Here is a 72,089-nt window from a genome sequence, read left to right on the forward strand (position 1 = left end):
GTTCTTGCCACTAGGAAATAAGAAATAAAGGTAAAGGGGTATAGGATGGAGACAAGGGCAGAGAGGGATGATAGAAGAGAAGGCAGATTGGCAGACAGGGGCAATTAGAACGCTCGGAGTTTTGGGATGGAGGGAGGGGACAAAAGGGGAGAAAATTTGGAACACAAAATTTTGTGAAAATGAATGTTAAAAGTTAAATTAATAAAAAAATAAATTAAAAAAAAAGAAATCACTTTGAGAAGGGATGTGTGGAATTCTAGCTTTTTAAATACATGCTGCATCCAGCGTTTATTTGGCCTTTGACTTCTGTTGTATGAGCACCTTTGGTGTGATTGCTTTCATTCACTGTATATAAATTTTAAAATATTTTGTATTTCAAGTGAAGTACATAATTGATCACAGAGGTGTTCCATTGAAGACTTTGACCCATATCTAATAAAGTCGTATGAAGAAAAAAAAAAGAGCAAAGGGAAGGGAACAGAAGGAAATAATCATTTATTAGACGTCAACTGCATGTCAGACGCTTAGTTCTGCTGTTTACAGATTTTATCTCATTTTATCCTCAAAATTTCTTTAGAAAAGATCCTAGGAGGGAAAGGTAAGTGAAGGGAGCCTACTGTGTGTGAGGCACCATGCTAAGTATGTTACAGATTTTATCTTATTTCATCTTCATAGAAACCTTGGTTGATAGGTCCTATTATCATTTCTGTTTTGCAGTGGAGAAAACTGAGGCTTCTAGATTTGTTAAGTGACTTGCCCAAGGCCACACAGCTAATAAGTGTCTGAGACTGGATTTGAACTTGGGCCTTCCTGGTTCCAGTCTACTGCACCACCTCACCACCTCAATAAAGTACTTTCAATGAAATTTGTCTTCTCTTTATGAACTGCGTGTTTGCAAGTGGTATGAGTCTGGGGTACTATATACCTCAGAAAGCTATCAGGAGCAAAACATTGGAAATCATAAAAAATACTTAGAAAGCCAAACTGTTAAAACACTAATAAAAATGTTATCTGTACAACATCAAAAAGCTCATAGGATTGAAGCCAGAAGGGACCTCAGAAAATATCTACTCCATCCCTTTCACAGAGGAGAAAGTTGAGACCCAGGGACAGCAAAGGACTTACCCAAGGTCACATAGTAAGCAAATGGCAGAGTTGGGATTTGAACCAGCATCTTTTTTTTACTCTACTGTACTGCATGACAGACTTCAACTTCCCTATCTGTAAAATGGGGATAATAATATATCATATGGTTTGAGAAGAAAAGCCTTTTATCAATCACACAGGACCAGAGCCCCCAAAGAAATTCAACTTCAGTAAGCAGATTTGCTCACCTTCTATAAATGGAGTCTTCAGGTCAGTTCTCTTGGCTTCAACAAGCATCTCCCCCTCTCCCTTCCAGTGGACCCTCTCCTCTGGCAGGAGCTATCCGGAGTAGTGGCTATCCTTGAAAATGCTCGTATCTCATGGGCTACCTTTTGGAGTCAAAAACAACTCTATGGTATTCTAATCAAAATAACAGGTCATGCTGAGATAGCATTTTATGGGCCAGAAGCACATTTCACAGCTGTCCAATCATTTGACTCTCACAGGGTAATCATGCCAAAAATTATCATCTTCCCATTTACAAATAGGAAAACTGAGACTCAATGAGGGCAAGAGACTTGTCTAGGGTCACACAGGGAGCAAGTAGGAGAATTTTATCCCAAGCAAGAGTGGCTTAAAGTCCAGCTGTCTGCATACTACCAAATGCATTCTTCTAATTCTAAGTCCTCCTTTGAAGGAGATGGAAACGAAACCCAGAAAGGTGAATCAAATAAAACCTGCGGGGCATTTTTCACTCCCCGACCCCCTCTAGTCCCTACTTCTCCACTAGGTTGCTTCAAATTGTAACCAGGGCATTGGAAAGAGTAACCAACTTTGAGTCCCAGGACCTGAGTTCCAGTCTTGATTCTATCACTTGCTATTTGTGTGACCTTGGGCAAGTCACTTGGCCTCTGTTTCCTCATCTGGAAAATGGGAGGGTTGGATGAGATGGTCTCTAAAGTTTTTTTCCAGATTCCCATCTAGGATCTCATGCTCCATGATCCCTCTTTTAATGATCTCTGTTTTCAGCCGTCAGCATACAAACTGCTCATTAAGGAGAGGAGAATTTAGGAGAGTCTACCTCAGCGACACCCCTCAAGGCACAGTCTGAAAAGGGTCAGCTTGTAGACCACATGGGAAAAGCTTCCTTCCTCTTCCCAGGTTGTCTTAGTCAGACAGCTCCCTATTTATTCAATAAACACAAATATAGAGGAGATATTTTCTGGGGGGGGAATCAATACTTTTAAAGATAAAACCTGTCAATAGAACTGGTAGCCATGACCTCAAGTAAATTAAGTTTACATCTTGAGCAGACTGTCATGCAAGAGTGTGACAGTCACTGACAAATTGAATTACCATAGGAGTACATCATTCACCAAAGTATTATTGATGGTGACAGAAGGATATTGAATTTAAATTATTCATTTTTATTGATTGGACAGCCAGTTTTTACCAGGAAAGCGGGGAACGGAGCTTGGTTGTCAGAATCAAATTGGACATCCCCATCCTCAGGGCTGGGCTCTCCATAGCTCTTGGCAGATTGGTGAAACTGTGGGTGGTCTTGGGAGTTTCTTCTCATCTCTGTTGGTGATGCCCCTCCAACTCATGAGGTGAACTGTTGCTCTTCCAACAAATCCCACAGGAATGTCAGCTTTCCTAGTTTCCTAGCTCCTTCATAGCTAGGCCTCCGAGAACCAGGGAGTCAGCCAGAAGCCTTCCTGGGTATATAGACAACAGCCACACCTGAAGAGAAGTTAATACACTCTCCAGGAAGCAGCAAAATTTTCCTGGTCTTGGTATAGTATTTAGAGTTAGAAGGGACCTTAGAGATAGATCATCTAATCCAAGGCCCTCTTGTTACAGAAGTGAAAAATGAAGCCTAAAGAGGAAAGACTAACAGCTAGGAAGTAACAAAGTCTGGATTTGAACCCAGCACCTTTGAATTCAAATCCAGTGCTCTTTCCACTAACCTTCCTAAGATGGATACATTAAACTGCCCTCCCCCTAACCCCACTCCACCCCCAAAAAGAAAAACAACCTCAAAACACAAGAGGAATTCAAATGGGTACACAAAAAATCAAGCTTTTATCTTCTACCTATATGTGGAGGGGTGGAGAAAAAAACCCCACTCAGGGAGAAGCATACCCAAAGCTGTAGTCATAGTGGAAAGCCTGATTTCCTCAGGCCTCTGCCCTGCTCTTTCAGTAGGCAGAACTTGCCACTGAATATTGGGCCCTAAGGCCTTGCTGGAAATTGATTGCTGCCTTGGTATCTCTTGCTAAACTTACCACTCTAGGAGTAGCCCAACTAACTCATTTTACAAAGGGGGAAACTGAGACCTATAGAGGGGAAGGGACTTCCCCAAGGTCATTGTGACTATCTGATAAATCTCTGTTAAGAGTCAGGGCCTAGGCACTGTTATGACAGGCTCTCTGCTCTGAACACACCCATTGCTCCTGCCTGGTATGCCTACCATAGACCTTTCTCTAGGTTGTGAGAAAACCTTTATTTTATATTATTATTATTAATAATAATCTTTTGTGGGGGGAAGGGTTCCACTGGTCACCAAGTGATTATAAGTATATTATAATATTATTATTATAAGTGATTATCTTTTCTGTGACAAAAGGATGTCAGGGCTAGTCTTACCTGGTTAAACAATGGGCTAGTAACCTCTAATGAGATCCGATCCCAGACTAGCATCTGAGAGTTTTGTTCTGAAGGCCCAACTGTCTCTACTAGTGGGTGGAAGCTACAGGAAGAGGAAAATTCCCATTTCCTAAGAGTGCCCTCCTTAGGCAGGGCCTGATCAGATACTAGGGTCTTTCTCTTCCCTAGTTATAATTCCCTTCACCTGAGTCCTATTCCCTCAGGTGATTTACCTTACTAATTGATGACAAATTAATTCACCCTAAAGGTGACCCTATGGTTGACAATGGGAGAAATGAGTTCTTACACAGCCAGATTTATTTGCATTTTGACTGGGGCCTTTAGGAAACCCAATGCAGTAATACAAAGGATTTGTTCATTATATATGGAAATTACAAGCAGTATGATGGGCTAATAAGTAAGATACTGGGGGAGGGACACAGAGCTCTTGGGGCCCCTCATATAAACCCATGGAGGGAGTCGTCTATGGCCCTGACTAGGCCATGCCCAGAAGAGTGGCAGGACCAGGCAGGGGGTTTGGAGGCAAACAGGAATCTGAGGTCCTCGAAGCAGTTCCAGGGGGTTTGTCTGCCACCTTTAAAAGATGCCTTGTTTCATTTTTTAATTAAACAAAAAAGGAGCTTTTATTTTTTCATCCCCCTCAGGAAAAAAAAATGATTTACGTCTATGAATTTTACAGTCACTGAGATGTTTTATCTTAATTGGTTTGAGATCTTTTTTAATTAAAACATGCCCATATTTCTTCATTGCTGTTGGGAAAGCTTAGAAATTAGGCAGCTACAGGTGGACCTCAGGTAAAGAATCTTTTTTGCAATTGGAGAGTCAGGGGACCAGGGAGACAGCAACTAGAAGGACAAGGAGGCTAGCTCACCCAGACTGCCACTCTCACTCAGGAAATGGTTGTGTGGAAGGAAGAAGGGAAGGAAGGAAGGAAAGGAAGGAAGGAAGGAAGGAGCAAAGGAAAGAAAAGAAGGAGGGAAGGAAAGAAGGAGAGAGGGAAGGAGGAGGGAAGAAAGGGAAGCGGGAAGAAAAGAAAGGAGGGAAGGAAAAATGGAAGGAAGGGAGGGAGGAAGGATTTATTAAGTGCCTACTATGTCCTTGACATAGTGTTTTACAAGTGCTTTACAAAAATTATCTCATTTGATCCTCACAACCCTGAAAGATAAGAGCTATCAAAATGTCCATTTTACAGTTGAGGAAACTGAGGCAGGCAACGATTAAGTGAATTGCTCAGGATCATTCAGCTAGTGATCTGAACTCAGGTCTTCTTGATCCCACGTCCAGGGCTCTATCTACTGGGTGGCCTAAGAGCAAGTGAAAGTATTTGGGGAGATGTGCCCTTATGACAAGCCAGATCACAAGGAGATTGAAGGTCCAGCAGGAGACATCTCTGTGGGGAGCCCAGTGCCTTCCTCTTCCCTGCCCCAGCCTCCCAGATACCTGGCTGGTCCAAGGGAATAGGAGCATAGAGGTCTCCTCTTCCACCTTGCAAATGAATTCTCCTTGATATGTCGTCTCTCCTAACTAAACTGTGAGAGCTGAAACCTGTCTCACTTTTCTATTTGTATCCCCAGGGGTTATGTAGCACCTTGCAAACAGCAAGCATTTAATAAGTGTTTTTCCATTGGATTCCATCATACTGAGGTTGCCCTGCCTAGGCAGTACCTAGTGTTCCAAGTCTTTCTCTTTTTCCAAACTAAACTCGCATTTCCCCTGTCCTATGTCCCAGGAGCAGGATGGAAAAGTTCCTGGCAGTGAGTGTTCTGCTCCTGAGCTATCAGCTGGTCTCTCATCCCCAGGGGCAAAATGAACTGCAGGGTAATGGAGGAGCAGTCACCCACCTGAATACACTCCTCCAAGGGATGACCCCTTCTAATAACAATCATCGTTCTCCACCAACATTTCAGCCCTTCCTCAGTGGCTGAATACCACAGCTTGAAGTCTCATCCAGGGCTGGGCCAAGCGTTTAGAGAACAAAGCTCTGATTTCCAGCCCTGGCTCCAGAACCTTTTTGTCCCCCACAGTCCAAGGACCCTTTCACTCTCAAGGAACTTTTAAGTGACCAAGAGAGGGACCCTGAAAGGACTGGACTTGGAGTCCCCAGAATCTGAATCCAAATCCTGACTGACATTTATAAGCCATATGATCCTGGAGCAGTCACTGTAAAATAAATGAAATAATACCTACACTGTCCCCCTCTGGAATGTGCTGTCAAAAGAACCCTCTACAAGTTTGAACAAGCTCTAGAAACAGCCGGCAGGGCACTCGGGAGGGTCTGGAGCTTTTTTTGACCCCAACCTTTCAGGTCAAGTATGTCTGATCCCGAGCATCTGAATTTCGCACTCTGTATCAGTCAGGAATCTGATCCCAAATCTGGTCCTAAGGTTTCCAAATACCTTAAGCCAGGACTCTCCAGTACAGGAGGCCTTGGGGGCCTGACCCCAAGACCCATCTTTGTCAGGTTGAAGAAGGATGGGCATGGCTCTGGCTTTTGTGATTGGGGTTTGATGAACAGCTCAGTCTCCCCACTCCAGCCCAACCCACTCCCTCAATGTATGTGTGTGTCTGTTAGAGCACAGTAGACGAATCTGCCTTGCTAGACCAAAGAAACCGCTTCTTCTTGGTCTGTTCTTCAGAGGTAACCACCCTTTCCCATAAGCTAGCTTTCTCCCAGACCTGCTCCAGACCCCAGAGAAGCAGGAGTTGGAAGGAGGGAGGTAAAAGTAAAGAAGAAGGAAAGGCAGAAAGTGGGAGGAGGAGAGAGGTAAAGACTGGGACTGCCCTTGGGACTCCTGGGCTAGATGAGGAGGGGATATATGTTTCCCATCTTGTTCCCAAGGAGGCTAGCCCACAAAAATGCTCACATCTGCCAACCAAATTCGATATCAAAGCATTTATTGAAGACCTACAACATTCTGAACTCTGTTTTAGGCACTGGGGAGACAATGAGGAACCAGACAGGGGCTCTATCAAGATACCCACAATCTACTGAAAGGAACAAGAATCTTTCATCAACCTAGGGGAGGGCCTGTGTTGGCACAAACTTTCCCCTGACCCTTCAAACCTACCTCCCCCTTTACCACCTCAGACTGCTTTCTCCCAGTAGATAAACAACATTTTTGAATATTCCCAAAGCAGTCCACAACTTAACCCCAGCATTCTAGGCAACGCCTCCAGAGAGGCTCAACTGGGGGGTTCTTAAAGGTGGCCCATGAAACGAACAGGTATCTGGAGAGGTAGGAAAACCTGGGGATCATTTTATCCAGTTCCTTGTTTTAGACATGAGAACATGGGGGCTCTGAACAGTGGCATCTTGCCCAAGGTCACCTTGATGAACAGGTACTCCAACTCCAAATCCAGAATTCTTTCCATTACACCACACTGCCTAGAAGTAGAAACTGGTTGGCAAAGCAGATGGTCTTGATGAGTAGATGGTCTGAAGGGTCAGGTCTCTTCGTCTAGTATGGCTCCCACTACATACTCCCCTAAGTGAATACTGCTGAAAACAAAAGGAATCCTGAGAAGAAATAGAAAGCAAGCCATGTTAAGGTTTCTTGAGGGCAATGACAGAGAGTCTGGAGGGCTCCCCTAAATTTAGTAACCCCTAAATCTTAGGATGTGATCAATCTTAAAGATATTCTCTGTGCTGTTTAATCTTCTGAGTCATCTGTTTGTAACCTACACCTTTAGCCAAAGTGGACAACACTCAATCCCCCAAATATACTTTCCCCTCTCTGCACCTTTGCCTGGAATACCCTCCCCGCCCCCCCCCTCTCTCTCTCACCTGACCATCATTTAAGGTCCAATTCAAGATCCATTCAACTGCTAGTACTCTTCCTCCCAAACTACCTTGTATGTAGTAACTAGTTTGTATTTATTTTTAATTTTCCCCTTTGATTTATTCTGTATACTCTTCTATGTATATTTATGATCTCCCCCATTAGAATATAAGCTCCCTGAGGGTTGTTTTTGTTGTTAACTCTTTTTTAGTCTTGTTTGACTCTTCCTGACCCCACTTGGGGTTCTCCTGGCAAAGATACTGCAGTGCTTTGCCATTTCCTTCTCCAGATCATTTCACAGATGAGGAAACTGAGACAACCAGGGTTACATGACTTGCCCATGGTCACCCAGCTAGTCAGTGTCTGAGGCCACATTTGAACTCAGGAAGACGAGTCTTCCTGACTCCAGACCCTACACTGTGTCCACTGAAGCACCACCTACTGCCCTCCCTGAGGATAAAGATTATCTTATTCTTTGCATCGGTATTCCCAATATCTAGCACATAGAAAGCACTTAATCAAAACCTAATTTATTATTGATTACATTGTACACTATATTTACACAATATTATGCACTTATATTTCTCCTTATTTGCATCTCAGCCCCCTAGGTGCCTATAAGGCAAGGTCTTATTCAAACTTTGGATAGCCCTTGGTGTCCAGTACAGGGCTCTGTACACAGCAGGTATCTGATAAATGCTCAATGAATTGAACTGAATTATTCAGTCTGCATCCATTTTCTTATCTGGATTCTAACACCTGCCTCCCTGAACTCCATAGGTCTTTTGGAGGAGCGAATGAGTCCAAAGATACAAAAATGCTTTGGCAAGGCCCTCCAAATCAGCCATCTGCCAGATGGATGCATACTCAGGGCAATAGTGATGACTTACCCAGTGGTGTAGGCCAGAACTTAGGAGGGAGCTCAGGGACTAGGGGGACAGCAGCAACATCCTGGCTCATTTTCAACATTGGCTTCTGGTTCAGCATTTCTGCTCCCACTTGGACTGTCTTCCTTGGGGGATCCTTCTCCCGCCTGGTTAGGGACGGTCTCTGCTTTGTCAACGATCATTACATCTTCAGGCTCATCAGCCTTGTCATCCTCGATTAACATTATCTCCCTGGGTATATTCTTGAACTGGTACTCCAGCCTCTGCCCCTCTACCTTGCTGAGGATGCCCTTCCGATAATAATACCTGGAGGCAACAGGGCACAGTTAGTGGGGAGGGAGAAACTGAGGCATGAACCTCAGATGCGTGAGCTGCCCTACCAGTGCTCAGGAAATCCTTTACTGGCTCAATTTCCAAAGACCTTGGAAACCCAAACTCAAGGAAGGGAGCACTTAATGCAATGACTTACACTAGCCCAGGGAATTGCCAAAGGGGCTGACAAACGGATGGAGAGAGGGCAGGAAACAGGAGGCTTGCCCGTAAAATGCTTAAGCAGAGAAATAAGGACCTCTCCCATTCTGGAGGCATCAGGCTGATGGGTCACCTTAGGAGATGGCATCCCTAGAGGGCAGAGCAAGAGGCCCAAAGCAGGACAGACTGGTAGGATGAGGAGAAGGAGTCAGCGCTGCTGGGACAGGCTTGTCCCCCTGAACAGGCTTACCTCAGTGATCGCCCCATGATCTTGTAGTTCATATCTGGGTTGTTTTTCTGAATCCCCCACAGTCTTGACACAGCCTTGGAGTCCACCAGTTTGAACATGCCCTTCTCACGCTGGGTCCACTTGATATACTTGGGGCAAGTGTCCTTGTCCTGCAGCAGAGCCAGTAGGAACTCCCAAAGGCAGACTGAACTCCCTGGAAGAAAGAACATTAGCAGTCATAGAAGAGATCATGAGTTCCCCAATCAGACTGGGGGTTCCCTGAGGGCAGGCACAATGCCTGTCTCCTAACCAGACTGGGGGTTCCCTGAGGGCAGGCACAGTGCCTCACTTCTCATCAGACCAGGGCCACTCCTAGAACTGGAACCATGTCTCTATCCTCCCCCCAAGCCAGGCTCCAATGCCAGTAGGTGAACGAGAGACAGACAGAGAGAAACAGAGAGAACAGTCTATACCTTTGCTATCCTTATACTTGCTCTGGATGAGGAGGTCGGGCTCACTGACTGGTGAGGAACTATCGGATGAGCTGTCATTCTCGTCTATAACTGTGGTGATGCATGGAGAAGCAGGATGAGTACAAGGCCTTAGCTCAAAATGGCCACAGATGTGCTTGACTTGGCCAGTCCACCAAGGCACATAATGCAGCTTCTCCCACTCACACCTCGTTCTATGGTGTCCCAACCCCAGTCCAGGGGCCCAAAAAGCAGGCATGATGAGGCCGGCTTTTAGCAGGCTCCATAAGCTCCTTACACTTTGGCCCCCCTCTGTGCTGGTTTGTAAACACATCAGTACTACATGGCTGGTTCAGGCTCAAAGGCATTGTGTGTGTGTGTGTATGTGCACGTGTGTGTGTATCAGGGTGGGCAGGTGTACATGTGTATGTGTATATGTACATATAAGTATTGTGTTGTATATATGCATGCATGTGTATGTGTGCATATGTGTGTATGTGCACATATGTATATATGGATATATTTATTGTGTATATGCATGTGTGCATGCGTGTATATGCACATATATGTATTGTGTATCTATGTGTATAGAACATGTGTGTGTAGCTGTGTATGTACGTCTTTATATGTATGCATGTTTGTATGTTATGTTGTATGTGTATATATGTAAATGCATGTGTGTGCATGTGTACATATATATGCACTTGTATTTATATATGCATGTGTGTATGTACATATATATATATTATATGGAGAGAGAGAGCATGTCACCTCCCACCCCCATGCAGCCCGCAAGGACTGACTGGGAAAGGGCAAAAGATGAAGAGGAAGAGTCAGGGATCCTAGTGGTTAGGGAGCCCAGAGAGGTATTATGTCTTTTGATGCAATACATCATAACATAAGATAGAGAATTAGCTGCCCACCCTCAAGATCCAAGAGAACTGATCATCTGTTGCTCAGCTCTATATGTGTTGAGAGCAGGAATGTTCCCATTTTCTATTTGTATCGCTAATATTTAATAAACACTTTTTCATCCAGTCACTCACTCTGAGCCTCAGTTTCCCTCTTAGTAAACTAGATTGAAACGTCTCCCTTTTTTCAAGCACTTGAGAGTTCACAAACTACTCTTCTCTGTCTTGTATCAGTATTTATTATCATTTTACCAAGGAGGAAACTAAGGTTCCGAGAAAGGGAAGGGACTTCTCACCCACCCAGGTTGGTGCCAAAGCCAGCATTTGAATTCGGATCTCTTTCCATGAAGTCCACAGCATGTTCCATTACACCAGGCTGCCTCAAGATATGATCCCTAAGCCAGCTCTAAAGCATTAGGACTTGCCCTTGTGCTCGCACAAAAACTGAGACCCACTGAAGCAGTGAGGGACCATAGGCTATAGAACTAGGAAAGACCTCAGATGGTAGCCTAGTTTAACCCTTTTTTTCAACAGAAGAGAAAACTGAAGCCCAATGAGAGGACACCTTTGAAATCCAGGGTCACAAAGATAGTAACTGGGTATCAAACCTAGGTATTTCCTCTGACAGCACAGCGGTCTACCTGCTAGCCCAGCAGTGTCAAACTTCAATAGTAATGGATTCCTTGAAGTCAGCATATTGACTCAGAAAACCAGAAATTAACATTATCTATGGTGCAATGCATTTATTTATTTTTTTTTTTAAATATTTCCCCATTACACTTCAATCTGGTTAAGGTTCCACTCAAGAGTTTTGTGGTTGCTTGCAGTTCTCTGGGAGTTTGACCCCCCTGACTCTAGAGAAACAAATTGAGTCATCTGAAGGGCAAATAAGCAACATTGAGGCAGGCAGCAATATTGTGCCCTTCCCCCCTATCTGTGCCTCTCATGTATCTTCTAAGAAAGGTTCAGTGCACCTGCCAAAACACACGTCCTTACCTCTCTCTTCTCTCTTTTCCTTGGAAGGCGTCTTGTGGCCTTCATCCCTCTGCATGGAGGATCCCTCACCACACATGTCCTCTAAATTAGGGATGTCCATCCCTAAGGTGGTAGAAAGAAAACACACAGTTAGTGAAGGCCCCAGGAAAGTCCCACTCAGGGAACAACTCTGAGTCACTGGTCGCTAGGAGAAAGGCCCAGGCCACCCAACTTGGCCACTGTGTCAGGGACAGGGCTCCCTCATCACCTAGCATGGTCTCAGGGGTGGGAAACACAAACACATGTAAGGTAGCCCTCAGAGCCTCACCAGTAGTTCCTAGCTGGAGGAGGAGACAATAGATCACAGGATTGAGGATCAGAGAACCTGAGTTCAAATTCTGCCTCTGTTTCTTGTCTATTGCATACTCTCTCTTGTTTGTATTCTCAAGGCTTGGAGGACAAATGCCTGGCTCACAGTTAGTATTTAATAAATGTTTATTGTCTGCCTGACTCGCCTAGAGGCTCTCATTCCAATGAGGTTTGCAGCAATGGACGACAACCCCCCTCCACTTCTGCTTCTATACTGCCAGGGGGCCTACACTGCCCTTAGCTGGGGAAATGGCTGCCTTGATTCATTTTAGAGCTCTGAGGAAATGCAGGGAGCATTTTCCAGAGAAGGCCACTGAGGCTGAGGGTAGAGAAAAGGAATTGTCCAAGGTCATATATCAAACGAGTGGCAGAGCTCAGTCTAGAAGCCTGATCTCCCATTCCCCATCTGGGGCTGCAGGCTCACTCCCCAGCAGGGGGCAATTTAGTGCTCCACCATGGAGGGCAAGGTTGAGCCATGTGGCTCAACAGGAACCTGGAGGCCCCCTGCTGAGGGTCTGGCGAGGAGACAGCCTTAGGCAGAGCACAGGCATAGAAACAAGCAAGATCTAGATTCGAATCCTGTCCTGGGTCTCAGCTAGACAACCTCAGGCAAATCCCTTCAATTCTGGGCATCTCTTTCCTCCATCATATAATGGGAACAAGAATGTTCCCCACATTAAATGAGTTTCTGCAGTGACTGAGACCCTAGACCAAGGGTGGGGAACCTGTGGCCTCCAGGCTACAAGTAGCCTTCTAGGTCCTCGGGTGCTGCCTTTTGACTGAGTCCAAGTTTTTACAGAACAAATCTTTTTATTCTGGGAAGTTTGGGTTCAGTCAAAGGGTGGCCCTGAGGCTGCAGGCTCCTTACCCCTACCCTAGACACTCACATTGCCCTGGGATGGGCTCAGGACCTGGGAGATCTTGGAAGAGCTTTCCCAGTGCAGGCTATTTCTGGACTTCCAAGGCCAGAATTCCAACAGCATCACCATCTGTGTCTTCTAAAGCCTGCCTGGGACCCCCCCCCCCCGCCACTGTACTTTTTCCCAAGCAACATCTACGCATCCTTTCCAGCCCTGCCAGCCAGAGGAGGGACTAGAAACTCTATTATCCTCAATTTCCAGGAGGGAAACTGAGGCTCAGAGAGAGGAAGAGACTTTCCCAAGGTCACAAGGCTGGGAAGTAGCAGAAGTTGAATTTGAACCCAGGTCCTCTGACTCCCCAGTCTAGCACTCTGTCTCTGGCACCCTGCTGCCTCTCTGCTATTTCGGGCTTTCCAGGGAGAGGGACAGTCCAACTCACACATGCAACTTTCATCCAGGTCCTCTACATCAAATGGTACTTGAGGGGCCACCGTGTCCTGGATATCATCTGGTGTGAGGGAAGATGGAGGAGGTGAGAGAAGTCCATGTGGGGCACAGGCCAGGGACACGGACTGTCCAATCTCACAGTTCAGGTGAAGAGGTTGGTGCAGATACTAGAAAAGTCCCTGAAAACTGAGACGGGAGCCATGGGGAGCCCTATGGCAGAACATCATTGGGTTCAGCCCCCCAGGTCTCTGACAGAGCCCTGAGGGATAGTTTGAGGGAAGTTGTAGTTGCTATCCAAGTGTGCTGGCCTTGGCATCAGAGATCCTGGTTCAAATCCCAGCTCCCCAGGGAATATCATGGCTAAATCACCCCACCCCTGGGGGCCTCAACTTCCTCCTCTGAAAAATGAGAAGGTTGGAATACACCAGGGGCATTAAATACATAGGCCCCAACATTCCTTAAACCAAATTTAAATGCAATTGGGAAATATTTAGCAAAATAAATATATAATAAAATATAGATAACATGGTATTTGAAAACGAGGTCAATTTGTGGCCTTCAGGGATCCTTGGGTATGACTTACTATTCCCCATTTCTATTTGAGTTTGACTCCAGTGGTCCAGAGGATTTTAAGGCCTGTGGGGGCCTAAGAGTTCCCGACTTGTTCTGCTCACACGTCCCACGGGCCCAACGCTCAGTCCCATTTCTATACTGATTCATACCCTTCCCCCTCCTCCCCTTTTCCAGATTCAACTTTTCCGGTCCCTTTCCCGGGAGCTGAAAGGGACCTTTGAAGTCATACAAGGGCCTCAAGAGGCCCAGAGAGGCTAAAATGACTTTTCAACAGTCACACAGCAGAACTGGGATTTGAACTCCCGTCCTCTGATGCCAAGGCCAGTGCAGCTCTCACTAGGCCCACCTACAAAATACTATTTTTCCCCCTCAATTAGACTATCAACTCCCTAAGGACCTAAAGCATCATGTAATACTTCTGTATCCTCCACAAGGATAAACACAGGATTGCCCAACCACCCCACTCCACTCCACACGCACCTGTAGCTTAAGGGGTCCCACAGGACTCGCTCAGTCAATCAGCTCTCCACTCACCATACTTCTTGACTACACAGCTTTTGAGTATATAGTGAGTCCTGCTGGTTATTTTCTTGATACTATTAACTCCCAGGTTGCAGTAGGGTGGGGGGAGGGGAGATATGTAACCACATAGTCCTTCCTCTGAGCCTCGCCTAGGCTGTGTAACTTAAAGAAAAGTTAACCCACCTCCTCCAAGACGACCTCCGGGACTTAACTCATTTTTTCACAGGCCATCTGTTCCTCCCTCCCCCAGCCCACAGAACACTCAACTCCTACTCCCTAAAATGTAGCACTGCATTACTTAAAATCATAACCCCCTCAGAGGCCCATCCCAACCTCATGCTCTCCCTTTGTCTCTTTTCTGCCTATACCCTCAAAGCAAACAGACCTAACAGCAGAATGCCTCCCTCCATAATCTGCGCATTCAGCAGGCCCAGGTTCTGGTTTGTCCTGATGCTACTGGGTAGTTCTTCTTCATCAAATGATGTTGAGCACAGACGCACCAGTTCCGAGCAAGGTAGCTGTTCCACAATCACTGGGATCAAAGAAGGATCATCCAGCTGCAGGGAGAAAAAAATAAAGACCCCAGTGCAAAACACCCACCTGCATTCTTTTTTGACCTAGTTCAGTCTGAAACATGGCAGACCAAAATAAGCCAACTACGCCTCCCCTCACCCTGCCCCGCTTACTCTAACCCAGCTCATCCCAACCCTTCCTAACCTCACCCAATACAACCCAAACCCAGTTCAGCCCAGTCCAGCCCAGCCCAGCCAAGTCCAGCCTGGTTCTGACCAATTCAACCCTGACCAGTCCAGTCACATCTAGCCCAGACTCCAAGCCCTTTTCTCACATTCATGTCCAGGGACAAAGTAACTGGAATGGCGTCCAGGATATCCATAGCCATACAAGGCCAGATGTGGTAAAGTGAGGCTTCCAGGGAACCTGTAGAGCAGTAGGCCTCAGGCAGAAAGGTGCCTTTCTGCAGGGTATAGGGCCAAGGGCCCCAGACAGGAAGTTCAATGCGCTCCTCTCTCACTCTAGCTTCTTCCACTGTGCCCTTGTCCCCAGACAGGTGCCTGACTCCTTTGAGTTCAGGACTGTATATGGGTACTATGTGCTATACTGCCCCCTGTGGTTTCAACCCTAGAGCTTCCAGAGAGAAGACTGAGGCCTACTAGAGACAAAAAAAAGCATGAAAACCCTGGCTCTGGACACCAAGGCCTAGGCCTTGCTCACAGATCATGTTGCCTTCCGCCTAGAAGGTTCCCTAAGCAGAGGATGTGTTTTGGGCCCAGTCTAAATACTGTGCGTCTTCAAAAAGTATCCCTGGAAAGTCACTGTGTTACAGTGGAGAGAGTCCCAGCTCTATCACTTATTAGTTACACAGGGCAAGTAGAAACTGGTAAATAGATACTGGTAAAATGACTGAATCTAAAGAATGGTCAGTAGGAGTTGATAGGAACTTGAAGGAAAATCTCCAGTTTTCTAATTAGAAAATCTCTAATCTTTAACAAGAGTTTCCTGAGTTACTCCCAGACATGCTTGCTGTCGTCCCCATTAGAATATAAGCTCCTTGTGAGTAGAAATTGTTTCATTCTTTACATTTGTATCCACAGTGCCTAGCACAAAATTGGTTTTTAATAAATATGTGCTGGTTGATACAACAGTTTTATCTTTGGCTTGAATGAAACTACAGAAGGCATGTTGGCCTCATGAAGCTAAAAAGGATAGGTAATATTATCTGTTGAATGACAAAGTCAGGATCCAATAAAAATCTCCACATGGGCAGAATAAAATAGCTTAAAGTTCCCAAAAAATCTCACAAAACAGAGGAATACAATCTATTATGCTTTCACAAAAAAAGTCTCACAAAAAACTGATTTCTCAAGCTGCCTTCATTGCAGAAGGAAGGAAGGAAGGAAGGAGGAAGCAGGAAGGAGGAAGCAGGAAGGAGGAAGGAGGAGGGGAGGAAGGAAGGAAGGAAGGAGGAAGCAGGAAGGAGGAAGCAGGAAGGAGGAAGGAGGAGGAGGAGGAGGAAGGAAAGAAGGAAGGAAGGAAGGAAGGAAGGAAGGAAGGAAGGAAGGAAGGAAGGAAGGAAGGAAGGAAGGAAGGAAGGAAGGAGGAGAGAAGGAGACAGAGAGGTGTAGATTTTTTCAAATATACTGAATAGGAATTAGCAGAGTACTGTGAAAGTCAAAAAAGCCTAACGCAGTCTGGGGCTCCATTTAGATTAAGAGGGACCTAGTTTGCAGGAATAAGAAACTACACCTACTGTACCTACTGTACCTTGTCCCAGTTGTTGCTGTTGCTTGTTCTTCATTCTCGAAGAGGACCGATGACATCAGGGGGGTGATATCTTGACTTGCAAATGGACTGGATTTAAGTGAGGGAGGACTGTGCAAAGTCACCAGACTCACTGTCTCCTCCAGAGTCATTTGGGTCCAGTTTTCAGATACGGAACAGGACAACTAAAGATGGTCCAAGATGCAGTGGGAGATCTTAGCCTGTTTAAGCTAAGGTCTTTCTCAGATCTAAGTTTGATTGAGGCAATGCCCATCCAGACTATATTTGGAACATCAGGTTCCTTTCTCAACACCAAAGTGTAGAAGGACATCAATAAACTGGGAAGCACACAGAGATGGGCCATCATAACAGTGAAAGACAGTGAGTCCATATTGTATGAGGATTGCTTCAAGACACTGGGGCTGTTTCACCTAGAGGAGAGAAGACTCCAGGGGTACAAGGTAGCTCAGCATTTAAAAGCTGTCATGTGAAAGAGGGATTAACTTTATTCTGTTTGGTCCCAGAAGGCAGGACCAGAGCAAACAGATGGGAGATGCAAAAAAAACAGACTTCAGTTTGACATCAGGAAAAGCTCTTTAAAATGAGAACTCTCCCCAGGGGGGCTGGGCTATCCTAGAAAGTTGTGGCCGAATGAATACATTTCAGGTGTGTTTCAGAGACGATCTTTTTTCAGGCACTAGTTAGACTGGATAACCTTTGAAATCACTTCCAATCCAGAAATTTGGTGATTCTTTAAGGAAAATCTTGTTAGTTCTGAAAGAGCCACCCAGCAGTGGAATGGGCTGCTTCAGGAAGTAAGGGATCCCCTCTCCCGGACTACCAGGTGGAAGTCGGATGGCCACTTGTCAGAAATACTGTAGGAAGGCTTCTTGGGTCAGCATCTAGTTCTCTGATTCTAGGATTATGTGGTTGTGTGAATCCCAGAACTGCTGCTTCCTACTTGAGTGACTTTGACTAAGTCAATACCACTCTCTGGGCCTCAACTTGTCCCTCTACATGAGGGGAGGACTGTAATAGATTATCTTAAGGGTCCCTTTCATCTCTATATACTACAATCCTACAAAAGGTAAGGGAAGAATCAGATTGTGAAAAGTCACAAATGTCAGGGAAGGAATGAGGTCTTTACATTTGACAGGCAATGGGGAACCATGGAAGGTTTTAGACCAGAGGGGCACGTATACCTTCCTTTCACCTCCACCTTCTCCCATCAAACCAACTGTTCTCAGTATTAGCAAGTGTCAAAATATCCGTCCAATTTTCCCACGGATCTTAACGATGTGGGTAGCCCGACAACCTGCAGGGACATATACTTACCCACCCTGGGAGATTCTCATCCATGTCCTCAATGAACAAAGAAACAAGCATTTATTAAGGGCCACTCTGCTAGGTTCTGGGATATAAAAACAAAAAAGGAAAAAATCCCTAACCATAAGAAGTTTGCATTCCAATGGGAGAGACAATGGATAAATATATAAACATATGTAGCATGAATATAAAGTGAATTAAAGCAACCACTACAAAGAAATTAAATCCAAGGTAATTTCAGGAGGAAGGGCACCAGCATTGGGGGGAAGAGGAAGCATCTTGAAGAAGAAAGGGATTCTGTGAGGCAGAAATAAGAAGGAGGGCATGGGGAGTGGCCTGTACAAAGACATGGAGATGGGAGATGGAGTGTCAGGAGTATGAGAGAAATTTGACACGGGGGGTCACCCAAAGTGATGGGAAGCCATCTTCACATTCACTTGACACCAAAAGGATATCATTGAAGGACACAGACTTTCCACCATTAATTGTTTGCTTTTGCTTACATAACCAGACTTTCACCTTTTTTCAGTTTTCTCTGGCTTGGGCAGCCCATGGACAAAAGCATCACGTTCGGGTCAAGTCGAGTCTCCTTTCCCCATCTCTTTTTGCTATTCTGTGACATAATGGAATGAGCAATGGACTTGGAGCTAAAAAACCTGAGTCTGACTCCAGCATCAGACACTTACTTAGCTCTGTGATCATGGGTAAATTCCCTGTCCTCTCAGGGCCCACACTTCCTCATCTGCAAAATGGAGAGTAATACTGTCACTCACCGAATGACTGGGAGAAAATAACTTTGCCAACCTTAAAGTGCTAAGAAAGTGTAAGTTCTCATTATTATTAGATCTGTTCATGATACCTGGGAGCATCATGTTTCTCGGAATCTGCCAAGAAGCTACCATGTGGAAGAAGACTGACAGCATCCACATCTTCTTTTGCTCCTTGGAGTTCTTAGCTGGGATCTGTCTGAAGAGCTCTGCAGGATTATTGAGCAGATACCTGAATGGAAGAGAATGCACGCAGGAAAACAGAAACAAGAAAGCCCCATCTCTACTTTGTGTGACTACAGCTTCCAGCCCCTTCCCACTCTACTTTATAAGTTTGGGGCTTTTTACCCCTCCCTTTCTCAGGTTCATTTCCCCCCCTTATTCCTTTCCCCCTATTCTTCTCCCCCTCCCTGGTTCCTTTCCCCCTCCCTGAACACTCTCCCCCTCCATGGTTCTTCTCTCCCTCCTTCACCTCTGTTTTCTCTTGCCCCTCTCATGTGGGGGCTGCTCATGGCCATGGAAGGCATCTCCATTTGATCCCAATTCGTGGCTTTGTGTATTTCACTCCAACTGGATGGTACTTTCTAGGTAGGCAAGATGCAGAGTGTTGATGGGATGTGCTAGAACCAACTCCAACCGACCATTGTCAAATTTTCAGGCTGAGCATTTACACCTCAGAAATCAGCAAACACTGCGAATCAGGGCTTGATTTTTTATTTCACTGATTGTATTGACTTAAGAAAATATATTTTCTTAAAAATAAATACAAATAAAATAATAAAAATAAAAATAGTGAATCATTTATATTATCATCCTAATCAGACTGAAAAGAGTGCCCTGTATGTATCTTTTTTCTCCTAGAGAGCCAGTTGTCAAATTTTTACCTGCACACTGCTATGCAGGAGAAGAGAGGACCACAGCTCGTGGTCCTCACAAAAATTTGAAGGGAAACAGATCAGCTTTGTCCCCTTCTGACACCTGCCTGCCTCAACCACCTCAACATCACGATTTTATCTGAATAGAAGAGAATTTCGAAGCTACAAGGGACCTTAGAAACCATTTAGTGAATGTCCTCATTTTCCAGAAGAAGAAAGAGGCTCAGAGACAGAAGGCGACTTGGTGGAGGCATCACCTCTTCCCCAGTGTCTCAAATACCAATCCACTCAAAAGGGCATTTCTCAACTAGAGAGGACTGCTGGGGCCACTTGGGAAAAGTGTCACCCCTTTCACAAGGACAGCCAGCAGATGGGACTGTCAAATCCAGATCTCCTGTGCTCAGGAAAAGCCCCACACCTCATTCTAGATACACAAGGGAGCCAGCTGTCAAAACACAGGAGATAGAGACAGAGTCAACACACAGGGACTGAGCAGGAGAGGAAAAGCAACTGGAGTGTTGAGTTGGGAAGGACGATTCAGCAACTGATGCTTGCCTTTCTCAGGATGACAACGGGCCTTAATAAAGCTCAGAGGCAGGCAAGCAAGCCCTGACACTAGTGATCTAGTCTGACCACTTGTCTTTCCTGCAGCAGGGGAATTTAATTGTTGAATTAAGCAGATTGATGCCACCACGTGGACGGTGATGCACCTACATCCATCCCTACCAAAGAGTCAAGGCCAACACACTCATAAAGGAAGAAAAATTGCTGCGTGAACAGCCAGACCGATCCCTTTCAGCTGGACCAGCATTCTGTCTGCATGCTGCAATCCCCACTCAGCAGCGATTGGATCCATCCCGACTACAATGATGGGACTTGTTGACAATTTTTCTGTTCTCTTTACATCAGTCTCAGGTTCCAAAGTGAAGATTTTCCCTGCTATCAAGCCCATCCTCTGCCCTTGGACAGCACCTCCCAGGGGTTTCTTTAAGAACCACTTGTAGTTGACCACCATCTTTCCTCCCATCAAAGTGTAGAACCTGCAAAGCCTTGTTGTCTCACTGAATCCTCACAACAAGTCATTATCATTAACCCCAAGGCAAAAGAAAATCTCTAAATCTAAAGTTTATTGTTACTAAGTTGGTCCAAAGATGTAACTTCACTGCGTACTAATTATTAACAAATAGATTTTTATAATTTTCAGAAGTGATAGCCAAATGATCTTAGACGAAACTCACCCTTTACTATAAGCAAATCTTGAAATTTTCTCAGTCTGGCTGGGAGTGGCCCTAGTGTCTCAAACTTCAGCAGGTAGTCAGCAGGGCTGATAAGATCTTCTGGCCCAGGCAAAGCAGAAGGTTCCTGAGAAACCTCACAGATGTAACAGGAGGAGGAGGAGAAAGAGTGTGTTATTGTTCAGTCATGTCCAACTCTTTGTGACACTTGGGGATTTTCTGGCAAAGATACTCGGGTAGTTTGCCATTTCCTTCTCCAGCTCATTTTACACATGAGGAAACTGAGGCAAGCAGGGTTAAGTGGCTTGCTCAGCATCACACAGCTTGTAAGCGTCTGAGGCTGGATCTGAGCTCAGGAAGAGGAGTTTTCCTGGCTTCAGGCTTGGCACTCTATCCACCATGCCACCAGGCTGCTCCTTTCCTTTCAGAATAAATTTCTATAATCAGAGCAGGTGAATAGTGGAAGTTTGTCATTGAATAAGTGAATATTAAAGCACCTGAGTTACTATAATAGGACACAAATATCAAAGCTCCTACTGTTGTAAATCTGTATTTGTGGGCAATTCCATATCCTATGTAGTTATCCCATGTGAATGAGTTCTTAGGTTTGCCAATAGTTACATATTTATGTACAAGAATAGGTCTTTAAAGTATTCTTTCTTTCAAGATGATATGAGGATAATATGTATAGCTTAAAAAGGAGGGAATATGGCAAAAATTTAAAAGCGTTTTTTTTTTATTTAATGGAGTACTAAACTATGGGAAACCAATAAGATTGGAATGTTTTCTCTAAAATCTAGGACACACACACACATGTATATGTATGATTGGTTTCCAGATCTTTCCAGTGGGACATAGAGACTTTGAGTTTGTTTTGGTAATAAATCTCAAAATAAAATTATGTTTTTCACACATAAAATTGCATTAATAATTGTAAAGAATTTTAAATCCTCTTTTCCCCTATTTTGAAGTGGCTGTGTGGTAATATTAAGGGATGGGAGGGCTCATTTCCAAGACAAGCCCTCTTCCTTCAGTCTGTGGCTCACATATGACTTAGTAGATAAATCCTAGGAGGATGCTTGAGTCACATAGAGGTTAAATGACTTGCCCTTTAAGTGTCAGAGGTAAAACTCAGGTCCTCTCTGGTGTTGGAAAAGTTCCATTCAAACCCTACCTATGTGACTTTGAATAAGACATTTAACCTCTATGGGCATCAGTTTCCTCTAACACATAAAAATGGAAGGAAAGCTTAATTAGATGGCCTCCCTAGCCCCTTCCAAATCTAAATCTATGATCCTCTGTGACTTCACCTCCTTGTGCCTCAGTTTCCTCGTATTTAAAAAGAGAGTTTTGGACTAGATGATCTCTGAGGCCTTTGGGGGGCTCTAATCTGTGATCCTTTTCCTGATTTCTTACTTAGCACTATCCACTACACCATGCTATCTCTACCTTATGCATAGTAGACACTTAATTGAACCAAATCAAACTGGATCAAATTTAATTGAGAGAAAGGGATAAAATGAAGGAAACTATAAGAGAGATTGGTAGTAACAAGGACTAAATGGACTGCTTCTTTATCTGAAAATGGAGCAAACAAACATGGAATGGGGGACAGTGTAGTTGGGTTTTGAGGTGAATAGATTTGTGGAGAAGAGGGAAGTCACTGTGAATTACCTTAATTTTCTTGGCAGAAGTGGAGGTGAGGCCCTTTCTTTCCTTTCTTTCTTAGAGACAGCAGGGAAGAGTGCTGCACAAACCTTAAGGAGAAAAGAAAAAGATTAGTACAACATTAATCTGTAGGGAGTGGACTACAGAGTGGATCAGGATGGAATGAAAGCACCATCCTGCAGAGATCAGGGCCTGGTGGAGATTGTGAAACCAATTGGTAGTAGAGTTAATCAGCACAGCTGTATGGCTCTCTGCAGAGGTATTCAGCCTCATGTAAGTAGGCTCAGAGAAAACAGACTGTGGGAATCACCCAGGGTTGAGGTTTGGTAAGGTATGAGTGGCAAGAAGACAGGAACGAAATGAGGCTACTCTCTCCTAGTTGGCCTCTTTCCTAGCTAACTGCTCCTTCTCAGTCTCCTAAACATAAGTGATCTCCAAGGTTCTGTCCTGGGCCCTCTTCTCCTTCTTTATTTGCTCTCTTGGTAGTATCATCTGCTCCCACTGGTTTAACTATCACCTCTGTTGATGACTCCTAGATCCATGTATCCAGCCCAAGTCTCTCCCTGAGCTTTCAGTCCCATATCACAATCTGCCCATTGAACATTTCAAACTGGATGGCCTAGAAACATCTTAAACTCTACACACTTAAAACAGAGTTCGTTTCTTTTCCCTCAAACCTTGCTCTGCTTCCAAACTTCCCTAATGTATTGACCATCTTTCTAGCCTCCCAGGTTTGTAACCACAACATAAACCTGGCCTCTGCAATCTTCCTCAGCCCAAATATCTCATCAACTGCCAAATCTCACCATTTCTAACTACTCAGTATCTCTGGCATCTGACCCCCTATTTCTCCATTCATGCAGCCACCGTCTTGGTTCAGGAATTTATCACCACCTTCTGCACGAAGCTTCTCCTGATCCCCTTAACTGCTAGTGTCCTCCTTCCCAAACTAACTTGTATTTTACCACTTTGTATATAGTTAGATTTACTCACTTCATACTTATTTGATGTAAATTTATATATGTCCTTACTGTCCATACCATTAGAATGTATGCTCCCATTATGACATTTAAAAAGGATATACATAGATAGAGGGAGTGGGTATAAATTAACTGATGTGAAGATAAAAAACGTAATTAAAGGGTATGATGGGACTGTAGTGGGAGAAGAGGAAAGGAGAAGGCAGAAAAGGGTAAATTACATCACATGAAGAGGCACAAAAACACATTATTGTAGAGGGAAAGAAGGAGGGAGATGAGCATTGTCTGAGCTTTAGTCTCATGAGATTTGGTTCAAGGAGAGAACAACATATTCAGTTAAGTACAGATATCTAACTTGCCCTATAGGCAGTAGGAGGGGAAAGGGGAAAGAGCCAAATCAGAGAAAGAAAATTATATACCAATTTTTCTAATGAATATAGATGCAAAAATTTTAAATAAGATATTAGCAAAAATATTACAGCAACTTTTCAAGACAATAATGCACTTTGATCAGGTAGGATTTGTGCCAGAAATGCAGGGCTGGTTGAATATTAGGAAAACTATCAGCGCAATTGGTTATATCAACAACAAAACTAACAGAAACCATATGATTATCTCAATAGATACAGAAAAAGTTATTGATAAAATACAACACCCATTCCTGCTGAAAATACTGGAGAGGATAGGGATAAATGGAGTCTTCCTCAAAATAATAAGCGAAAACAATCAGCAAACATTATATGTAATGGGGATAAGCTAGGTACATTTCCAATAAGATCAGGGGTGGAACAAGGATGTCCATTATCACCACTGTTATTCAATATGGTACTAGAAATGTTAACTTTAACAAAAAGAGTAGAAAAAGAAATGGAAGGAATTAGAATAGACAAAGAAGAAACTAAGTTATCGCTCTTTGCAGATGATAATCAAGTAAAAAACTACTTGAAATAATAACTTTGGCAAAGTTGGAGAATATAAAATAAACCCACATAAATCATCTGCATTTCTATATATTACTAACAAAACCCAACAGCAAGAGATAGAAAGAGAAATCCCATTTAAAGTTACTATAGTTACTATAAAATATTTGGGAGTCTACCTGCCAAAACAAACCCAGGGATTATATGAACACAATTATGAAACACTTTTCACATAAACAAAGTCAGATCTAAATAATTGGAAAACCATCAGTTGCTCATGTGTAGGCTGAGCTAATATGATAAAAATGACAATTCTACCTAAATCAATTTACTTATTCAGTGCCATACCAATCAAACTACCAGATAATTATTTTCTAGAGCTAGAAAAAATAATATCAAAATTCATCTGGAAGAACAAAAGGTCCAGAATATCAAGGGAACTAATAAAAAAAAATGCTAGGGAAGGTGGCCTAGGCTTGCCAGATCTCAAATTATATTATAAAGCAGCAATCGTTAAAACCAGTTGGTAATGGTTAATAAATAAAGGGGTAGACCAGTGGAATAGATTAGATACTCAAGACACAGGAGTCCATGAATATAGCAATCTACTGTTTGATGAACCTAAGGACCCTAGCTTCTGGGATAAGAACTCACTGTTTGACAAAAATTGCTGGGAAAACTGAATAACAATGTGGTGGAAACTGGACCTGACACCATATACAAGAATAAAGTCCAAATGGATCCATGATCTAGGTATAAAGACTGATACTATAAACAAATTAGGGGAGCAAGGAATAGTGTATTTGTCAGATTTATGGAGAATGGAGAGATTTTTGACCAAACAAGAGATAGAGAACACTATGAAGTGCAAAATGTATAATTTTATTACATTAAACTGAAAAGGTTTTGCACAAACAAATGCAATGCAACTATGATTAGGAAGGAAGCAGAAAACTGGGAAAGAATTTTTGCAACTAGTGTCTGTGATAAAGGCCTCATTTCTAAAATATATAGAGAACTAAGTCAAATATACAAGAATACAAGTCATTCCCCAACTGATAAACGTTCAAAGGGTATGAATAGGCAGTTTTCAGAGGAAGAAATTAAAGCTATCTATAGTCACATGAAAAAATACTCTAAATCATTATTAATTAGAGAGATGCAAATCAAAACAACCCTGAGGTACCACAATCACACTTGTCAAATTGGCTAAAATGACAAAACAGGAAAATGATACATGTTAGAGAAGATGTGGGAGAGTTGGAACACTAATTCATTGTTGGTAGAGCTGTGAGATGATACAGCCATTATGGAGAGCAATATGGAACTATGCCGAAAGGGCTACAAAAATGTGCATACGCTTTGACCCAGCAATATTGCTTCTAAGACTGTATCCTAAAGAGATCATAAAAATGGAAAAGGGTTTCACGAGTACCAAAATATTTTTAGCAGCTCTCTTTGTAGTGGCCAAAAACTGAAAATCAAGGGGATGCCCATCAACTGGGGAATGGCTCAACAAGTTGTGGTATATGAATGTGATGGCATATTATTGTGCTGTAAGAAATGATGAGCAGGAAGACTTCAGAGAGGTCTGTAAGGACTTATATGAGCTGATGTTAAGTGAAGGGAGCAGAACCAGGAGAACTTTGTACACAGCAACAACCACAGTGCATGAGGAATTTTTCTGGTAGACTTAGTACTTCATTGCAATGCAAGGACTTAAAAAATTTCCAATGGTCTCTTAAGGCAAAATGCCTTCCACATCCAGAGAAATAACTATGGAACTGGATTGCAGGATGAAGCAGATCATTTTCTTTTGTATTATGTTTTGGTTTGTTTTATGATTTCTCCCATTCATTTTAATTTTTCTAAACAACATGACTAAGGTGAAAATGTATTTAATATGAATGTATGTGTAGAACCTGTATAAGATTGCACACCATTTCAGGGAGGGAGGAGGAAGGGAGGAGTAAAGTGGGGGGAGGGAGGGGAAAAAATCCAAGATATGTAGAAGTGATTGTAGAAAACTGAAAACAAATAAAATAATTTTTTTAAAAAAGGAGGGAACAACATATTCAGCTAAGTACGGAAATCCAATTTGCCCTATAGGCAGTAGGAGAGCAAAGGAGAAAAAGCCAAAATAAAGAAAATTACAGACCAATATCTCTAATGAATATAGATGCAAAAAATTTGAAATAAGATATTAACAAAAAGATTACAGCAACTTATCAAGACAATAATGAGGTAGGATTTGGGCCTGGTTGAATATTAGGAAAACTATCAGCACAATTGGTTATATCAACAACACAACTAACAGAAACTATATGATTATCTCAATAGATGCACAAAAAGCTTCTGATAAAATACAACACCCATTCCTGCTGAAAATACTGGAGAGGATAGGAAAAAAATGGAGCTTTCCTCAAAATAATAAGCTAAAATAATCAGCAAGCGTTGTATGTAATGGGGATAAGCTAGATGCATTTCCAATAAGACCAGGGGTGGAACAAGGATGTCCATTATCACTGCTGTTATTCAATATGGTACTAGAAATGTTAGCTTTAGCAGAAAGAGAAGAAAAAGAAATTGAATGAATTAGAATAGGCAAAGAAGAAACTAAGTCATCACTCTTTGCAGATGATATGATAATATACTTAGAGAATCCTAGAGAATCAAGTAAAAAACTACTTGAAATAATAACTTTGGCAAAGTAGCAGAATACAAATAAACCCACATAAATCATCTGCATTTCCATATATTAATAGCAAAGCCCAACAGAAAGAGATAGAAAGAGAAATCCCATTTAAAGTTACTATAGATACTATAAAACATTTGGGAATCTACATGCCAAAACAAACCGAGGGACTATATGAACCCTGTATTGGAGACAAGGATCAGGAATATAGCATCTTATAATGCAGGACTTTTGTAGTATGCTGTGTGCTCTGGATCCTTTTAGGAACAGTCTGGTAAAGCCTATTAATGGATCTCTTTTTCAGAATCAGATTTTGAAAGCATTGAACAACATGCTAAATTTCATTTTGAGGTTAGTAAAAATAATAATGTCATTCTTTTTCCCATCTGAGTTCATGGACCATCTGACATCCATCTAGGAACCTATTGAGGTTCCATGGGCCCAACAGGCCCTGGGTTAAGAATTTCTGAAAGAAGATGAGAAAGACTAGGAGAAAAAGGTATAGAAGGAAGGGGAGATCATTAACAAGGGAACCAGGGGCTCAGAGGATAGGATTAAAGGGGAGGGAAGCAGAGGAGAGAGACAGAGTATGGCTGAGCTGGATGGGAATGAGAGACCAGAGAGAAGAATCAGAGGAGGGGGAGTTTCACATTGGCATATGCTAGCTCTGAAAGTCAGGGAGTGGGGAAGCACGAGGGAGTACTTACCAAACTAACCATCGACTAGGGGACAGTGCCATCCATTGGCCTAGGGCTCCAGGGAATTATACTGATGAATGATGCCATCAACTCGCTTTCTCAGACACTGAGATCTAAGAAATTGAGGGAGCATTAATGACACCAGCACCCTGAGATCAAAGAACTAGTGCTCTGGTCCTCAGGGGCTTAACTGAACTCATACTCACCACCAGATCCTTTCCTACACTCTAAGATGCTAGGAGATGACACACAGCCAAAAGGGACCCAAGCAGCAAGCATTCATGCATTTGGCTCCTGTCTAGGCCTGGTGTCTGAGACCCTGCTCCTAGGGTAAGAGGTTCCAGGGTTAGGAAGCCTGCTGTCCCAGAACTAGTTGCTTATAAAGGAATCAGAGAATAAGAGACCAGTGATTTAGAGATGGAAGTCATATATCAGACAGTTAAAGCAGAGAATATTAACATCTTGACTTTTTACCGAACAGGAAACTGAGGCCCAGGGAAGTGGTGACTTGCCCAAGGTCACACAGATAGTATCAGAGGTAGAATTTGAAACCAGGTCCTCTGACCCTATACTCAGGACTCTTTCCATGGTACCATGAGGAACTGAGGCATTGCTGCTTTTCTCACGTGGTTGGATGAAGGAGGGCAGAGTGTAACAGACTCTCAACCCGTGGCAGTTGATTCTGGAGCAATCCCTGGGCTGATTACTGGCTACAGACACCTCAGTCATGGGGGCCTGTGTCACTGTGCAGGTGACTCGGGGTTAATGGGGGAGTCCAGAACAAGCCGCTCATCCTTCCCTAGTGAAGCCACGGAAGCTCAGTGCCCATTCCCAGACTCTGGCTCCAGGCCTTTCATAAGATGGGGGGAGGGCAGGAAGGGAGACAGAGACATGGAGAGATGGTGGAGAGAGAGAGAGGGACAGCGAGACAGACAGAGACAGAGAGAGAGACAGACAGGGGGAGGGAGGGAGATAGAAAGGGAGGGGCGGGAGACAGAGACAGAGAGACATAGAGGGGAGAGAGATAGAGAGATGGAGACACAGGGGTGGGAGAAAGACAGACAGAGAAAGAAAAGACCTCAGAGACCATCCAGTCCAATACCTTCATTTTACAAAGGAGAAAACGGAGGCCCAAGGAAGCGAGGTGACACCTAAAGTCACAAAGGTTAAAAATGACAGAACTAGGATTCACACTCAGGCCTTCTCCACTCCAGCTTCCAGTCAGCCATACTCCCCTGCTGTGCCGCACTCTCCCCATCCACTATATACAGCTGTGTTTCCAGCACAAACAAACAAAAACCAAAAACTTGCAGAGAAAAATTGAACCCACAATATAGTTTCTCAGCAAGAAATTAACATATGCTGCATAAGCAAAAAAGTCCATATTTTAAATTAAACCTTTATTAAATATTGAGATCAGTGAGTTCCCGTCAATATTACACGTGTCCTAAAATATTGTAATCATGCATATTTCATTAACTACGTAGCCACATCTTTCTAATAACATCCACAATTTGGCCACCCCACCCCCCCACCCCCTGCTTCAGGCACTTGAAGCCGATGAAGGAAGAAGGGGTGGGAGATAGAACAAGGGACATGAGTTTTCCTTCCTGCTACCATTGGAGACTTTCGAGTATGAAGACACAGAAATGAAAATGATATGTTTGTTCAAAGAGCGTGCTCAATAGGAAAAAACTCAGTAGCAATCTCAGAGCTTTGCAAGCAAAAGGGAATAGTGTGTTGTTTATCGTGGCTAATTATTGATCAATAACATTTATTAAATGCTTACTATATGCCAGGCACTGGGGATACAAGGACAAAGAATGAAAGGATCCATGCTCACAAAGAGACTTACAATAGGAGAGACAAGTACATTAACACAATACGCAGCACAAATATGAAAAGGAGAAATTCGAATATTTGCAAAATGGTTCAATCCAGCTGCCCAACAGCAGTGTGGGAGGGGAAGCACTAACAATTGAGAGGATCAGGAAAGGCTTTATGAAGAAGATGGTACTGAAGCGAAGAATTTTATGAATTATACAGGCTTTTGATTGGCTCTATTCACTTGGATTTTCCCAATTTCCTTGGTTTCCTTTCCACTAACCTTTTCTCCTGCTAGTACCTATGGTCCAGCAGCCAATTCAAGGCTCCCTGCTACCTGTAGGGAGATCTGACCAGCATGGCCCACCACACAAGGCCGCTGCCACACAAGGCCCCTCACTCCTTCTGTTTGGTTGATGTCTGTCATCGGCTTTTCAAGCCATCTTCTTGGGTATGAACAACTTCAACTGGGCAGCATTAAGTCCTTGGGGTGACCATGCCATCTGGAAGTCATGAGTACTTGAAATAACTGGAATGCAAAAGGCCACTAAATCTGGTATCAGAGGACCAGGGTTTGAATCCTGACACTATCGCTTATTTCTTGTGTGACCTTGGTTAGTCAAGTCATTTCATTTCCCTTGGCCTCAGTTTCCCCATTTGCAAAACCTAAAGGGTTGGGCTAGGCAGCCTCTAAGGTCCCTTTCAGCTCTAGATCTCAGAAACCATAAAGAGAAGCACATATGCACTCGAGCTAGTCCCGGGGAGGAAAGTTCACTTTGAATTTGTGTTTGTTTTAACCAAATCTCTTCCTATCCTCCACTTCTCAATCTGCCAACTGCAATGGAGCATATGTATAATACAGTGAAACCTTATTTGTTTTAATGAGGTCATTCAGAGCAGCTGCTAAATGGTCCATAGTGTTCGATGAAAACCCCAAGTGTTTCAAACACAAATCTTATGGCCTACCGGCCTGTAGGCTCTGCACATCATCATTAGTTAGTTATACCTTCCACACCCCTGGGGTGAGGGACTTGGCACCCCGGGGATTTGGAAAATCCCAGTCAAATCTTTTGGCCCTCACTTTGTACCAGAGAAGAAGTCTGAATTATTATGGTATTAAAAGTTAAAATAGGTTGATACTATACAATACTATATATATGTATATATATTTTTTTTATACATTTGTGAGTTTCTAAATGTTTTCCATGTCATCTGCTTACCTTTGCGTGTCATCTGCAGCTTCTGCAAAGCTCCTCCAAAATGCCCATTTAATTTCTTATGTTGACCAATGACATATCGAAATCAGGATGGGTAAAATCATGATATAGAAGGGATAACTGTACATTATTTCTTCACTTAATTCTCTACTCAAGTGGCTTCCCTCAAAGAAGGATCCTGCCTAGTGGGGAAAAGCACCACATTCTGAGAGCAGAGGGGCAACAGGGGCAGGGGCCTCTAGCTGCCCTCCTCAACAACCAGGGAATACTGAAACTGAAGGGGATACTGTGGATCATCCAACCCAACACCCCACGATGTATGGATGAGGAGATTGACCTCCAGGAGTAGTAGATTTCCAGAATGGCAGAGCCAAGAGACCCCAGAGACCAAGGCCAACCATCTCATTTTACAGATAAGAAACTCAAAGCCAGAGAGGTTAAGCAATTTGCCCAGAATCACACAGGTAGTAAGGAGCTGAGCCAGGATTCAAAGCCAGGTACTTAGACCGCAGAGTCAATATTCATCCACTAAATTGTATTGTATTCTCACTCTTTAATGCTCTCTGTCCTCTGGCCTCTCTGATTGATTGCCTTATTTCTTATTCACTCTCTTTTCTCTTCTCAATAATCAGAATTTACTAAGCATTGAAGTTGTAACCAGCCTGAAGCAACCAGGGCCTTGCCTCATTCACTGACAGCTAGTTTGGGAACATGTGGCCATTTCTTCCCTGCAGAGACTGCCATGGCAGTATTCCACCAACCCTCACTTCTCTAGTGCACAACCACTCCTGAGCCAACCCCTCAAGGGTTCCATCATCATGACACCTTTCTCCTGGAGTCTATCTCCCCCACTCAATCCCCATGGTCTCCTGACTCAGCCTCTCTGAAGGTGAGCCATATCCATTTCTATGGTCACATTGTCTTCTCTTCACCAAAACCACCTTCCTGTCACTTATCTCACTTTGCCCCAGCAGAATAATCCCTAGTTATGATTCTGCAGAATTCTATAATATAGCTAGAACCATGCCAGGTGACATAACTAAGGCCCAGAAAGGGACATTTCTTGTCCAGGGTCACATTACTTTCCAGTAGTAATGGTGGTAAATCAGGATTAGAACACAGACTCAGGGCTCTTCCCACTACACCAGGCTCAGGGCAGGTGATATGAAGGTCAGTGTGCCGGGAAGTACTTCTCAAACTATAAAAAATATCTTCAAGATCCACCTGAGGAAATGGGGCCATTTTCCAGAGGGCAACACATTCAGACCCATAGCATGGCTTTGCCATATTTGTATTGTCAGAAGACTGAACAGTGAAGTCAATATCTGTCTCTCCCCACACCCTGTCCATTCATCATGGGCAGAAATCCAGGGAAATGTCCCAAGTTTGGGGTCAGGAATAATTGGAACATAAACTAGTCCAACATCCTTTCCTCTGTGTCATAATGTCTCTGAAGCCCCCTATACATAAGCAGATGAGGGGGTCACATCACAAAGCAGAGGAAAGCCAGGGCAGAGGGCAGAGAGTTCCTGCCCTAGCAGCAAGGGTTGTCCCCTGGTTGTTCAATGAACAGATCCACCTGGTTAGGCTAGATCCTGGGTTTTGCAATGGGATGTTTTCTACTCAACCCTTTTGCTTCCATTTGCGGATAATATAGTGGGTCTACCCCCAATGGGTGGTTGAGCATGAGCAAAGGAATGGATGACCACAAATATAAAACTAGAAGGTATATTAGAAGTCATCTATTCCATTCCCCTCATTTTACAGGGTAGGAAACTGAGGCCTAGAGAGAAGATGGTGCAAGATCTTCTGTAATCTTAGGCATTTTATTTTAGGCATTTAAAAACATTATTCTGAGAAGGGGTAGGCTTCACCCACTGACAAAATGAGTCCATGACACATAAAAGGTTAAGAACTCTTGACTCAGCACAATGCCTGGCATACACTAAGTGCTTAATAAATGCTTACTGTTGACTAACTAAACATAGACAGGCCTGTCATGAGGTTGACCACAAAAGATGAATTTTTTTGGCTACAGAAACTCATAGGGACCATCCTTTAAGGTGTGTATGTAGGGGGGAGGGGGAGTCTTTGTCAATAGAGGGAATCCTTAGTCTGTGAAGTACTCAACCAATCGGTCAATCCACAAGCATTTATTAATCACCTACTACACTTCAGATGCTGTGGAAACCATCCCTACCTTCAAGGAGTCCACGACTGGGTATATTAATGAAGCCATGAAACTTGTTCAATTTAGCAAGGATTTCTGATGTACCAGGCACTGTGCTAGGTGCTAGGGATTCAAAGATACTCCCTGTCTCAAGGAGCTTACATTCCATCAGAAGAGAAAATATGGAATTAGATGAGTAACAATAATAATAATCCTTGTTAAGTAAGCTAACGGCCTAGATAAAACTTAAAGCAAGCTGGGCTTATTAGCCAAAATAGGTCTTCCAGCTCTTGGGCCTTGGTGTCCTGTGCAGAGAAATGGCCTCAAATAATCCCATTCAGTGATAAGATATGTTTTCAACTGGCTCATGGACCCCCACCTTTTCTAAGACATTTTGTTCTGTCCCATATAAAGAAAAAAAAAAGCTCTCTCCAAAAGAAGGCCAGAAATGAATGTTGTGCTAGACTAGAACCTGCCCCAAGCAGGGCAGAGGGACATCCTTGGATATCTCACGTTGCTAAGTGAGTAGAGAAGAAAACAGATGGGCTGGCTTTGATCGTGGGAGAAGGGGGAATATCGAGAGAGACACAGAGACAGACAAAGGCAGAGACAGACATAGGGCATTTTCACATGGCCTCCAATGTGAAATCTCATTTGGGTCCTGGGAAGGCAAAGTGCCAGTTGGAGGAAGAAAAATGTAAATTTGATTGTGGGCCCCACTGGGTGCTCCCTGATTGATAGCAACCATTACAGTTTGGCCAAGTAGATAAGCCAAAATTCTGCAGTGTGTCACAGTCTTTGGAATGACAATGTAGGCTCAAAGCATGCCCAGTTTCTCAAACATTGCCCATTCGAATGTTTGCAAACTGCCTGCCCACTCCCAGCTGCCCAGGGCCTAGTCCTCTGCCTGCCTATGCTGAAGCCACCAGCCACAGGCTGCTGCTGAGCCTAACCTCTCCTGCTAAGGATCAGTTTACCCCTGCCAGCTCTTATTTGCCCCCCCCACAAAGAGAGAGGAAAGCCAGGGCTGAGGGCAGACTTCCTGTCCCAGGAACGAAAGTTGTTCACTGAAGAAACCCACTCACCCAAACTTGATCCCGAGATTTGTGGTGTTCCTGCTTCCACTTAGGGAAAAATAAAGTGAGTCTCCCCTATGAGACTTTGTACATGTTGCTGAACATGTACAAAGGAACTGATGGAAAGAACCTCAGAGTTCATCTAGTCTAATTCATCTAGCTCAACTCTCATTTTACAGAGAAGGAAACTGAGGCATGGAACAGTTAAAAGCTTTGTACAGAGCAAAGATTAAACCCAGGTCTGATAAATGGGAGACATTGTATAATAAAGAAGGCAGACCCAAAGAAGCAGGAACAGGACCAGCAGCAGCTCACTGGCGTTGTGTTTGCTCACATCTTGGACTGCGGAGATGACATCAAAAGCTGGGGACGACTCTAAAGATGGGCTCTGGTCTGACTTGAGAAACTGGTGAATTGAGTGGCTCAGTCATTGAGGGACAAGAGGTGACAGGGAGTTAGAGAGATAAAGAGAGGGAGAGAAGGTGCCGATCAGGGGGTGTCCTGAAGTTAGCTCAATCAGCCAATGGCTAAGATTTCAGTGTGAGCATTTATCCCTCACAAATAGGCAAATGCTACAAATCAAGGCTTAATTTATTGGGGGGGGGAGGGTTCTAAATGTCTAAATTTAAGAGAGTGAGAGAAAATGTTACTACATAGATAAAACTTAAAGATGAATCATAGCTACACTCTCCCTCCCCCATGGAGAGTTGATAGTTAAAAATTTACCAGCACACCTCTGAAAACAAGTCTTTCAGCAGAAGGAAGCAGAGGGCCAAGACAAGACCTGATAGAAGGTAGGAAGAGGATCTCTGCCAGGGAGCCAATGTTCATGTGACTCTAAATGACTTTGGAGATGCACATACATCTTTAGGACTAATAACTGTTCATTCTAGGGTTCTCTCCTTCTTATAGTAAAATGTCCTTTAGTAACATTGAGGCTATATGACTGCAAGAAGTCTCAGTATGCTGGCATGGGGGATATTGAGGGTAGGGTCAGGGAAGCATGCATACATTTTCCCAGGAGAGAGTTATGAACCATGAATAAGAGAAAATGCCCCTCAGATGGACTGGGGTTATATTACTGCATGACAGGAAATGATAAAAGTAAGTGTCAGAGAAACCTGGGCAGAATTAATAAGCAGAGTTAATTGAGTAGAATAGGGAGAACATTTTATATAATAATCCTGTAAAGACAGACAATTTCCAACCAGAATTCCAGAGGACCAATAATGAAACATGTTACCCACTTCCTGGAAGAGATGTGATGGATTCAAGATGAGGAATGAAGACAAGGCCAGTGTGTAGACTTGTTTTCCATGACTACTGATGATTAGTTATGAAGGAGGGAGGTTTATGGATGGGGAAGAAATGAATGGGAGGCAGTGGAGAAGATATCAATCGATCAATAGATAGAAAGATAAATATAGATATCAGATAGGATAATAAAAAAAAGGAAGAAAGGATTGTTAATGGAACATTTTAACAATACATGAAATTTTTTAAAATATATGAACGAGAGTAGACAGAAAATCCAAAGGCCCACGGAAAAGCAGGGCAGTGATGAAAGTGCTGTGTTAAATGTTGCATATACTTTTAAAAACAAACTGTACATAATAGAGATTCACAGCATCATAGTTAGTCCTCTTTACTGGTTCTTTACATAAATAAATGTTTGTTTTAAATGACGTTTGTTAAGTTCATATTAATAAAAAAAGAAAATCTTAAATTTATTATTGGAGACTTAATCATTTCTTATCACAGAGGTCTCCAATACAGGTGCTTCTCCCACCTCAAAACTGTGAACTCTGTGCCCCACCTGGATCCAGTAGAATCTACTATTCCACACTATCGTATAAGCTTTAGTTTCCTCATCTGTAAAATGGGGATGATATCTACAAGACTTACCTCACAGGATTGTTGTAAAGTTCAAACAAATCATATCTATAAACTTTGCAAAGATTGTGTTACAAAAATGCCAGATATTATCTGGTCCAACTCCCTCATTTTACAGAGTGATGGTCTAAGACAGGAAATTACTTACTAGCTCAAGATCTGTGTTCAAATCTTGCCTCTGACATTTACTACCAATGTGACTCTTTAATCTCCTTAAATGTCAGTTGCCTCTTCTGTAAACGAAGGGTTTGGAGCAGATGGTCTCTGAGGTTCCTTGCAGTTCTCGATCTTAGAACTCTACAATTTCTTTCTTAGAGATCATAGGACCATGGATCTAGAGCTGGAGGCTGCCATAGTAGACCAATTCAAAGTAGAACATGAATGATGGGAACCTTGGCATCAAATCTGGGACTCATTCCAGTAGATCAAGTCCAACACCCTTTTTTATGTATGAGAAAACAGATTTGCAGAGGGATGAAGTCACTTGCCTAAGGTCAAAAAAGGAATGAACAGCAGAGCTGGTATTCAAACTCATGCCCTCTGTCTCCACATCCAGGGTACATTCCACTGCACCATGCTCATATTTGTTGTTGTTTGGTCATTTTCAGTCAGATCCCATTTGGGGTTTTCCTGGCAGAGATACTGGAGTGGTTTGCAATTTCCTTCTCCAGTTCATTTTACAGATGAGGAAACTGAGGCAAATAGGGTGAAGTGACTTGCCAAGGGTCACACAGCTAGTAAGTTTCTGAAGTTGGATTTGAACTCAGGTCTTCCTGACTCCAGGTCCAGCACTCTACTGCACCACCCCCTAGCTGCCCACACATGCTCAATGAATGAGAAGCTGAAGAATATAGAATGTTGGCACATAAAAGGGTCTTAGAACATAGAATTTTAGAGTTTAAAATATAGAACAATGTCAAAACTAGGAGGGACTTTGGAATGTAGAACACACTATATCAGAGATATGAAGGACCTTAGAACATAAAGCATATGACATCAGAGATAGAAGGGATGCTGGAGACTGTCCATTCCAACCTTCTTTTAATACAGAAAATAAAACAGAAGCCCAGGAAGGGGGAGTGAATTGTCCAAAATTCCACAGCTAGGCAATAACAGAGGTTTGGACTAGAAGTCAAATCTCCTTACTAAACATAGCTACAACAAACAGTCATCTTTCTACTTAAATATAGCCTCTGACCTTTCATCACCCAGCCTAGCAAGGGCCCTTCCCCATGGTAAGGTCAATAATGTGACTGGAATTGATTTGACTTTTATGAAATTGATCATGAATGTTGTATTTCTCAAAGCTCCAAAAATTGATTTACATTCTGGGGGTGGGGAGAGTGTCAGACTACAGAAGGCAGTAATTAGTCTGAATTAAAATCACTCAAACTGTGAGAAGAAAAAATCCCGTCAAGGTTTCAGGAGCGTTTCTGTCCAAGCTGGTATGAAGCTTACCAGTAACTCTGAGTTTAAATTAAGCCCTGATGAGGCCCAAGGGACATTTTGCTATCGATAGATTGAAAGTCTTGTATTTGGAATCTAGTTTTAATGAGGCAACTGTGGGATACATGTCAAATTTTCCATCTTAGCATTCCCAGGGTGCATTTTGCCAAGTGTTTTTAGAGTGTTTGGGTTTTTTTCCGCATTTTTCCCACATTGATCAAGATTCACCCATTAGCCCCTTCATGCTCTACAATGATGAGAGGAAGAAAGGAGAAAGTATGAAATTAAAGTGCAAATAAAATGTTATTTCTTAGAACCTAGGGACTATAGGCTTTTTGAAGAACTGTTTTGGAAAAAGCTTTACTTTTCTCAAAAATAGGTTTTCTTACGCTAAAATGAAGCCAAATCTTATTCCATTGTAATAACTGAACCTGGCCCTAAAAAGAAATAAAGAAATTTTTTAATCTTTTCCTTGAAGAGGTGATGACTACAGCTGCAGAATGTTGCGTGTACAGTCAAATGCGGTTCTTGTGTTGGTTGGTTTTGCTTAACTGCTATTCCTTGTTTACAAGTCAAGAGGCTGCACCCAAGGACCTAGAAGGCCACAAGTGGCCTTGAGGCTGCAGGTTCCCCATCCCTGAGCTAATCCAACCCAACCTCATCATTATTCAGATGTGGAAGTTGAGACCAGGAGAAGGGAAAGAACATGTCCAGATGCACACAGCTAATAAAGGCAGAGCTGGAATTTAAAACCTGCTCTTCAGACACCAGATCCAATGTTCCTCTCATTCTACCATACAGGTTTGGAGTCAGAGAATATGGGTTAAAATCCTGAATCTGTTATTTACTCCCTATGTGATTTTGGGGTTCAGTTTCATTATCTGTGATATGAAGGAATTAGATTCATTTAGATCTTAAGTGGCCTCTATGGTCTCTTCTAATTTGAAATCTCTGGTCCTATGATCCCCCACTGGGCTTGCTATGCCATGACACCAAGCTGTGGTGCTCATTACCTTGAACTTAGGGAACATGTTGTCTAAGGATATTAATTTTTATCAACATCAGATGAAGTCATGAATATGAAACCACTTTATAAGCATAAAGCAAGATATAAATTCAAGTTAGTATGCTTTATCAGGATACCATCTCCTCTGAAAGGCTACCGGCTACCAGACTAAAGGGAGAAGTCAATAGCTCTTGTCTGAATGAATAATTCTAACAAAGCAAATAGTAAAGGTGAAGTATTTTGTATGCATTAAAAGTGCTATAAAATCTTTATAACTATTATGCATTAGGGAAAAATCTCAGAGTCTAGAGTCAAAAGATCTGGGTTCAAATTTTGCCTGTGATACTGTGACTCTGGATGGTACACTTAGGACAGGAAAATCAAAGGGTTAGACTAGAGGTCCTCAGAGGTCCCTTCCAGTTCTAGACCTAGGAGCCTCTGATCTCCATTGCAGAGATCAGAGAATTACAGCTCTAGAGCTGAAGGGGCCCATAGTTAACCAACACAGAGAGGTAGAGAGAGACAGAGGAGGAAAACTACTCAGTAGGAAGAAGAGGGACAGAGAAAAAGGGAAGGAACATGGTGATGGAGGAGAGAGAAGAAGAAAGATGGAAGAGATCACAGGGGATGGAAGGGGATATCGAGGAAAGAGAAAAAGAGGAGGGACCACTGGGAATGGAGAGGGGCAGAGGGAAGAGAGCACTGGGGTGTGAGAGAAGGAAGAAAACAATGTGGAGAGAAATAAAATGAAAGGACCACAACAGATTGGGAGGGGAGTTGAGAAGAGAGAGAGGAAAGGAATGACTACAGAAGGAGGAGAGGAAGAGAAACAAAGGGAAGGAGCCACTAAGGAGAAAGAAAAAAGTGAAAAAGTATTTATTAAGCACCTACTGTATGACAAGCACTATGTTAAGTGCTGAGGATACAAATACAAAAGCAAAAACAGTGCCTGGTATCAAGGAGCTTACAGTGTCATAGAGAGAAACAACATATATAGGGCAGCTAAGTACACTTGGAAGCAAAATTCTAGAATTAGTGAGGGGATTGTGTTGTTCAGTCATTTCAGTCATGTCTGACTCTCTGTGACTCCATTTTGGGGTTTTCTTGGCAATGATACTAGAGTGGTTTGCCATTTCCTTCTCCAGCTCATTTGATATATGAGGAAACTGAGGCAGACAGGGTGAAGTGACTTGTCCAAAGTCACACAGCTAGTAAGTCTCTGAGGCCAGATTGGAACTCAGGTCTTCTTGACTCCAGGACCTGCACTCTAACCACTGCACTGCTGCAGCCCTAGTGAAGGGGCTCTTGGGAAGTACATTGACACATCCCTTTCAAGAATGATGGCATAGTTGATTTATTCATGGTTCAAGATCCAAAGGGAGTGAAAGGAAAGTATTAGTGGTAACTTTTCTGGTAACACTGTCTAGAAAATGGCCAAGGAGTAGGTATGGCTGGGGTCTGCCCAAAATGGCAGACCAGATGAGGCACTGACCATCACCAGGGCAAAAGTTCTGGAAAAGAAAGGGAAGATACTACTGGGGAGAGAAGAGAGGGAAAGAGACAGAGGGAAGGACCACTGGAGTGGGAATGTAAAAAGAGAAAAATTAAAAGAGGGATGGGAGGAAAAGAGAGAGACAGATTTTGAGAGGAGATAGGCTCTTGATCTTGAGAGAGAGCAGCAGCAGCATCAGTACACTAGATTTATATCGTCTCTAGAGCCTTCATCCAGAAAAGCCTATGAGAACTGCTTGCTGTTGAAGGTGCTTCCAATGGGAGGTGTGGTAGCTATGATGCAGAATGATTCCTCAGAGACATTCTCCCATCATCGAGGCTCCAACGTGTGAGGGAAGGCACTGAAAAATTTCCCCCTCACTGGTGTCTGAGCAGAAAGGCCCCCTCCATCCCTATGGTACAAAAATTCCCAGCTGCCATATTTCCATTGTCTGTGCTGATATACTCTTCCCACTGAGTGTTCTGCTCTCCCTTCATCCTTCCCCTTTCTCTTCTAATCCACCCTCCCTGATACATAAAACCAGTGGTTACATGATTATGGGGAGCAGGGGAAAGCCGGGATGCCACTGGAGGTGGAGAGGAGAGAAAGTTGGGGGGAAAATGCAATCGATGTATTTGGTGCTCAGTGCATAATCTGACCTCACTGGGGAGTATGGCATTTGAACAATGGACTTCCCCCTGAACCTTCCTAACTCCAAGATGCCGTCACAATTGCGTTCTAAGGCAGTCCAAGGTTATAGCTGGGCAAATAAAACCCGAAGAGGGTGATTTATAACTAGCTGCCTTAACAAGAACGCTAGCCAAAGAGAAGAGTCGTTCTTCCTCTGCTTCCTTTATCTACTCACTTATTTTAGCCTTGGAATTGTAATAGTGATTTTGAATTTGAACTGGTCACCGAATCATAGCCCTTGTTTTAATTCCTGGCAACAGGATTGTTCTGTGACTTCGGATTCGTTAAATTTCCCTGCAATATGGTTTGTTAATTATGTTTGATTGTTTCCTGTTTCTCAGTTTCACATGTTATATTTTTGGTTATTGCTTTTTTTCTGTTCACACAGTGTTCTCCTCTATCTAGTGAATAAATTTTTCAATATTGTTTTCCAACTTTTTTTTTGAGGCCAAGTAATTTTGTTTCATTGCTTGGTTGTATGCTGTAATTGTTTTCCCAGAAAATATTCCAAGAAAGTCCTATTATTCTCAATTTTTTTCTTATTATTTCATTAGATGCAGCTATAAACTTTTCCAGACCAGCCTGGTCTTCGATGCTCTATCTGCTACTAACCTGAAATTATTGTTATGTAATATGCCTATTGGTGAATTTTATTGATGTGCTATGTGTTTATAAGCAAGCTTCGGATGTTTTATGAGGGCATAATACTTGCTAGATGTTAGTATAGTTAGTATTTTGAATTCACATCTGTTGTTTTTATATTGCTTTGCATAGGGGCTTATTATTTACGAACTGCATAATAATTGAACAGAGCCTGGCTTGCGGTAATAGTGCACAACCTTATTGTTCAAATGAATACTTGGGATATTGATAAATTTGTTGCATATGGTAGAATTTCATAAAAGGATGGGAGTTGAAGCAGTGAAATTTTATTTTCACATTTTGGAGGTAGGGAATCAGGGAAGCCTCCCACAATACTGAGTGTAGACCTGGATTACAAGGATAAAAACTTTTTAAGACTATTCCACAAGAATGTGAAGGATTTGGGAAGATTATACAGTTAGAGTTACTAAGATGAAAGCTAGTGAAACCACTCTGCAAGTCTTTGTGATATTACTGAGCCATCTGAATGTGAATGCCTCCCTGAGGAATTGATAGTAGGAAGTTATACCTGGGAGCTATATAGTGGGCCATCTTCTGAGAAGGAGAAGCAGCTAAAAAAAACAAACAAACCAGGTAATCATACCAAGCAAAAGAAGACTTTACTAAGGAGAAACTGAATGTTGCAATAAAATTCTGAAATATTACTTCCTCTAAAGTCGTACCCCTTTCAGTAGACAGATACTGCAAGTTCAAGTTTGGCATCTTCTATTTTTCGGTTTGCTTTTATTTATTTATTTTGTCACATTTTGAGTTCTGAGTTGTCTCTTTCCCTCCCTCCCAACTAACTACAAGAAATGACCAACATTTGATATAAAATATAGATGTGGAACCATACAATACATACTTCCATATATTAGTTCTTTCTCTAGAGATAGATAGCATTTTCCTTCATAGTTCCTCTGTAATCGATTTTGATATTCATAATACTGAGAATAGCTTGGTCATTCATAGATACTCTTCGAAAAATGTTGCTGTTACTATATACAATGTCCTCTGGGTTCTGCTCATTTCACTCTGCATTATTTCATGCAAGTCTTTCCACCTCTTTTTTCCAAAAATCAACCTTCTCATCATTTCTTACAACACAGTCATATTCTTTCAAAGTGTGACAGCTTCTCTAGAAAGGAACCATGTTTCCTAGAATGGAGGAAGGCTAGGATTTCCAAGGCCTCACAAGCACTAAAGTAGTGGAATGAACTGAATTAGAAAGGCTGATTACTGGTATCATCACAAAACTGATTCATGTTAGGGAGTTTTATATGAAGAAGGGGAGCGTTTGAGTTTGAAATCAGTAGACTTGTGAGCCGACAAAGAAGTTGAAAGAAATCTACCCATTATCTATGACTTCAGCTTGAGGCCAGTTCACTACTGCACCAGACAAATTTAGGAAGCTATTCTGAGAGGCTTTGTATATAGATGACTTGCAAAGAGTCCTGGGAAGAAGGCAGAAGATGAAAGAGACTTTGAAAGAAGATGCATTCTCCATCTTGAAAAGATTCATGAAGGATAACATCAGTACACTAGACATGTTTCCTCCCCAGCACTTGTATCCAGTAAGACCATAAGTACCACTGATTACAGAGGTGCTACCATGGGATACGTGGCCACTGTGGTGCTGGCTCAATCCATGGGTAAGGCAACTCTTCTCAAAAACATTCTCTCTTCTCTGTGGCTCCAAGATGGATGGAAGGGAGGGGAGGCACTGATGAACTGCCTGTCTCTCAAATCTAGAGAGGGAACCCCTTTCTACTCCCTATAGTCAGCAATATAAATAGCTGTCATATTTCCAACAGATTGGGATGATCAATTACTCTTCCCACTCAGTGTTCTCCTCTGTCCCTTCCCCACTTCTCTTCTGATTCATCTTCCCTGATACAAAAGAATAATCAAGTGCACTAGTCTAGCCTATGTAATTATTTGGGGAGCCCTGGAGGTGTATGCTATACATAAGAGAAATCTGCAGTTTCACTTTACCTGTTCTACTGTATTTGGAAATACCCATTTTATTTAGTGGTTATTAAGTTGCACATGAAAATATTTTTAAGAGATAATGGAGGAGAGGCAGGGCCAACATGGTTGAATAGCAGGAAGAAATACAACAAACTCTACCCCACCATTTTTCCAAACAGATCTAGAAAACACACCATACTGAATCTTGTCCTCATGGAAACCAACTGGAGACATAATTTGGCTCTGGGAAAGCAAGTTCAAGCCCTCCTGAGAAAGGAAAGAAGTCTACCTTCTTTATCTCTAGCATTCTTGAGCCCCTTTTTAAAGGCCAAGGGTCAAGAATAGGTATGTAAACTAGCCTGTGTTTGAGTCAGTGGCAAAAAGAAGGGCTCCTCAGTGGGTCAGTGAAGACTTGGCCAGTAGGCAGAAGGTTACAAGGAATAAACAGGACTAATCCTTCAGAGGCCTTTGATTCCAAGCACTTCATGTAACTTGAAAGGAAACTGAGGCCTAGAGAGATGGATAGAAAAGTGTAACATTGCAAACAAGTTCTAGGATGAAAAATATGAAGGTATTCGATGGCTTTGGAGTGAGACCCCCTGCCTTGACATGAGGGAAAAGTGAAACCAAGAGCTAGCAGGGCCTTTAGAGCATTTTCACTAAAGAACCTTACATGGACTCTGCATGAAACTAAGGCATGGAGAAGAGAATAAACGTTGAATGTACACCCACAAGTGTCCAAGGACAAAAAGTGACAGGTACTTCAGAGGCTTGAGCATTCAAACCCTTTCTGTGATTCTAAAGGAAACTGAGTCCTAGAAAGCTAGCGAGCCCAGTACAAGATGATTAGTAAGATCTGAGGATGGAAAATATCAAGAATTTCAAGAGATTGTGAACCAGACATCCTACTGTGAGGCCAGGAGAAACAGAGGTCTAGGGAGCTTCAGGGAACTGTATGTCATCAGGCACAATTTCCTAGACCTACAGGTAATGGCCTTAAGACCATTTAGACTACAAGTCCCTCCCAGGTATCTTCCTCAAACTGTGGCCTACTAAGCAAAATGACCATTGTATGATCAGACACAAGGGTCCAAGGGATAAAAGAGATTAGTCCTTCAGAAGTCTTAGTTTCCAAGTACTTCATGTGACTTTATAGGTAACTGAGGCTAGGAGAGCTGGATAGACAAGTATAAGATCACTAATAAACTCGAATGATAAAAATATCAAAGCCTTCAAAGACTTTAAAGCCATATCCCCCACTGTGAGGGTAGGAGACAGAGGCCCAGGAAGCTTTAGGGAACTATATGTGATCAAGTACAATTTTCCAAACCTACAGATAAGAAGGCCTTAAGATCATTAATCTATAAATCCCTCCCAGGGATCTTCCTGAAAGCTAGGCCTAGTGAGCCAAAAGACTGTTGTATGATCAGAGAGAAATGTCCATGGAATAAAAGAGATTAGTCCTTCAGAGGCCTTAGTTTCCAGGTACTTCATGTGACTTTAAAGGAAACTGAGGCTTGGAGAGTTGGATAGACAAGTGCAAGATCACTAACAAACTCCAATGACAAAAAAACACTCAAAGGCTATAAAGGCCATACCCATACTGTGAGGGTAGGAGAAACAGAGGCCCAGGGAGCTTCAAGCACCTGTATGTGTTCAGGCACAATTTCCTAGACCTACAGGTAAGAAGGCCTTAAGACCATTGGGACCATAAGGCCCTCCCCAGTGTCTTCCTGAAACTGAGGATTAGTGAGCCAAATGATCAGCCGGGACGTTACAAGGAATAAATGGGACTAGACTTTCAGAGGCCTTTGATTCTAAACATTTCATGTAACTTGAAAGGAAACTGAGGCCTAGAGTGCTGGATAGAAAAGTATAAGACTGTTAACAAACTCCTAGGATAAAAAATATGAAGGTAATCAGTGGCTTATGAGTGACACCCCCTGCCTTGACAGGAGGGAAAAATGAGACCAGGGGAGCATCAGCGGCCTGTAAGTGAGATCAGTGGAGCTTTGTGCACATATATGTGTTCTCCCAAAATTTCCTAGAAGTACAGGAAAGAAGGCCTGAAGACCATTGAGACTACAACACCCACCCAGGTGTTGGCCTCAAACTGAGGCATTGTGAGCCAAGTGACCATTGTATGATCAAGCAGAAGGTTACAAGAAATAAATGGGACTAGTCTTCAGAGGCCTTTGATTCCAAGAACTACATGTAACTCAAAAGGAAACTGAGACTCAGAGAGCTGGAGGGCCCAGTGTGAGATCCCTAATAAGATGCGATGAACTAAATATCAGGGATTTCAAGAACTTGCAAATCAGAACCCCTGGGGTGAGGTTGGGAGAAACAGAGGCCCAGGAAGCTTCAGGGAACTGTATGTCATCAAGCACAATTTCCTAGATGTAACAAATCCTTAAGACCATTAAACTACAAATCCCTCCCAGGTATTTACCAGAAACCTAAGCCAAGTGACTCAAATGACTATTGTATGAACAGTCAGAATGGTCAAAGGAATAAAAGTGTCTAGCCTCTCAGAGGCCTTTGTTTCCAAATACTTCATGTGACTTTAAAGGAAATTGAGGCTTGAAGAACTGGAAATATAAGTGTAAGATCACTAACAAACTCCAATGAAAAAAAATCAAAGCCTTCAAAGACTTTAATGCCATACCCCCTACTGTGAGGATAGGAGAAACAGAGGCACAGAGAGCCTCAGGGAACTCAATGGGATCAAGAACAATTTTTGATACCTATAAGGAAGAAGGCCTTAAGATCATTTAGACTACAAGGCCATTCCTTGCTTATAATAAAACAAATAAATCTTAAAGAGCACTGATACTAGAGGGCCGTCATCTGATTCTGCCTGAACCTGGGGCCTACACTGACTGATCAAACAAAACTGTCCAAATGACAAATGACGAGTTTTCAGGAGTATTATGGGCCAAGTACTTCAGGTGACTGTGAAGGAAACTGAGTTCTAGAGAGCTGGACTGACCAGTCTAAGACCCTGAGGAAGGTCCTAGGACTGTAAATAGCAAGGCCTTCAAAGGCTTTAAAGCAAGACCCCCTACTGTGAAAGGCAGAGAAATAGAAGCCAGGGAAGCTTGACATAACTCTAGGTCATCAAGTAAAATTTCTATGTACACATAAGAAGGCCTTAAAACCATAAATCTACAAGCCACTCCCAAGAATCTTCTTGAAACCAAGGGCTAGTGAGACAAATGACTATTGTATGATCAGCCTGCAATCTCCATGGAATAAAAGTTACTATTCCCTCAAAGGTGTTATTTTCCATGTACTCCCAGGATAAAAAAAATATGAAGGCTTTCAAAGGATTAAAGGCAGACCCCCTACTGTGAAGGTAGGAGAAACATAAGGACACAGGCACATCTAGGGGATCAGGTACAATTTCCTCAATAGACATGTAAAAAGGCCTTAGGAACATTAAACTACAAACTCCTCTCATGGATCCTCCTGAAACCAAGGCACAGTGAACCAAATGATCAGCTGGAACGGTTCATGGAATAAAAGACTCTACTCCTTCGGTGATCTAAGTTTCCAAATACATCATGTGACTTTAAAGGAAACTGTGGATTGGAGAACGGGGCAGGCAAGTGTAAGATCACTAACAAACTCCAATGATAAAAAAAAAATGAAAGCCATGAAAGACTTCAACGTCATAACCCCTACTGTGAATGGAAGCAAAACAGAGGGACAGAGAGTTGCAGACATAGCTATGTGATCAGGGACAATTTCCCAGTCATACAGGTAAGAGAGCCTTAGGACGATTCAACTACAAACCCCTCCCAGGGATCTGCCTGAAACCTAGGCCTACTGAGAAAAATGATCAGCCAGAAATGTCCATAGATGAAAAGAGTCGAGTCCTTAAGATGCCTTAGTTTCCAAGTATTTGGTGTGACTTTAAAGATCACTAACAAACTCCTGAGTGGGATAGGTTTAGTGAAGACTTCTCAGATTGTAGTTCTTCTCCCAGGGGTGAGGTAAGACTGAGAGGCTCAAGGTTACTAACAGAATAATTCCATGTAAGGATATAAAACTGTGCAGTACATTAGGGTCTCAATGATTGGATAAAGTTTACCTAATTCTTCAATGTCTTCATTTCAAAAGAGATTGGTTAGATTTTGTGTCTAGAATGTAAGATCATATTCTCAGCTAATGAGAATAATGGTCAGTGGGGGGGGGAGGGACTTGCGTTAGAGTCTATATAAATCACTGCCCTTTCTTTGTCTTCGGCTTTCCTACTCCAGGTGAACTGCTGTAGGATTGTCCAGATTCTCGAGAATCGAATAAATCTCTTTTCTGTCATCACTTTGAGAGGCCTCTGAGTAATTGATTTATGTAGGGACCTGAGCCATCCCACACAGTTTGGGGGCTCGTCCGGGATCTGTGACCTTTCTGAGAGACGGCTGACAGCTCAGTTCAAAGACTCGGCGCCAGTGGGGAGATTTCCCCATAGTCCTTGAAAAGGGCTGCTGGGCCTCCCTCTCTGCAAGGTAACGACCCAAAGCAGAGGAACTCAGTGAAGACAGAAAAGAATAGAGATAGGGACTCCAAAGACTCCGAAGCTGTGAAGTGTGTAAAAATGCCAACCAGTTGGTGTTGAAGGTTGCAGTCAGGCAACTTGTACGCGTACAACCCAGCGGTAAGCGCGGGGGGGGCCTGGGGGTCAATTCGTTGAGTCTTAGATAGACTCGGGGAGAAGGTGACAACTCCCAACCAAATTAGTGGACTGCGGGACCCCAGGGTCAAGGGCCCCCCCAAAAACGTTTGCTGGGTGACTGTGGGTGGGTGGGCGACCCCCACTGAGAGCTAGCCAGGGAGCTAGCAAGCTTTGTTGAGTCATAGACTCGGAGGTGTTGGTGACAAGCCTCGACCAAAAGAATGGGGAAGGGGCAGTCCAAACCCCACCAAGCTTTGGAATGGAGTCAGGAAATACCGGTAAATAGTCCTTTGGGAAATTACAAAATTAGCACAAATTACCAAATTATAGAGGAAAGGACAAGAAGATGATTAAGTATTGTTGTTTCATATGGGGTGAAAAGATATCAGAGGAGGAGGCACAATCTGGCCCAAATATGGTTCCTCTGAGGATTGGGTTTGCAAAAAAATTTAAACCTATATGTACTATTCTATTCTGTTAAATGTTTTGTCTGTATATGTTGTGTTGGTATTTCTGTGTGAATGAAAATCTGTGTGTCTCTGTTTTTATCTGATAAGGTTGTAAATTTAGCCAGTCAGCCAGCAGGAGCAGAAAGGCTGAGCTGAACTGTCCTTGAAATTCCTTTTACTCCCCTTCTTCAACCCCTCCATATTAGTTTCAGAGGGGCGGAAGGACAAGGAGGGAGAGGAAGGGAGAGAAAAATTATTTTACTGTTCAGTTTATATAGTTGGTAACAGCAAGTAAAAGAATGTAAGAGAAGTAGAAAGAAATAAGTTATGTGCAGTTTCAAAGTGGCTTGAGGGAAAGGCAGGAGAATTTAAGCAGGTAGAAATTATGAGCGGGGGTACTGTGTAATCAGAAGGCTTGGAAGAAGTATAAAAGGGAGGGAGGGAATTTATCTTTTTCCCTCAGATCAAAGAGGCATGCTAGCAACCATTTAACCATTTCCTGCCTCACCCAAAAGAAGAAATTTTAGTGTAATGGGAAATAACAGAAAGTTAATTGAATTCATTCTGGTTGTATTTGGAATTGTGAATAGGGGGAATGTGTCATTCTTAATTTAATGTTTAAGACAGGTTAGAATTTATTAAAGTTTGGTGGAAGTAAGCAGAAGATTAGAAAGTAAAAGGAAATCTCAAGTAAGCAACTTAGAGGTGAGAGTTTTGAATTTAGGTTTTAATTAGATCAATATATTTGATGCCAGACAATGTATTTAAAGTAAAAAGATAATAAGTTTAGGTTTTTCTTTTTCTTTGCAGAGTGGGAGGGCCAGAAAGGGGTGGCCTTGGGAATCCTGGCACAAATAAGAGGAGGGCAGAGACACCCAGTAGCATTTCTGCCAAAAATGTTAGATCCAGTAACAAAAGGATAGGTATTTGTTAGATGCAACATTAATCTAATGTAACTGTTACACGATTTTAAATTTTGTAATTTATTGCATATAGATTGGGGTTTTAAAAAGATGTGATAGAAATTTGATAATTTGAAACTTACATTTGGTTATTAAAAAAAAAAGAAAAAGAAAGCTGAATAGGTTAATGGCTTATTTTAAGTTTTAAGTAAACTTAAATAAGTTTAAATTTTTAGGTAATTCATTTAAATATTGTATTAGAAATTGCATTGTTAAGTTAATTAATGAATTGGTTAAAAAGAGCTGTTACGAATTTTTTTTTGTAAGAGTTTCCTTGTAGCATTCTTATTAAGAAAATGAGAACACTTTAAAAATGTACATGTATATATATATATATATATGTGTGTGTGTGTGTGTGTGTGTGTGTGTGATTTTTCAAGCCTGTTTCATCTGAGCATGTATTATGTTAAAAGTTTATTTTTGCTGTTGAAAAGGAAATTTTAGCTAAAATTGTTTTTGCCATGAATCAAGCATTTCCTCTAAAGTTATGTTTGTAAAAGAAAGTTTATGGGCAAATGTGAAAAGGCTGTGGGTTTAGGTCTTGTGATTTCTGTCAATTAGTTTCAAGGGGATTGTGATAAATTGTAAACTGTTTGTAAGAGAGGAAATATTTGTTGTATTAAGAAATACTTTGTAAAATATTTCGTATGGTTTTTTGGAAGGTCTACCTATCCAGTTTGTATTTGTAAGTTACAAAAGTGGGAAGAATTTAGTTTCTCTAACAGGATATGAAAATGCCATTGATGCCATCTGAAATTTATTGTTCGGGTTCATAGCTAAAACAATTTGTTATCACTTATAAAAATTATGTTTGCCATTTGTAATTCTAATGCTAAAGCCTAAAGCTGGTACACTGTGTGAACATGTGGGGGAAAGAAGCAGTCCTCAGGCTAGTAACAAGTGCAGCCCCAGCAGCTGAGGAGATTGTATATAGAACTTGCTTTGGTGAGAATTTGAAAATGTATAAGAAATGATCTTCAGTGATTGGCTCTTTAGGGCAAATTTAAGATCTAAGAGGTAAATAAAATCCCTGGGAACATTCTTTCTAAATCTAATGGGAATAAATAGATGTTGTATCATTGTTACATAGAACAAGATTGGGATTTAAAGTTAACTGTAATTGTATTTTATTTACAGAAGGATTCAGGGAAAGGAATCCCTTAAAAAAAAAAGGGGGGGGGTGGCCCCAGGCGGTCTGGGAGCTCCAGGAATGGTCTTGATGGGAGTGGCCAGTAAACTGGAGATTTGGACTGATAGAATTAAGAGTGGGAAGTAGAATAGACTTGGGCATAGTGATAGAGTGGACCTTAGGAGAGCCGGTTCATGTGGGAAAAAAAAAAAAACCAAGCAGTTTTCAAGGTGAAGTTTTCCAAGGCCTTTAGACAAATGGGACTAAAACTCTTTTCGGGTAATGGACAAAGGTCCCAACTTGGAATGAGATCTTTACATGTTACAAAATGATGTAAAAGCAATTAGTATTAAAACAATTGACTGAATTAATTACTGAGACTAAATCAGAGACATCTTCAGTTTGGGAAAAAGAATTTCAGTCTAATTTTCTTAGAGGTAGGTAGTCTGGTAATATTTGGCGTTGAAAGTTAAACGATTGTTTTGATTTGAATTCATTACATGAACATAAAAATTCAAGTTAGTGTTTGAACTTATCACATGTGTAGCTCATTCTTTTAGATTTAGCAGGGTTAGAAAGGGATAAAGTAGTTTGGGAAACAGATATAAATCTACTAGAGCAATGACTTATGATTGTTATTCAATCAGGAATTAGAACATGTATAGAAAGGCATGTAGGCTACTTAGACCTGCTTCAAAGATGTTCCTTGGCCAATATGAAATTAGTCATGTTTGAAACTGATTATTGGAGCTTACTATTCTAAGATTTTTGTGGGACTATTAACTGACTGTTCTTCTGAGTCTAACTCCAGGTGTGGATGGCAAGAGAGGTGGTTTGAGCCACTGATCCATGATGCCAGTAAGCCTGTGAGATGCTGGTATGAACTGCAAAAGGTGATCTCATGGGAAGGTTGGGAGAGCGGCTGTTCAGCCTGAGCTGAGGTAGGATTCTCCTGACTCAATTTCCCCACTGACACTTGGCAGACTTGAAGCCTGGTTGAATGCCAGTTGACAATCTACTCCAGCCTGGAACTGACGTGAAGTAAGGGAGATGTTGTTTCCCTGCAATGTCCCCACTCTTAGTGGCAAATTCCTAAAATCAGAAGTTTTGTAAGTAATAATACCAGATCTGTTGAATAATAGATTGTTGGTAGGGGAACATCTGAGGTTGAGTCTAAAATTAAGCTAACAGGTTTAGGACTTTAGACCAACAACAATAAGTTAGGGTCCTTTAATTCTTAGTAATAGTGTGGAGATGATTAGGTCAAGGGCTTGTGAGACTAGCATGCATAGTTATTATTTTGTCTTGGTTGGTTAATGTTAAATGAAAAATGGTTTGTGGACTATATTGTAAATGCTTTAAAAGAAGCATCACATGATCAGAAGTTGGAATTGTTCTATGATGTGATATGCATTGTGTTAAAAATGATTATTTGTTGTATTTATATAAGTACTGGAGCCTGGTATTGACTTCTTAGTGAAATCTCATCTTCCTAATGAGGGAATGAATAATGACTTACTGTGAAATGTAGAAGCTGCATTTTAATGTGAATTTTCTTTTCTTTTAAAAAAAATGACGATTTGTCAAAGTTTCAATTTTGATTTTTGTAAGAGTGATAGGAATGGTAATCTAAGATGGTATTAAGTTCAGTTCTGTAGAAGAGTGGACATCTGGATTTCTACAAGAAGATGAAGAGAAGAAGATGCTGAGATGCTGTGCTGAAGACTGTTTGAAGGAGCATCCAGATCAGAAAACTGCATAAGATGATACTTCTCCCCAGACTGCTGTATGAGATGGAACCTCTAAATGGACAATTCATTAATTTACTTTTCCCTTTGAATCTCTGTATGAAGGGAAGGATTCATAAGGGAATGAATGTGAAGGGGTCATGATTATGACTATTTGCAGAGTTGCATATATATATGAATAGTACTAAGAATAACACAGAATATAAAGAATGGGTACGGAAGTGGGAGAATGGGACACATAGGATGATGTTTGATACTTTCTGGAGTGTAATCAATAGAACTGGGAAGAATTATCAACATTGTATATGGAAGAGGAAGCAACAACTATGAAGGTGTAAGTCAGAGATCATGAAAGGAGGACCATTAGGCCCGGAAGATGTGAAGTACTTTCTGGCTGTGGATTATAGGGTAAGACTGTTTCTAGAGGAAAATCCTGCTTTGAGAGGACATTATTGGATATGTGGACAGACAGCTTATACTCACTATCCGTTAAACTGGAGGGGTGTTTGTTATATTGGATTGGTGAGACTTAAATTCTTTTTCTTGCCTGAATCAAGGAAATGGCATCTGGGGGTTCCTCTATATGATGATCTAGTCAAAAGGAAGAGGAACATTGACACCTCCTTTACTCACTGGAAATGCAAATGGGTGGGGTGACACTTGGCCACCTAAGAAGATAATTAGAGAGTTTGGGCCTGCAACTTGGGCTCAAGATGGGAGTTGGGGTTATAGAACCCCTATATATCTATTAAATAGACTAATCAGACTCCAAGCAGTACTTGAAATTATTACCAATCAAACAGCAGAAGATTTGGACTTATTGGCCGATCAAGCCACACAAACTAGGGAAGCAGTACTGCAACATAGGTTGATCTTAGATTATTTACTTGCAGAAGAAGGGTGAGTTTGTGGAAAGCTCAATTTATCCACATGTTGCTTGAAAACTTGATGATAATGGAAGAATAGTGAAAGAGATCACCAAAAATATTAGGAAGGTTGCTCATGTTCCTGAGCAAACTTGGAACTCCCTTTTCAATACGTCTTGGTGGTCCTGTTTTGAAGGGAGCTGGTGGAAGAGATTACTGTGGTTTGGCATCATAGCAATTAGTGGTATCATATTACTTCCTATTTGTTTATCTTGTTTGATTTCACTAATTACTAAAATAGTTAGAAATTCTCTACTAAAACTTGCTAGAGTAGAAGAGAGGACCGAAGGAGCCATTCGGTTGATGATACTAAAGAAGGAAGGATGAGCACCTGTGGAGGCAAAAGACAGGAATGATCCTGATTGGGATGAGGAGATTAATAGACAGTGTGAGATCATGTTACAGAGCTGTGGTTAAAATATCCGTGAGAAGTCTTCAGGTTAATAAATAAGAGGAGGGATTGAGTGGGATAGGTTTAGTGAAGACTTCTCAGATTGTAGTTCTTCTCCCAGGGGTGAGGTAAGACTGAGAGGCTCAAGGTTACTAACAGAATAATTCCATGTAAGGATATAAAACTGTGCAGTACATTAGGGTCTCAATGATTGGATAAAGTTTACCTAATGCTTCAATGTCTTCATTTCAAAAGGGATTGGTTAGATTTTGTGTCTAGAATGTAAGATCATATTCTCAGCTAATGAGAATAATGGTCAGTGGGGGGGGGAGGGACTTGCGTTAGAGTCTATATAAATCACTGCCCTTTCTTTGTCTTCGGCTTTCCTACTCCAGGTGAACTGCTGTAGGATTGTCCAGATTCTCGAGAATCGAATAAATCTCTTTTCTGTCATCACTTTGAGAGGCCTCTGAGTAATTGATTTATGTAGGGACCTGAGCCATCCCACACACTCCTAAGATAAAAAATATAAAGGTTTACAAAGGATTAAAAGTCAGACCCCCTACAGTGAAGGTAGGACAAACATAGGGCCAGAGATCTTCGGGCACCTATATGTGATCAGGCACCATTTCCTATGCATGCAGGTAAGAAGGCCTTAAGGCCATTAAATTACAAACCCCTCCCATGGATCTGCCTGAAACCTAGGCCTACTGAGAAAAATGATCAGCCAGAAATGGAAGAAAAGAATCTAGTACTTAAGACGCCTTAGTTTCCAAGTACTTGATGTAACTTTAAAGGACACAGAGTCTTGGGAACCTGGACACACAAGTATAAGATCACTAACAAACTCCTAACATAAAAAATATAAAGGCTTTCAAAGAATTAAAAGTCAGACCCCCTACTGTTAAGGTAAGACAAACACAGGGCCAGAGACCTTAAGGCCCCTATATGTGACCATTAGACTACAAGGTCATCTCTTGGCTAACCTACAACTAAGAAGGCATGAAGAGTATTGATACTAGAGGGCCCTCATCTGATTCTGCCTAAACCTAGACTCTAGAGAGCTATGGGCCATATTAACTGATCACCAAACCTGTCCAGGGAATAGAAATGACAAGTTTTTAGGGCCCTTAGGGGCCAAGTATTTCACGTGAGTGTGAAGGAAACTGAGTTCAAGAGAGCTGAACTGACCCCTCCAATATCCCCAGGAAGGTCCTAGGATTATAACCATCAAGGCCTTCAAAGGCTTTAAAGCCACACCCCCTACTCAGGGAGATTCAGGGAACTCTATGTGATCAAGCAGTTTCCTCCATGGACACTTAAGGTCTTAGGATAATGAAATTAGAAATGACTCCCAGGGACCTTCTTAAAACCTTGGCCTGGGGGGGGGGAGGGTGGAGCCAAGATGGGGGACTAGAAAGACACACTTACGCAGGGTCTCCCCACACAGCCCATAAAATACCTGTAGAGAGGGACTCTCAACAAATTCTGGAGCAGCAGAAGTGGAGAACAACAGAGTGGAGGAGATTTCCAGCCCATGGTGAACTGAAAGGCTCATGGAAACACTGGTTGTGTCCGACACAGAGTGGAGCCCAGCCTAGCCTTGACTGTGCAGCACAACAAGACTCTGGGAGGAGGGCGCACCTTGGGGGCAGAACCTCCAGCTGCAGCAGCGGGTCCTCAGATCCCTCAACCCACAGGCGCCAAAAGTCAGTGACAGGGTTTATCAGCTGGCCAGGAAGGGAGAAGAGCCTTCCCATAGCTCTAGCAGCAAGCAGCCACCACAGAGGCTGCACAGCAGCCTGTAGACCACCCCATTGTTGGAGTGTAAAAACCCCTGGAGGCACTGAAGAACTGAGTCTTACCGTGGCCCTGGGTGGAGGCCCTGGGTGAGCTGGTCTTTGTCTCTCACTGAATGGCGGCCCTGCCCATCCAGCTTATCTGAAAATCAGCCCCCAGTGCTGACTTGGAGGAACTGGAGGCCAGGTGGCTGTGGAGAGGTAATTGCTAAGATTCTGGGCATAAAAATCCCTCTCTGCATCCACACGCTTGATCGTGCCACCTTGGAGGAACTGAGATCACACAGATTCCCAGAGTATACCCTACTCTTGACAAAGGACCCAAAAGTCAAGTAACTGGTCGGGAAAATGCACAAAAAAGGGAAAAAAATAAGACCATAGAAGGTTACTTTCTTGAACAGATATCTCCTTCCATCCTTTCTGATGAGGAAGAACAATGCTTACCATCAGGGAAAGACATAGAAGTCAAGGCTTCTGTATCCCAAACATCCAAAATAAATATTCAATGGGCTCAGGCCATGGAAGAGCTCAAAAAGGATTTTGAAAATCAAGTTAGAGAGGTGGAGGAAAAACTGGGAAGAGAAATGAGAGAGATGCAAGAAAAGCATGAAAAGCAGGTCAACACCTTGCTAAAGGAGACCCAAAAAAATGCTGAAGAAAATAACACCTTGAAAAACAGGCTAACTCAATTGGCAAAAGAGGTTCAAAAACCAATGAGGAGAAGAATGCTATAAAAAGCAGAATTAGCCAAATGGAAAAGGAGGTCCAAAAGCTCACTGAAGAAAACAGTTCTTTCAAAATTAGAATGGAACAGATGGAGGCTAATAACTTTAGGAGAAACCAAGAAATCACAAAACAAAACCAAAATGGAAGATACTGTGAAATATCTCATTGGAAAAACAACTGACCAGGAAAATAGATCCAGGAGAGACAATTTAAAAATTGTGGGACTACCTGAAAGCCATGATCAAAAAAAGGGCCTAGACATCATCTTTCATGAAATTATCAAGGAAAACTGCCCTGAGATTCTAGAAGGAGAGGGCAAAATAAGTATTCAAGGAATCCACAGAACACCGCCTGAAAGAGATCCAAAAAGAGAAACTCCTAGGAACATTGTGGCCAAATTCCAGAGTTCCCTGGTCAAGGAGAAAATATTGCAAGCAGCTAGAAAGAAACAATTCAAGTATTGTGGAAATACAATCAGGATAACACAAGATCTAGCACCCTCTACATTAAGGGATCAAAGGGCGTGGAATAGGATATTCCAGAAGTCAAAGGAACTAGGACTAAAACCAAGAATCACCTACCCAGCAAAACTGAGTATAATACTTCAGCAGAAAAACTGGTCTTTCAATGAAATTGGGGACTTTCAAGCATTCTTGATGAAAAGACCAGAGCTGAAAAGAAAATTTGACTTTCAAACACAAGAATGAAGAGAAGCATGAAAAAGTAAATAGCAAAGAGAAGTCATAAGGGACTTTACTAAAGTTGAACTACATGGAAAGACAATATTTGTAACTCTTGAAACTATTCAGTATCTGGGTAGTGGGTGGGATTACACACACACACACACACACACACACACACGCACACGCACACACAGAGAGAGACAGAGAGCACAGAGTGAATTGAATAGGATGGGAGCATATCTTAAAAAACTGAAATTAAGGGGTGAGAGAGAAATATATTGGGAGGAGAAAGGGAGAAATGGAATGGGGCAAACTATCTCTCATAAAAGAGGCAAGCAAAAGACTTTTTAGTGGAGGGAAAAAGAGGGGAGGTGAGAGAAAAACATGAAGTTTACTCTCATCACATTCCACTAAAGGAAGGAATAAAATGCACACTCATTTTGGTATGAAAACCTATCTTACAATACAGGAAAGTGGGGGAGAACGAGATAAACAGTGTGGGGGGGATGATGGAAGGGAGGGCAGTGGGAGGAGGGAGCAATTTGAAGTCAACACTCTTGGGGAGGGACAGGATCAAAAGAGAGAATAGAAGTAATGGGGGGCAAGATAGGATGGGGGGAAATATAGTTAGTCTTACACAACACGAGTATTATGGAAGTCATTTGCAAAACTACACAGATATGGTCTATATTGAATTGCTTGCCTTCCCAAAGGGAATGGGTGGGGAGGGAGGGATGAAGAGAAGTTGGAAGTCAGAGTTTTAGGAACAACTGTTGAGTACTGTTCTTGCTACTAGAAAATAAGAAATACAGGTAATGAGGTATAGAAAGTTATCTGGCCCTACAGGACAAGGGAAGGGAGGGATGATAGAAGAGAGAGAAGATTGGTGATAAGGGCAATCAGAATGCTCGGTGTTTTGGGGTGGGGGGAGGGGACAAATGGGGAGAAAATTTGGAACCCAAAATTTTGTGAAAATGAATGTTAAAAGTTAAATAAAATAATTAATAAAAAAAACACCTCGGCCTACTGAGACAAATGACTATTGTATGAATACTCAGAAGTGTCCATGGAAGAATAGAGTCTATCCCTTCAAAGACTTTACTTTCCAGCAATTTCATGTGACTTTAAAGGAAACTGAGGCTTGGACAGCTGAACAGACAAGTGTGAGATCACTAACAAACTTCAATGATAAAAGAAATCAAAGCCTTCAAAGACTTTAAAGCCAGAACCCCTACTGTGAGGGTAGGAGAAACAGAGGGTCAGAGAACTTCAGGCACCTCTATGTGATCAAGCACCATGTGTTACACCTACAGGTAAGAAGGCCTTAAGATCATTTAGACTCCAAGGTCATCCCTTGGTTAGCCTAGAACTAACAAGGCCTGAAGAACACTGACACTGGAGGGCGCTCATCTGATTCTGCCTGAACCTGGTGCCTAGAGATCTGTAGGCACCATGGATTGATCACCCCATCTGTCCAGGGACTACAATTGACAACTTCTAGGGGTCTTAGTGGCCAAGTACTTCATGTGACTGTGAAGGAAACTGAGTTCTACAGAACTGGATTGACCAGTTTAAGATCCAGAGGAAGGTCCTAGGATTATAAATATCAAGCCCTTCATTGGATTTAAAGCCATTCATTGGATTTAAAGGGTGTGTCAGGGAACTCTTTGTGATCAAGGACAATTTTCTCAAAGGACACAAGAAGGACTTAAGATGCCTAAACTAGAAACCACTCCCAAGGATCTTCTTGATACCTGGGCCAATTTAAAAAAATGACTATTTTATGATCAGTCAGAAATGTCCATGGAATAAAAGAGTATATTCCTTCAAAAGTCTCATTTTCTAGGTACTTCATGTGACTTTTAGAAAATGTGAGGATTGGAGAGCTGGACAGACAAGTGTACCATCACTAAGAAAGTCCAGTGATAAAAAAAATCAAAACTTTCATAGACTTTCATCCCTTACTGTGAGGATAGGAGAAACAGAGGGGCAGAAAACTTCATGATGCTCTATGTGATCAGGCACACTTTGTGATACCTACAGGTAAGAAGTCCTTAAGATCATTTAGATTACAAGGCCATCCCTTGCTTTCCCTAGAACTAACAAGAACACTAGAGGGCCTTCATCTGATTCTGCCTGAACCTTGGGCCTAGAGAGTTGTGGGCAGCGCTGATTGATCAACCAAAATTGTCCAGGGACAACAAATGACAAGTTTTTAGGGTTATTAGAGGCAAAGTATTTCAGGTGACTGTGAAGGAAAGTGAGTGCTCAAGAGCTGGATTGACCAGTCTAAAATCCCAAGGAAGTTCCTAGGATTATAAATATCAAGGCCTTCAAAGGCTTTAAAGTCAGACGCCTACTGTAAATGGCTGAAAAACAGAGGCCCAGGGACCTTCAGGGAAATCTACGTGATCAATGACAATTTCTTTGATGTAAACATAAGAAGATGTTAGGACCATTAATGTACAAACCACTCCCAAGGACCTTCTTGAAATCAAGGGCTAGTGAGACCAATGACTACTGTATGATCAGCCAGAAATCTCCATGAAATAAAAGATTCTATTCCCTCAAAGCTCTTACTTTCCAGGTACTTCATGTGATTTTAAGGGAAAGTGAGGCTTGGAGAGCTGGGTAGACAAGTATAAGAGCACTACCAACCTCCCAGGATAAAAAAATAGAAAAACATAGAAAAGATTAAAAATTGGACCCCCTACAGTGAAGGTAGGAGAAACAGAGAGACAGAGAGCTGCAGGCACATCTATATGATCAGGTACAGCTTCCCAAACATACATGTAACAAGGCCTTAATGTCATTACACTACAAATCCCTGGCAAGGATCTCCTGAGGCAGAGAGAGTCAAATGATCAGCCAGAAATGTCCATGGAATAAAACAGTCAAATGCTTCAGAGGCCTTAGTTTCCAAGGACTTCATGTGACTTTAAAGGAAACTGTGGCTTGCAAAGCTGGATAGACAAGTGTGAGATCACTAACAAACTCCAATGATAAAAAAATAATCAAAGCCTTCTAAGGCTTTAATGGCATATGCCCTACTGAGAGGGTAGGAGAAAGAGAGGGGCAGAGAGCTTCAGGCACCTCTATGTGATCAGGCACCATTTGTTATACCTACAGTTAAGAAAAATCTTAAGATCATTTAGACTACAAGGTCATCCTCTGGTTAGTCTAGAACTAACAAGCTCTAAAGAGCAATGACACTAGAGGCCCTCATCTGATTCTGCCGTAACCTGGGGACAAGAGAACTGTGGACACCATTTTTTGATCATCCCCAAATGTCCAGGAATGACAAATGACAAATTTTTAGGGATCTTAGCGATCTACTTCATGTACTGTGAAGGAAACTGAGTAGTACTCAAGACCTATATTGAGCAGTGTAAAATACTAAGGAAGGTCCTAGGATTATAAGTACCAAGGCCTTCCAAGGCTTTAAAGCCAGACACCCTGCTGTGTCAGTCGAGGAAAGAGAGGTTCACAGAGCTTCAGGAAATCTATGTGGTGAAGCACAATTTCCTCCACATACACATAAGAAGGCTTTAAGACAATGAAACTAGAAACCACTCAGAAGGATCTTCTTGATACCTAGGCCAAGTGAGAAAAATGACTGTTGTATGGTGAGTCAGAAATGTAAATGGAATAAAGAGTCTATTCCTTCAAAGATCTCAATTTCCATGTATTTCATGTCATTTTAAGGGAAAGTGAGTCTTGGAGAGCTAGACAGGCAAGTGTAAGATCACTAACAAAGTCCAAGAATAAAAAAATTGCAACCTTCAAAGACATTAGTGCCATATCCCCTACTGTGAGGGTTAGAGAAACAGAGGGTCAGAGAACTTCAGGCACCTCTATGTGATCAAGTACAATTTTTTAAAGCTACAGGTTAAGAAAGCCTTAAGGATCATTGAGACTACAAGGCTATCCCTTGGTTAGCCTAGAAGTAAGAAGGCCTGAAGAGCATTGACACTAGAGGGCACTCGTGATTCTGCCTGAACCTGGGGACTATAGAGCTTTGGGCACCATTGACTGATCAACCAAAACTGTCCAGCGACTACAAATGACAAGTTTTTACGGCTCTTAGAGGCCAAGTACTTCATGTAACTGTGAAGGAAACTGAGTGCTCCAAAGTTGGATAGACCACTCTAAGATCCCGAGAAAGGTCGTAGGATTATTAATATCAAGGCATTCAACAGATTTAAAGCCACACCTCCTACTGTGAAAGTCCGAAAAACAGAGACCAAAGGAGCTTCAAGGAATTCTGTGTCACAAAGCATAATTTTCTCCACGTACAAGTAAGAAGGCCTTAAGATCATAAACCTAAAAACTCCTCTTAAGTATCTTCCTGAAACCGAGGCTGAGTGAGCCAAATCATCACCCAGAATGTCCACGGAATAAAAGGGTCTAGTCATTCAGAAGCCTAAGTTTCCAAGTACTTCATGTGACTTTAAAAGAAATTGAGGCTTGGAGAGCTCAATAGACAAGTGTGAGACCACTAACAAACTCCAATGATAAAAAAAAAATCAAAGTCTTCAAAGACATTAATGCCATATCCCCTACTGTGAAGCCAGGAGAAACAGAGGGACAGAGACCTTCAGGGACCTCTATGTGAGCAGGCATAATTTCCCAGTCATACAGGGAAGATGGCCTTGGGACCATTAAACTACAAATGCCTTCCAGGGATCTTCCTGAAACCCAGGCTTACTGTGACAAATGCTCAGCCAGAAACCTCTGTGGAATAAGAGTCTAATCCTTAAGAGGCCTTAGTTTCCAAGTACTTCATGTGACTTTAAAGGACACAGCTTCTTGGGGAGCTGGATACACAAGTACAAGACTACTAACAAACTCTTAGAATAAAAAATATATAGTTTTTCAAAGGATTAAAAATCAGACCTCCTACTGTGTAGGTAGGAGAAACACAGGGCCAGAGAGCTTCAGGCATTTCTATGTGATCAAGCACCATTTGGTATACCTACAGATAAGAAGGCCTTAAGATCCTACAGTCTACAAGGCCATCCTTTGGTTAGCCTAGAACTAACAAGGCCTGAAGAACAATGACACTAGAGGGCCCTCATCTGATTCTGCCTGAAACTGTCCAGGGAATAAAAACGACAAGTTTTAGGGGTCTTATAGGCCAAGAACTTCATGTGACTGTGAAGGAAACTGAGTTCTCAGCAGCTGGATTGACCAGTCTGAGATGCCGAGGAAGGTCCTAGGATTCTAAATACCAAGGCCTTCAAAGGCTTTAAAACCAGACCCCCTACTGTGAAAGCTGGAGAAATAGAGGCCCAGGGAGCTTCAGGAGATCTATGTGAAGAAGCACAAATTCCCATCGTACATGTAAGAAGGCCTTAAGATGGTTAAATTATAAACCACTCTCAAGGAACTTTTGATACCTGGGCCTAGAGAGACAAAGGACATTCTTTCAAAGGTCTTACTTTCCAGGGACTTCATGTGACATTAAAGGAAACTCAGGCTTGGAGAGCTGGACAGACAAGTGTGACATCACTAACAAACTGCAATAATAAAAAAAAATCCAAACTTTCAAAACCTTTAATGCCATACCCCCTACTTTGAGGGTCGGAGAAACACAGGGCCAGAGCATCAGGCAGCTCAGTGTGATTAGGCACAATTTGTCATACCTACAGGTAAGAAGGCCTTAAGATCATTTACACTGCAAGGCCATCGCTTGGTTAGCATACAACAAAAAAGGCTTAAAGAGTATTGACACTAAAGGTCCCTCATCTGATGCTACCTTGGGGCCTGACATCTAACTTGGGGCCTGGAGAGCTATGGGTAACACTCATTGATTAACCAAAACAGTCCAGCAACTACAAATGACAAGTTTTTAGGGGTATTACAGGCGAACTACTTCAGGTGACTGTGAAGGAAACTGAGTGCTCGAGAGGTGGATTGACCAATCTAAGATCCAGGAGAAGGTCCTAGGATTATAAATAGCAAGGCTTTAAAGCCAGACCCCCTACACTGAAAGGCAGAGAAACAGAGTCCCAGAGAGTTTCTGGCACCTCTATGTGATCAAGTACAATTTCCCAGTCGTATGGTAAGATGTCCTTAGGACCATTAATCTAAAACCCCTCCCAGGGAACTTCCTGAAACCTTGGGCTAGTGAGACAAATGATCAGCCAGAAATGTCCATGGTTTAAAAGGGTCTAGTCCTTAAGAGACCTTAGTTTCCAAGTAAGTCACATGTCCTGAAAGGACACAGAGTCTTGGGGAGCTGTATAGACAAGTAGAACATCACTAACAAACTCCTAGGATAAAAAACATAAAGACTTCGAAAAAATTAAAAGGCACACCCCCTGCTGTGAAAGTGGGAGAAACAGGGGGCCAGAGAGCTTCAGGAATGTCTCTGTGATAAGGCAAAATTTCCTCAAAGTATACATAAAAATACATTACCATCATGAAACTACAAAACCCCACAAGGATCTTCCTGAAACCAAGGCAGAGTGGCCAAATGATCAGCCAGAAATGTTCATGGAATAAAAGACTCTAGTCCTTCAGAGACCTAAGTTTCCAAGGAATTCATGTGACTTTATAGGAAACTGAGTCTTGGAGAGCTAGACAGAGAAGTGTAATGTCACTAACAAACTCCACTAATAAAAAAAAATCAACACCTTCAAAGACTATATTGGCATAACCCTACAGTGGGGGAAAGAGAAACAGAGGGTCAGAAAACTTCAGGCACTTCTAGGTGATCAGGAACAATGTGTTACACCTACAGGTAAGAAGGCGTTAAGATCATTTAGGCTACAAGGCCATCATTGGTTAGCTGAGAAATAACAAGGCCTGCAGAGCACTGATGCTACAGGGCCATCACTGGATTCAGCCTGAACCCAGGGCCTAGAGAGCTGTGGGCACCATGGAAGGATCACCCACAACTGTCCAGAGAGTAAAACTGTCAAGCGTTAGGGGTCTTAGAGGCCAAAGATCGCATGTGACTGTGAAGGAAACGGAATTGTAGAGAGCTGGATTGACCAGTTTAAAATTCAAGGAAGGTCTTAGGATTGTAAATATAAAGTCATTCAAAGGCTTTAAAACCAGACCCCCTATGGTGGAGGCCCAGAGAGCATCAGGAAATCTATGTGAACAACCACAATATCCTTGACGTACATGTAAGAAGGCCTTAAGATGAATAAACTACAAAACACTCCCTAGGATCCTCTTGAAACCAAGGGTTATTGAGACAACTGACTATTGTATGATCAGGCAGAAATGTCTGTGGAAAAAAAGATTCTAGCCCTTCAAAAGTCTTACTTTCCAAGTACTTCAAGTGACTTTAAAGAAATTGAGTCTTGGAGAGCAGCATAGGCAAGGAGAAGATCTCCGACAAACTCCCAGGATTTTAAAAAAAAAAAAAGGCTTTCACAGGATTAAAATTCATATCCCCTACTATGAAGGTAGGAGAAACAGGTGGCCAGAGAGCTTCAGGCACATCTGTGTGATCAGGCACAATTTCCTCAAAGTACATGTAAGAAGGCCTTAGGATCATGAAATCACAAACCCCAACAAGAATCTTCCTGGAACCCAGGAAGAGGGAGCCAAATGATCGGCCAGAAATGTGCATAGAATAAAGGAGTCTAGTCCTTCAGAGACCTAAGTTTCCCAGGAGTTCATGTGACTTTACAGGAAACTGAGTCTTGGAGAGCTAGATAGAAGAGTTTAAGATCACTAACAAATTCCAGTGATAAAAAAGATCAATGCCTTCAATGACTATAATGCCAAACCCCCTACCATGGGTGTATGGGAAACAGAGGGTCAGAGAACTTCAGGCAGCTCTATATGATCAGGCACCATTTGTTATACCTACAGGCAAGAAGGCCTTAAGACCATTTAGACTACAAGACCATCTCTTGGTTAGCCTAGGGCTAACAAGGCCTGAAGAGCACTGACACTAGAGGGCCCTTCTCTGATTCTGCCGGAACCTGTGGCCTAGAGAGCTGTGGGCACCTTTAATTGACCTCCAAAACTGTGCAGGTCCTAGAAATGAGAAGTTTTTAGGGGCCTTAGGGGCCAAGGACTTCATGTGACTGTGAAGGAAACAGAGTGCTCAAGACCTGGATTCACCAGTCTTAGATCATGAGGAAAGTCCTAGGATTACAAATATTAAGACCTTCAAAGATTTTAAAGCCAGACCCCCTACTGTAAAAGCCAGAGAAACAGAGGCTCAAGGAGCATCAGAGAACTCTATGTGATCTAACACAATTTCCACAACAACCACACAAGAAGGCCTTATGACCATTCAGCTAGAAACCACTCCCAAGGATCTTGGTGTGTTTGGCCTTGAGGCCGAAGGGCTACCCGAGTCTTACTGTGCACCTGTCATAGGTCTTCGGTGGCCAAACCTGATAAACGTATTGAGAGAAGAGACTTTCCAGAGTCGACCAAGGGTTAGGCTTTATTCAGGATCTTAGTTACATGTGCAGGGTGAATTCTTCCTCAGGAGAGAGGAATCCTCCTCCTCCCAAGGAGGCAAAGATAGTACAGCAAGAGAATGGGAGTGGGAGAGGGGAGGGACCCTCTGCCCTCTAAGGGCCCCTCAGCGTGAAGAGCGCCTTCAGGCTTTCCTGACCCTACTTAAGCTCTCCCGCCGCATAGTTTGCACCTGAATACCGTGCCTGCTCTCAGCCTTTAGCTAGTCAACAACAGGTATGCTCAGACCATGGGTTAATCTCAAGGGTGGGATGCTCTCCCCAGCAAGTTTCCCACGGAGGAGAGGTGGAAATGCATGAGATAGCCCGTGTCTCACGCCTCAATTCCCAGCTGTTCCCTGGGGGGCCTCATGAGAACTCTGAGGTTTTAGAAGTCCTCACCTTTACCTGCCCGAGACTGTCCACATGAAACTGAGCTTACACCCCCAACATTGGTGATACCTCGGCATACTGAGACAAATGATTATTGTATGAACAGCCAGAATTGCCCATGGAGCAAAAGGAATCTATTCCTTCACAGGCCTTACTTTCCAGAGACTTCATGTCACTGTAAAGGAAACTGAGGCTTGGAGAGCTGGAAAGACAAGGGTGAGATCACTAACAAACTCCAATGATAAAAAACATCAAAACCTTCCAAGACATTCATGCCATACCCCCTACTGGCAACGTCAGAGGGACAGAGGGTCAGAAAACTTCAGGCACCTCTATGTGACCAGGAACAATTTCACAGTTGTACAGGTAAGAGGGACTTGGGACCATCAAACTATAAACCCCTCAGAGAGATCTTCCTGAAACCTAGGCCTAATGACAGAAATGATCACCCAGATATATCCATGGAATAAAAGAGCCTTAGTCCATCAAAGGACTAAGTTTCCAAGTACATCATGGGAAACTGAGGCTTGGAGAGCTGAATAGACAAGTAAAAGATCACTAACAACCTCCAAGAATAAAAAAATACAAAGATAATCAAAGGATTAATCATCAGACCCCCTACCGTGAAAACAGGAGAAACACAGAGCTAGAGAGCTTCAGGCACTGATATGTGATCAGGAAGCATTTGGTATACCAACAGGTAAGACCATAAGACTATTTACACTCCAAGGTCACCCCTTGGTTAGCCTGGAACTAACAAGGCCTGAAGACCATTGACACTACAAGGCCCTCATCTGCTTCTGCCTGAACCTAGGGCCTAGAGAGCTGTGGTCACCTTTCATTTATCACTCCAACTATCCAGGAACTACAAATGACAAGTTTTTAGGGGTCTTTGGGGCCAAGTACTTCATGTGATTGTGAAGGAAACTGAGCGCTCCAGAGCTGCATTGACCAGTCCAAGATCCCCAGGAAGGTCCTAGGATTATAAAAAACAAGGTCTTCAAAGGCTTTAAAGAGAAAACCTCTACTGTTAAAGTCAGAGAGACAGAGGCCCAAGGAGTGTCAGGGAACTCTATGTCATCAAGCACAATTTCTCCAACATACACAAAAGAAAGCCTCAAGACCATTAATGTACAAACCACTCCTAGGGATCTTCTTGATACCAAGGACTAATGATACAAATGACTATTGTATGACCAGCCAGAAATGTCCATGGAATAAAAGAGTCTATTCCTTCAAAGGTCTCACTTTCCAGGAACTTCATGTGACTTTAAGGGAAAGTGAGGATTGGAGAGCTGGATAGGCAAGTATAAGATCTCTAATAAACTCCCAGGATAAAAAAAATATACGAAGGCTTTGAAAGGATTAAAATCAGAACCTCTATCGTTAAGGTAGGAGAAAAAGAGGGCCAGGGACCTTCAGGAAATCTGTGTGAACAAGGACAGTTTGTTATACCTAGAGGCAAGAAGACCCAAAGATCATTTAGACTCCAAGGTCATCCCTTGGGTAGCCTAGAACTAACAAGACCTGCAGAACACTGACGCTAGAGGGCCTTCATCCAATTCTGCCGGAACATGGTGCCTAGAGAGCTGTGGGCACCATTGATTGACCAACCAAAACTTCATAGTATAAATATGAAAGCATTCATAAACATGTAAAGTCAGACCCCCTACTGTGAAGGTAGGAGAAACAGAGGGGCAGAGAACTTCAGGCACCTCTGTGTGATGAGGCACAATTTCCCAGTAGGACAGGTAAGAAGGCCTTAGGACCATTAAACTACAAACCCCTCCCAGGGATATTTCTGAAGCCTAGGCCTAGTGAGACAAACGATCAGCCAAAGACATCCATGGAATAAAATAGACCAGTCCTTCAGAAGCATTAATATGCAAGTACTTTGTGTGACTTTAGACTGGATAGACAGGTATAAGATCAATAATATACTCCTAGGATAAGAAATATAAAGACTTTCAAAGGATTTATAGTTAGACCACGTACTGTAGAGGTAAGATAAACACAGGGCCAGAGATCTTCAGGCACTTCTGTATGATCAGGTACCATTTGTTATACCTACATATAAGAAAGCCTTAAGACCATTTAGACTACAAAGTCATCCCTTGGTTAGCCTAGAAATAAGAAGCCCTGAAGAACATTGAAACTAGAGGGCCCTCCTCTAATTCTGCAGGAAACTGAGTTCTAGGGGGCTGGATTGACCAGTCTGAGATGCTGAGGAAGGTCCTAGGATTTTAAATATCAAGGCCTTCAAAGGTTTTAGAGCCAGACCACCTACTTTGGAAGTCAGAGAAACCAAGGCCCACAGAGCTTCAGGAGATCTATGTGAATGAGCACAGTATCTTCTACGTACACGGAAGAAAGCCTTAAAATGATTAAACTACAAACTACTCCCAAGCATCTACTTGATGCCTAGACTTAAGAGAGACAAATGACTATTATATGATCAGCCAGAAATGTCCATGGAATAAAAGAGTCTATTCCTTCAAAGGTCTTCTGTTCCAAGTACTTCATGTGACATTAAAGGAAACTGAGGCTTGGAGAGCTGGACAGACAAATATAAGATTACCAAAAAAATGTAATGATAAAAAAATCAATAACTTCAAACATTTTAATGCCATACGCCCTACTTTAAGGCTAGTAGAAGCAGAGGGTCAGAGACCTTTAGGTACCTCTATGTGATCAGACACAAATTGTGATACCTACAGGTAAGAAGGCCTTAAGATCATTTATCCTACAAGGCCATCCCTTGCTTAGCCTAGAACTAATGAGGCCTGAAGAGTATTGACACTAGAGGGCCCTCATCTGGTTCTGCCTGAACCTGGGGCCTAGACAGCTGTGGGCAACACTCACTGACAAATAAAAAGTGTGCAATGACTACAAATGACAAGTTTTTAGAGGTATTATAACCCAAGTTCCTTACTTGACTATGAAGGAAACTGAGTGCTTGAAAGCTGGATTGACCACCCTACTGTCCCGAGTAAGGTCATAGCATTATAAATATCAAGGTCTTCAAACGCTTTAAAGTCAGACTCCTGTTGTATAAGTTGGAGAAAGAGATGTCCACGGAGCTTCAAAGGACACTATGTGATCAAGTAAAATTTCCTTGACGTATATTTAAAAAGGCCTTAGTGTCACTAAAATAGAAACCACTCCCAAGGACCTTCTTGAAACCTCAGCCTGCTGAGACAAATGACTATTGTACGAACAGCCAGAAATGTCCATGGAAAAAAAGAGTTTATTCCCTCAAAGGTCTTACTTTCCAGGCACTTCCTGTGACTTTAAAGGAAATTGAAACTTGGAGAGCTGAATATACAACTGTGAGATCACTAACAAAGTCCAATGATAAAAAAAATCAAATCCTTCAAAGACTTTAATGTGATAACGCCTACTGTGAGGTTAGGAGAAACACAGGGTCATAGAACTTCAGGCATCTCTACATGATCATGCACCTCTACATGATGAGGCACAGTTTGTTATACCTACAGGAAAGAAGCCCTTAAGACCATTTAGATTACAAGATCATTCCTTGGTTAGCCTAGAACTGGCAAGGCCTGGAGAGCAGTGACACTAGAGGCCCTTCATCTGCTTCTGCCGGAACCTGGGACCTAGAGAGCTGTGGGAAGCACAGACTTATCAAACAAAACTATCCAGGGACTACAAATGACAAGTTATTAGGGGTATTATAGGCCAAGTACTTCAGGTGAAGGACTCTGAGTGTTTGAGAGGTAGATTGACCAGTCTAAGATCCAGAGGAAGTTCCTAGGATTACAAATAGCAAGGAATTCAAAAGTTTAAAGCCAGACCCCCTACTGTGACAGGCAGACAAACAGAGGCAGAAGGAGCTTCAGGTAATTCTATGTGATCAACCACAATTTCCTCCACACACACACACATACATAAAAAGGCCTTAGGTTAATCAAACTACAAGCCCCTCACAAGCATCTTCCTGAAACGGAGGCCAAGGGAGCCAAATGATCAGCCAGAAATGTCCATGGAATACAACAGTCTATTCCTTCAAAGGTCTTGGTGTCCAGGTACTTCATGTTACTCTAAAGAAAACTGAGGCTTGGAGAGCTGGAAAGACAAGTGTAAGGTCACTATAAAATTCCAATGATAAATAAAATCAAAACCTGCATAAATTTTAATGCCATACCTCTTCCTGTGAGGGTAGGAGAAAGGGGGTCAGAGAACTTCAGGCACCTCTATGTGATCAGACAGAATTTGTTATACTTACAGGTAAGAAGTTCTTAAGATCATTTAGACTACACGGCCACCCCTTGGTAAGCCTAGAACTAACAAGGCCTGAAGAGCATGTATTCTATAGGGTCATCAAATGATTCTGCTTGAACCTGGGGCCTAGAGAGCTGTGGGCACCATTGACTGATTACCCACAACTCCCCAGAGACTACAAATGACAACTTTTTATGGCTCTTATAGACCAAGTACTTCATGTGAGTGGGAAGGAAACTGAGTGCTCAAGAGCTGCATTGAGCAATGTAAGGTCACAAAGAAGGTCTTAGGATTTAAAATATCGTGGTCTTCAAAAGATTGAAAACCAGACCCCTTACTGTGAAGCTAGAGGAATAGATGCCCAGGGAGCTTCAGGGAACTGTAGGTCATCAAGCACAATTTCCCAGACATATGGGTAAGAAGGCCTTAGGATCATTAAAGTACCAACCACTCAAAGGGATCTTACTGAAACTGAGGCAGAGTAAGCTAAATGATCAGCCACAAATGTCCATGGAATAAAAGAATCTAGTTCGTGAGAGGTATTAATTTCCAACTACTTCATGTGACTTTAACAGAAACTGAGGCTTAGAGAGCTGGACACACAAGTATCTACTAACATCATTAACAAAGTCCAATGATAAAAAAAAATCAAAGCCTTTCAAGACTTTACTATTACACCCCCTACTGTGAGGACAGGAGACACAGAGGGTCAATGATTTTGAGGCACCCATATGTGATCAAGCACCAATTGCTATAGCTATAGGTAAGAAGGCCCAAAGACCATTTAGTCTACAAGTCCATCCCTTGGTTAGCCTAGAACTAACAAGGTCTGAAGAGCACTAACTCTAGAGAGCCTTCATCTGATTCTCCCTTAACCTGGGCCTAGAGAGCTGTGGGCACCATTGACCGATCACCTCCAACTTTCCAGGGACTGCAATTGACAAGTTTTTAGGGGTCTTACTGGCCAAGTACTTTATGTTACTGTGAAGGAAACTCAGTGCTCTAGAGATGGATTCATGAGTCTGAGATCCTGAGGAAGGTCCTAGGATTATAAATATCAAGGCCTTCAATATTTTAAAGACAGATGCTCTACTGTGAAAGCAGGAGAAATAGAACCCCAGGGAGCTTCAGGGAACTCTATGTGATCAACCACAATGTCCTCAACATACACCTAAGAAGGCCATAGGACCATTAAACTACAAAGAACTCCCAAGAATCTTCATGATACTTAGGCCTAATGAGACAAAGGAAAATTGTATGATCAGCCAGATATATCCATGGAATGAAAGCATCTATTCTTTCAAAGGTGTTACTCTCCAGGTACTTCATGTGATGTTAAAGGAAAATGAGGCTTGAACAGCTGGAAAGCCAAGTGTAAGACAACTATAAAACTCCAATGATAAATAAAATCAAAACCTTCAAAGACATTAACTCCATACCCCCTACTGTGAGGGCAGGAAAAATGGAGGGTCAGGGAATTTCAGGAAACTCTATGTGATCAGGTACATTTTGTTATACCTGAAGGTAAGAAGGTTGTTAGACTATTTAGATTACAAGGTCATCCCTTGGTTAGCCTAGGACTAACAAGGTTGGCGAGCACTGACACTATAGGGCCTTCATCTGATTCTGCCTGAACTTAGGGCCTAGAAAGCTGTGGGCAGCACTGACTTATCAACAAAAAATGTCCACAGACTACAAGTGACAAGTTTTAGGGGTATTATAGGTGAAGGACTTCAGCTGACTGTGAAGAAAACTGACTCTTCTGACTCTTCGAGAGGCAGATTGACCAGTCTAAGTTCCTGAAGAAGGTCCTAGGATTATAAATAGCAAGGCCTTCTAAGGATTTAAAACCGGATCCCCTACTGTGAAAGGCAGAGAAACAGAAGCCCTGGGAGCTTTAGAGAACTCTATGTGATCAAGCACAAGTTCCTCCACAATAATGTAAGAAGGCCTTAGCACTATTGATCTACAAAACATTCCCAAGGATCTTCTTGAAACCAAGTGCTATTAAGACAAACAAGCATTATATGATAAGCCAGAAATATCCTTGGAAAAAAAGATTCCATTCTCTCAAATGTCTTACTTTCCAAGTACTTCACATGACTTTAAAGGAAATTGAGGCTTGGAGAGCTGGATAGGCAAGTATAAGATGTCTGACAAATTCCTAGGATAAGGAAAATATAAAGGCTTTGAAAGAATTAAAAGTCAGACCCCCTACTATGAAGGTAGGAGAACAAGAGGGCCAGAGAGCTTCAGGCACCTCTGTGATCAGGCACAATTTCCTCAAAGTACATATCAGCAGGCCTTAGGATCATCAAACTACAAACCCCTCACAAGTCTCTTCCTGAAACAAAGGCTGAGTGAGCCAAATAATCACTCAGAAATGTCAAGGGAATAGCAGAGTCTAGGCC

The 72,089-nt window shown here is 42.3% G+C and overlaps 1 protein-coding gene across 1 annotated transcript; it reads right to left on the reverse strand.

Moving 5' to 3' along the window:
• Positions 1-6,634: 6,634 nt before the first annotated feature.
• On the reverse strand, positions 6,635-16,566 carry LOC140516319 (ETS-related transcription factor Elf-4-like). Its single transcript, XM_072627312.1, has 9 exons — positions 16,528-16,566; positions 15,097-15,225; positions 14,635-14,806; positions 13,147-13,215; positions 11,500-11,601; positions 9,596-9,685; positions 9,144-9,336; positions 8,426-8,728; positions 6,635-7,273 (listed from the first exon to the last, which is right to left on the reverse strand). The coding sequence occupies exons 1-8, from the start codon at positions 16,564-16,566 to the stop codon at positions 8,458-8,460; spliced, it is 1,065 nt and encodes a 354-aa protein (XP_072483413.1). The 3' UTR covers positions 6,635-7,273; positions 8,426-8,457.
• Positions 16,567-72,089: the final 55,523 nt, after the last annotated feature.

This window comes from Notamacropus eugenii, chromosome X (assembly GCF_028372415.1).
Source record: "Notamacropus eugenii isolate mMacEug1 chromosome X, mMacEug1.pri_v2, whole genome shotgun sequence".
Lineage (NCBI taxonomy): Eukaryota > Metazoa > Chordata > Mammalia > Diprotodontia > Macropodidae > Notamacropus > Notamacropus eugenii.

Coding starts and splice junctions, on each gene's coding strand:
- LOC140516319 (XM_072627312.1), bottom strand. CDS start 16,566: ATGAAGAACAAGCAACAGCAACAACTGGGACAAGGTACA. Junction 13,216..14,634: donor GGGAGGCATTCTGCTGTTAG/GTCTGTTTGCTT, acceptor CCCTCACACCAG/ATGATATCCAGGACACGGTG. Junction 9,337..9,595: donor CAAGTATAAGGATAGCAAAG/GTATAGACTGTT, acceptor TCTTTCTTCCAG/GGAGTTCAGTCTGCCTTTGG.